Below are 72,089 nucleotides of genomic sequence, written 5' to 3'. Positions count from 1 at the left end.
ATATATATATATATATATATATATATATAGTAAAATCTGTCAACTTGGCCACCTCTCTAAGTTGGCCACCTGTATATCTTGGAAGTTGGCCACATTGGAACAATACTTACCCTACGATGATAATGATAAATTTACCTGCGTATCTGGGCAACGCAAAGTACCATTTTGTTATTTTTCTTAACTCTTTCGTATTGCCATATGTGAGACAGATATTCTGTATTTGTAAATTGAGACAAAGAAGCATAGATTCCCACAATTTGTTCTTGGAGGTCAAAGGCCAGAACTTTAACCTGATAACGGGTTGATGAAGGAAGACATGAATAAGAAAAAGGACGTACACGGATTCCGGAAATAATTGCACGTATTTGCTTACCCGATCTTTTTTGCTAAAATCATTAGCTATAGCCTATCAACTCCTTTCATCAGTGGGGAGCTTTAGTAATTCCGGAAAATTCTCAAGGATAAAGCTAACTACCTCAATTGTCAACTATTGGCATCTGATTTCTTGTCAAAAGGTAGCGGAGATTTTGAAATGTGAATTCCCTTAACCTACCTCAAAACATCTCTTGCTTAGAGGAAAGGAGGATATATATAGGGGCTAGACAAAAAGCTAAAACACTTCATACAGGACACATAAGTTTGGCCCTCCACTGTACACACGTGTTGCGGTTGCCGATCGTTTTTTGCTTTCAATGTCATGTGGACCTTCCTCTTCCGTCAGCAGTTCACCTGTGACTGTCGTGTTGTGAAAGTGGTGCGGCAAAATGAATGACCTGACAGACTTCCAATGAGGCATGATCGCTGATGTCCGTCTGATTGGAGCTTCATTGTCAACAGTGGCGAGCATTGTGGGGGTGTCGAAAGGCACTGTGTCCAATGTCACAAGGGCATACACAATTCATGGGTAAACGACGTCTGCAAAGCACAAGAGTGGTCGAAAGACAATCCTGTCAGATGGGGACCGGAGGGCTTTAAAACGGATTGTAGCGGCTAAAAAGAATATCACTGCACTAAAAATTACGTCTGAACTCAATTCCGGCCTACAGAACCCGGTTTCGTCGAAAATAGTGCGACAGGAACTTCATGATGAGGGTCACCAACCCCTCCCTTGTATGCATCTGATAAACCTTTAATAGAGCAGCGGATTTAATATATTGTGTCTTGGGTTTGTTAGCAGTCTTGAATTGTGTTCAGTTCTTGAGGGACGTTTTTGTAAGTTGTTTTTCCTACACCATTAGTATAAAAAAGAGTAGAGAGCAGCAGTTATGTAGTGTTGTGAGAAGCAGTGTTTGTACCAGACATGTTTTTATGGGATCACTCTCTCCTCGAGCTCTGATAGTGCCCCTCGGAGACAAAAAAAAAGTTCGTCTGTAATATAATAGTACTGCGTGAAAGTAATGTGCCTCTCCGAACACTAAGTGTGTCTCCCCCGGAACATTTTTTCTTAAAGAAACACTGGTGTGAAGTAGGAAACACATGTTAATACTGCGAGTGCTGTGTCTGCGAAGTGAAGTAGAAATGCCTAACATGTGCTGTGTTCTCGATTGAAATTCTCGTACGACTAAAGTTGAGGACATAAAGTTTATGTTTTTTTACGTTTCCAAGAAGTGACAAATCTCCAGATCGATATAAATTATGGCTCAAGAAAATCAGGAGGAAAAAATTGTGCCAAATAGAAACACTTTGTGTTCCAAACGTCTTGAAGAGTCCAACTTCGAGCAGTCAGGTTTACTGAAAGAAAAGCTAATGCCAGTGGCGGATCTAGGCACGGGCCGGGGCCCTAGGCACCCCTAGTTTTTTGAGTGTCAGAAATAATTCAAGCTATTATTTAGATATTTTTGAACATTTATAGTAAACATGATATACCTATCATAGTCTTGGTTCTGACTGCCCCGTTTTTACCGTGTAGATCACCCTGTGCCTAATTCAAGGAGAATTATTTACACGCTAACTGAGAAAGAATGCTGTTCCAAGTATATTATTGAAAGGTTTAGAATCCGAGCCATTGAACAAGCACCGATCTTGTGTATAGTTACCAACATAAAAATATCGTACAAAACGCAATTGACGGTTGTAGTCAAGACTTGGCATTAGGGGATAACAGCGACGGTGTCACTCATGATTATGAAGATACTGCTTTAGAAAAAAAGCTATACAACGTGAATTAGGGAGAGAAATATACCGGCTTGTAGAAGGAATCAGTGACGATGATAGTGTTCCTCAGGACAATGATTCATCGTTTAATTTTTTGTATCAAGTGACAATGATGATGAAACGGATGATGAGAGTTGTTCCTCGGAGAACGATGAGAATAAAATAAATTTAACCGGTAAAGGGTTTCTTCGCATTCTGGCAAACTTTACAGATGTTCTATCATTTCTGCCTGATATGTCGCGCTCCTCTACATACCTTGAAGCACAAAATTATAGGTCAGCGTTAAAAATTGCATCAAAACTTGAAAATGAACATACTTGTGTTTACGATTCGGGAGAATGATCTTTAAAAATTACGTACTCTAGGTGTTGTAGCAATCTCCTTCGCCATTTATTTACAGAGTATTGGTTTTGAAATTTTATTTCCTTTTGTGAAACGCTGAACTTATGCTTTGTAGTACGAACTACGACCTATAATATTATAAAACTTTTGTGGAGTCCACCATCACATATAATCACTATCTACATGCAGATGACATTTGAGTCTTTGCAATCAGTTCTGGGAAAGGTAATCGCACTTTAGAACATGCCCCCGCACCTCTCACAAACGAAATGCATGGTACTGTGATGGAAGCCTGATCTCGCTGCTTGGCCACGTATGAGGTCATCACAAAATCTTTTTTCCTCTGTTACTTGTTAAGGAATGAACGTATCGCGATCAAATGAACACCATTCCTTTTAGAATTTTCCACTCTATAAATGGAAATTATTTGTAAAAATGACTTCGCTGGACGTTTTGCCTTCTGTCTTTCATACGGAAGCATTAAAAAAAGCTCAGAATAAATTATATGAAATTTTAAGTTCAGAATCTAAATTTTAAAAAATTATGTTAGTAATTTAGGCTTAATGGCTTAATATATATAACATTCTAAATGGTAGACGTTGCCTACCCTGCCTCTCTTCAAGCCTCACCACTGCGTTAAACTAACAATCAAAACTCAACACATACCTCTTACTATTTAAAATATTGTGTGGTATACCATATGCGGAATTCAAGATGGCTGCTATGATGTATACTAAATCATTTAACACAGTTTTAACACCAATGCCAAGTTGTAACATTTGCTTTTCCTCCGTCTATGCGTCTCGTTGTTACTGCCCTATCATGAAAGATTTTTCCTATTAGATACAAACATTTTAACCCGGGCCCTTTTTATAAACGGTGTCTTAATTCGGACCCTTTTGACTAAGGCCCTTTTCTTGCAGAGATCATTGACCCGGGCCCTTTTGACTCGGGTCCTTTTGTCGTGGGACCTTTCTGATCCGGTCATTTTTGATTAGGGTCATTTTGATTCGACCTTTTTGACTCAGGTGCTTTTGTTGTGAAGACATTTTAACACGGCCCATTTGACGCTGGGCGATTTGACTCGGGCCCCTTTTGACACGGACCGTTTGACGCAGGGCCTTTTGACTCGGGTCTTTTGTCGTGGGAACATTTTGACCCGGGCCCTTTTTATAAGGGGTCGTTTTGACTCGGGCCGTTTTGTCATGGGTCCATTTTGACCCGGCTCTTTTGATGAGTGTCGTTTTGAATCGGGCCCTTTTGACTCCTACCCTTTTCTTGTAGAGACCTTTTGACCCGGCCACTTTTGTCGCGGGGCCATTTTGATCTGGCCCTTTTGTTGCGGACCGTATTGACTCCGGAGCTCCTTCGTGGATAAGCGGTTAGCGTACGCGCCTTTGGCGTGGGAGACCCGGGTTCGATTCCCGGCGGGAGCTCATGTGGTTCGGATTCCACGTTAATCAGTAGGTCCACGTCTCATATAGCCTCGCTGTTGAACGGGACGTAAAACTCAAAATCACCTCACCTCACGTTTTGACTCGGGCCTTCCTGTGTTTGCCCTTTTGTCTGGCCCTTCTGACATGGAACCATATATATAACGCAGCAGCTGAAATACCTGGGACAGAGGACCTGTGGGAGTATGAGTAAAAGGATGATGGATCGATCCGGTGCGCGGTAAAATTAATTACGCCATTGTTCATATCTTTTGTCTGGAGATGAATGTTCTCCGGCAAAAGATGATATACGCTATCAATGATAAATGTTATGACTTTTAACTTAACCCTAGATTAGGCGCGAGGGTAACAGGTGTCACCCAGTGATTTTTATCTCAAACTTGCAACACTATGCGTTAGTGTTCGGAGCCGTGCCTTTCAACAGCTGAAGGTTAATTCTTAATGTTTGATGTGGCGGCAGTAGTACACTTCTGTTTCTCATCTACAGTTTGTAAGAAATAAATTCTCTCTGCAGCAGCGTTTTTGGGTGACAATTGTCACCCACACGCCTATAAACGTAACACGTAAAATGTCTAAACGCCGAAAGACAGAGATAAGGAAAGATAAGAATGTTGTCCTGCAGTGGCTTGAGGAGGAAGAGGAGGAGTCCGAGATGTGTTATGATGAAGGTGATTACGAAATATATCACGTGAGTGCAAGTGACCACAACACTGAATCCATGATAATATGGATTCATCACTTACCATGATGACATTTTTCGATCTTATAAATATATGTGCAATAAGTGCACTTTGGATCCTGAAATTGAATACCAGTTCACCTTAATTGTCACGAAGGTTTTTATTTTTATTTTTTAGATCGCTTGAAAAATGATTAAATTTCAATAAAACGCTGATGCTGTATTCCCAAATTTTCAGTTGAAATTAGGAAGAGAGACTGACTACAACTGTTACTTGCTGTTGAGAAAGACAGAATGGTCGATCTTGAAGCCATCAGGCTCCAAAGCAATTTGCCATGCCTGTGAAAGAAGAAGAGACAAAACTACAAGGAAGTAGTGCTTGAAATGTGAGAGACGGATGTGTGGAGAACATCTCAAAGATATTTGTGTATCATGCCTGCAATCAATCCGGTAATCATAGAAAAATGTCCGTTATACTCAGTAGAACACAGTGTACAACCAAAATTATAAACTGTAAAATAACATTTTATCAAGTAAATGAAAGGATCATCGTTTCAAGAAGACTTTACGCATCCTAGATACATTTTGATAGGTGGGTGACATCTGTCTCCCACGCGCCTAATTGTGCAACACAAACTTACTCGCCTAACGCAGGGTTAACATATATAGGGAAATAAAACGAAAAACTCTATATCGGTTTTTTGCCTCGCCCCCCCCTCCCGTTGAAAAAAATTCTGTTAGTGATTATGATGTTGCTTAGTTACTGTATTATATTGTTCTATATACGAAATAAACACTTCTGTGTTTTATATAATAATAAGAACCTTATCTACATTTATTACGGTCCTTGCTTTACGACAGCGAAACATATTCACGTTCAGCGTAATCAGTTTCTATTCTGAAATAATTACAGTGAGGCGAACGAAATAATTCACGCAATCTTTTAGGACTTGGAAAAGTGTCCTGCGAACATGTCGTAGTAAATTCCTGAAGAGTGAAGAATGCTAGTAGCAGTTGTTAGCAGTTATTAACTTAACATATAAGACAATAAATTGAAAAACTGAGAATATGAATCTTTTCAGAGATGACAGTGCACTGATGCTTCAGATCTATGCCTCTACTCCCTATTCTTACGTTATTTCCCTAGTCAAAATAAAAACTCTTCAAAATTAATCACAATTGCTTATGCAACCATTCCTTCCTTAGAGTACTGCGCGGTCACATACCCGTAACGTCGATGTAAAGGCACTTTTGTCGATGATGACGTTATGCATGCGAATATCATTACAAATAATATCAACATATTTAGTAAGATTACAGATAAAACCAGGAATAGGTTCTCGATTTAATGTCTTAAATACATGGTAAGATTTATAGTTAACTGTTAGAAAGTTAACTCTTACAATTTGTATCTGAAGTACGGGACAGAAGACGAGGTTAGTTGTTTTGACAAATACAGATCAATTTTTTCTAGCTTTATAATGCTTCTAAACGTCGGGCTGTGTTCACGGTTATCGTATTGATAAAAGTGTTAATATTTAATTGGAAGGTGTGGTAATAAAGAGTCGCAAGACAAGTGTTTGCTACATTTTCTACAGTAGCTTGGGTATCTATTTCACGCACATTAAACTTAGACTTCTATGAAATGATGACTCCAGTAACGAAATAAAAGAGGTCTATCATATTAAACTGGAATGAAATAAATCCGATAGACGTTAAAAATTAACAAAATTTAATGTAGTTGCAACTTTGAAAATGAGAAATCAAAGGTTAACTTACTCTACTTTTCGTAGGCACGCTTTCACCAGAGGTTAAGTGTGTCCTGAACATGGTTGAAAAATAGGAAGTGTACTAAATAACTTTTACTGTAAAAAAAAGTTGCAGGAAAAGTAAGAAAAGGAGATGTTAGAATTATTAAAATTTGAATAAATAAATAAATAAATAAATAAAACTCTTTATTAATTCAAAACAATTTAGAAATATGGAGATTAGGTGCGTAGATTTAAATACTGTTTTGTTTTAATTTTCAAGAAATACAATAATTAATACACTAGAGAAAATTTGAATAAATAAATAAATAAATAAATAAAACTCTTTATTAATTCAAAACAATTTAGAAATATGGAGATTAGGTGCGTAGATTTAAATACTGTTTTGTTTTAATTTTCAAGAAATACAATAATTAATACACTAGAGTTCAATGGACGTCACTCGAGGTGGATGCACGTCCGCCAGAGTAACAAGGAGAAGCCTTTAATCATCCAGTTTTAAAACTTTAACCTAACACCTACGCGTTGTGTAACGAAATGCAGACTAATGTGCGACAGGAAAGGAGGAAAAGAAATTGATATGTAGATGAGAGGATGGATAATACAATACCAATCTGATCAATCTGCTTCTCCGTGTTGGAGCTGTTAAACAGAGAAACTAGACTTACTCCCCTTCATTAATGACTATTTTTACCGGTTTCACGTAAAAATTGCCTGTACACCAAAATTCTGTGTATTTTGGTATACCTTCATTCCTCACCTTCATTTTTGATGAATTTTGGTATATAAATAAAAATATTCTGTGTATACCAAAATTCATCAAAATTGATCTTTCCAAAACATATTTGATATTGATTGAAAATATCTGTCTCTATCACTTCGTTTATACTCGGAATAAAATGTACCATTTCTACTTTCAATATTGTTTCTCCATAGTGAAAGAGTGAAATGATGTATTAAGAAATAGACTTTGACATGAACTAACCTTGGAAGATTAAAAGGTTCCACCTTCGCCATAATGTCTGTATTGCAATCCGAAGTGACAAATTTATTACTAACGATTCCAATGCTGAATCCAATACTTTGTGAGTCTGCTGTAAATAAAAATTATACAATAACACAAACATATGATGATAGATTTTGCTTTTCTTTATTTGGTTATTAAGAACATTTGCGATGTTCTTTAATAAAAAAAATCAAATTATATTCTGTAGTTTTGCCTGTATAAAAACGTAATAATTTATGTTATTTCAGGGAAGAGTACAATAATCCCTGGGATCCTGAAACTAGGCAGGGATGGTATAATTTATCAGTCATTGCTTCTAAAGAGGCAGTCAGAATGAAAGTAGTCCATGGCCCTTTGGAAACATTTAGTAAGTAATTTAAAATATGTATATGAATATAATAATTTATTCTAAAGCTTTAACTCAATTAGTATTTCAAAAAGCTTGTGAGTGTTCATAAAATAGTATATCCTCTAAACTAATCAGCGAAAATGGCTAAAATTTCAATATTTAAAAATGTTCCTATGAAATTAGAAATTAACCTCTATTTGCACCAACCGAATATTATCACATGTACAGTGGGCCACAGAAATTCTTGATGTACAAAATCCGTGGGAAAGGCAACACAACTATCACTTGCACCAAGATTAGTTACGCCTGGAAGTAGCTAGCACAACAGCGTGAAGTTGCCCCCAACTGTTAAAAGCACAAATCGTAAAGAGTGATTTCGTGCAGAAGTGGAGCGAAACGCTAGCTGACGAAATGACAAAAGGAAGTCTTTGGATACTTTACTCACAGCACTTCTTGTTTGTATGGTATACACGTAAAACTATACATAGCCACTTGAAACAATATACGGATATCAGAGGTGCTGATGAGAAGATAACACTCGAGAGACTTAGTTAATCTTATAATTAACGCAAATGAGGATTATATAAACAAGTTTACTTAGTTTAAATAATTATACATATCCGCGTATCAAATAATATACGGATAGATTTTGCGGTACATATGGTATGTTATTTTTTTAACTAACTCAAAGCTTTGCGCTTACTTTTGAAACTATTAACAATAGTTCTAACTGCAAATCACTTAAAAGTATGGATGGATCATTTGGGAGGAAGAACCCAATCCCCAATGAAAATTTCGAGGGTATAACAAGGCATGAGGTCGTAGGTTCCGGCGCTACTGATTAACACGTAATACTACTTCGGAAGAAAAAATGTTGATTTCATTATTCGTTTAATAATTTTTGAAAATGCTAACTATTGGTAATTTATTTTTAATGGAGAACATATCCATATTAAAGTAGGTCTATTTCCCGTTAACTTGCAAATATAACTGAGGGTTCATAATTTGTGTAATATTTGTGAAATGTTACACATTGATGCAAAAAGAGGAAAAAGGAGAATACAGTGTCAATAAACAACAATTTAAAAATGCACGAAACTAACGGATAATATCAAATTTAGAACCATTCACAGAATTAACTCTGTAAATCGTTTCCTCCATTCATTTTTCTTGCTTTATTTTCAAGATCACTGAATTTCTCCATTGGAGGTTATCTTTTATTTAACAGCATCCAACTGGAGCTCAGCCTTGTAATTGAAACATTTTAAAAAGGTTAAACGGCAAAGGTGGGAATCGAACGCGGGCCACCAGATCAGAACACTATAACTCTAACCACTTAATATTTATTTATTTTACTCTGTCACTAATATTACATAGCAAAATTACATGGAGACAATATAGGTGTAATCTAGGACCGACCACTGGGAAGAGAGTTCAAGATGTGGTTCTGAGCGAACCTACTCCGCTGGACAATGATATTGGTTATGCATCACAAGGAAAAAGTTCACAAGCACAATTCATAGCCTCCCGGTCTTTCCCGACAGGTGGGACAGAGCTGCTTGCAAAAAACCACAGAAAGACTGTCTTTCTAGATCGACTGAAAAATATCTGCGGCGTTCCCGTTGTAAAAAGTCGAAATATAAGCATTCATCATTCCACGGCATGGAATGATGAACATATGACAATGTGGTACCAACTAACCAGAGTACCGTATTATGTTTGGTTTTTGGGTAATACTGAAATGCAGGAAAGAATAGGAGATCTACGGTAAATAAAGGAACAGGTGTACGGCAGATCAAGCTCAACATACGAAGGAGGAGGTTCCAAATAATATCGGCATCTGAACATGACATGTAGCGATGGGGTAGTGTGTCGGAGTGGCCACAATATTTGCAGGTGAGGGTTTTGGTACGTCCAATGCGCAGAAGTCTTTTTTGTGTGGCAGGCAGTTGATGAACTATTGTCGTCCATACCGCTTGTGTGTGCAAAGGGAGGACATTGGCTCTTAGATTTTTCCAAATATGCCGCCATTGTTTATTGGGGAACATATCCTGTACCCGGACTCACACATCTACAAGTGACGCTCTCCACAATTGGTGGTATAAGGTTTGGTGAGTATATGTAGTAGGGGAAGCAAGCTCACCAGAATATGTCCATGCTTGAACAAGATTGGTGACATATGTAGGACATAAGTTGCCAAATCTGCAGAAAGGCGGATTCCTTGGTTGGGAGTATTCGGGCCAGAAACATTCGATCCACACCCGTGTATAGTCCATGTGGGGCTCAACGTCCTGATACGCATCTAGCATGTATAAAACTTGACTTTTAAGACGAATGTTTACGAGTCCAAGGCCCCCTTCGCTGCGAGGCAGATAAATAGTGTTGTGGCGGAGGCGGAAAAAGTAACCCCGCCAAAGAAACCACATAAATACAGATTCAATTTGGCGAGCGTAAACAGAAGGAAGGGGAAAGGTGCGCGCGTAGTACCAAAGTTTAGCAGCAACATACTGGTTGAGATATTGAATCTTATGTATTATATGCAGACCTCGGAACCGTTGTAAGTATAGCATCTGCTTAATCTGATGAACGATAGGACGCCAGACAGCATCCATTTGTTTGCGTGCATTGCTATGAAAAGTTATGCCGAGTACTGTTAAAGCATCAACCGTGGGAATGTGAGAGCGTGAATCAGGTAAGGAGGGTAGGGAGAAACCGTGAAATGACAGGAGTTTGGTCTTGTGTTTATTGTATGCCAAGCCGGAGCACTGGGTGAACTCGTTAGTTATGCGGATGGCGGTGAGCATATCTTCGGGCGTAGTTCCTATTAAGGTTACGTCATCCGCAAATCCGAAGACGTGTAATTGATGGTATTCCGGTATACAGGGAGAGGTAATCTGAGCCAGAGCCCGGAGATAGGTATCTAGAACTATCACAAAGAGGCTTGTCGAGATGCTATCGCCTTGCCGTAATCCACGTTGGAGAGCAAATGTGTCTGAAAGATGACCATTGATCTGTACTCGACATTGGGCCGATTGGTATAGTTGTCTTATGACTTGTTGAAATGCAGGAGGAAATCCCCAAGCGTCTAAAGTTTGAAGAAGAAACCCGTGATCAACGCAGTCATATGCGGAAGAAAAATCTATTCCAAAGACCCCTGCTTTAATGCGCCGAGTTTGCACGTACGCTATAAAATTCCGTAACGAACGTAACACATAATAGATGTTATATTTGGGGTGCGTGGCTGCCTGATATGGACTAATATACTTTTGCAATATGAGTTTTGAACGTGCTGTCAGAATTTTTGTGAACAGTTTCAAATCGGTAGGTAGTAAAGTGACGGGTCTGTACTCCTGTACAGTCTGGGAAGTGGCGGATTTCGGGATAAATATTGTGATTCCGACGTTACCGCGGATGGGGCCTCCCTTTAAATATGTATTAAATAACTTGACTAGGGTATCTGAAAGAAAGGTCCAATATTGTTTATAGAACGCGTACGGCAGACCTTCATATCCTGGCGCGCCCTTTCTTTTTGTTGCCTGGAGGGCCATCCATATTTCCTGAGAAGTTATGGGGCGCATGAGATCACGACCCTCTTCCTCCGTAATCAGTTTGGGAATAATCGACAAAAACTGTGTTGCAACATTGGTGTCAGAAGGTCGGGGTTGTACTAATTTATGGTAATGCTCATGGAAAACATTTAGGATCTGAATCGAATCACTAGTCATATTACCATTTGGGAGACGGAAAGCTACTATTGTAGCCTGTTTCCGCCGGTGCAATAGACGTGGAACGTCGTAAATAGTGACAGTTTCCTGGGCAAGCCTATAATATGTGGTCTCATTAATAAAAGACGGAATGAGTGTAGGAGCCTGGAGATTTTGGAGTCCTAGTTTGAGCTGTTGCACTGTGCGTTTATTCTGTAGTGATGGGACCACACACCACGCCTGACGCAATGCCTCATAGAGGAATTCAAACATCAACTGCCGATCGTGACGTGTTTCGTGTCCTTTGCCTTGGAAGAACCGAGCGATCTTAGGTTTAAGAAATGTCGTCCACCAAGAGGCGAGATCTGGAAAATATTGTTGCATCCTTTCCCAATAGGAATATTGTTGTGCCAGTTCCTCCCGATATCCTCGTGGTGAAGTAAGGATGTATTTAACTTCCAGTATCCTCGCCTGCTAAGGGCTGGCAAGGGTTGGTCTGTTTTACATACGTCGACGGTAGATTTAAACACAACTAACACTCAAGGATTTTCTGTTGGAAAACGTGATAAATACCGCTGTTCCACTCTGCACTCTTGCACTATTAGAATCGTAGGGCACTTTTGTTGTACACACGTGACATAGAGAAAGAACAAAACAAAAAGGAGGCACACACCACACTACTTGCTGTGAATTCGTAACCATTGACCTTGAAGACCAATACTTATGTATCTGTTTCGAACACCGGTTTTGAGCGAGTGCGTGGATCTCGTTCGCTAGACAGAGAGACTTGGCTGCCTTCCAAGTGAGATTTCAGCTCTTCCTTCCGGGATAATTTGCGTCGTTTTTGTTTAGAAATAACATCGCTAAATTTCTTTCCTTGTGTCGGTTCAGGATGCTCTTCCTGTGTCTCTTTCGGGACCTCGCTATCCTCAACTGGTGAGGGATTTGGTTCAACCTCCATGTTTTGTGAGGTGATATGCTGCTCTACTCGTATGTCGGAGGCCTACGATGTAGTCCATAAAGGCACTCGTTTACTGGGAAGTTGGGTATCGTCCTTCGCTTTCTCAAGAGACGTTATTGTAAGTGCAGGGAACTCCTTTGGGTCCGGAACCGAGGGTTGATGCTCAAGATCATCTTCTTGGTCACCATATTTCGTAGAAATGACAGGTGCGGCTAATTTCTAGGATGTCATAGGAGTCACTTTTCCAAGCTCTGTCATGCGAGGAATTGACGGGGAAGTGGTCGGGATTACACTCGTTCCCCCTCGGGGTTGAGCCCCCCCTTTCAGTACACAGTTCGCTACTGTGTGCATAGAGCTTTGGCATCGGAAACATGTAATCGGTTGTCCACTGTATGATACTCCTACTTTATAACCATGGACTAGAAGTCGGGATGGCACATGAGAAGTCAGTTTAATATGTACATGGCGAGTTCCAGTTTTAACACCAGGGGGATAAAAAGGGGCCCATTCCTGATCTTCTATTTTAATCACTGAACCATATGCACTAAGAGCCTCACTCAATAAGTTATTCGGTGCCTCGATAGGGAACTCAAACACCCGAAGGAGTGTAGTCGGATCGGCTGCTGAAATAATTCGAACAAAACTCACTTCCTTATTTGAATGAGTGAAGGGAACCTCACTAGGGGCATGAGCTGCAAAGTCGTCGTATTCCTGTTGCGTTTTGAATTTTAGAAAAATACAAAAATTTTCACTATTTAACTGCATGGCACTGATGTGATCAAAAATACCTGGGAAAGTGGAGTTCATCCAATGGTAGATTTCCAAGGGGACTGGTCGAACTGCACGGAACTTCTTGTCAAATTCTAGTTTAAATTGAAGATCTTTTTTATATTCCATATTCACGTTTGCACTGATACACCAACACTACACCGAAACGGCAATAATTGAGAGTACGGAGTATAACTCCTACTTCAGTAGATTTGCTTTGATATAGTAATCAAAGCTATGAATACACCTAATGTATATATGGTCTACGATACTATAGGCTATAGTACACTGTGAAAGCACCAGAGCACCCGTGTTGTCTCGGCGGCGGCTTGATGCGAACTCCAACCACTCATCTAAAGCGTTACTTCCTTCGGCTCACCTTAATAAACAACCTTTCCAGTTCATTCAAAACAGTAGCTTCTTAATTGATCCAATGGCAAAACACAGGAATACATAATTGACTCGGAGGGCATTATATCACTGTATTCACTAAAGTATCAAGATTACAAATTTTTAAAAAACAAAATACAAAACTCCTTTATTTTGAGTCAATTGCGGCACGTGTATTATACTCATAAACGAACTAAAGCCAAATCAATTGCTGCGTAATAATTGTGGTTAAGTGGTACGACCAGCAATCTGAAGATAGTCAAATCAAATGGAATCCACGAACCTCCAGTACAATTTTTAACTTAGAATTTTTGATGCCGAATGGTCAGCGATGACACGCGTTTTATTTTCTTATGATATTTGAATACTAGGATGTTTCAATACTTGAACTATCAAATCTTCAGTATTAAAAATGTTAATAATAATAATTACTATTATATCATAGAAGATTAAAAGTTATTAGCTTATTATCGCTCACGGCATAACATTATAACCAGAAATGTAACATTTGGCAAGAATATTTCGGTTTTGTTTAGTGTTGCTCACGAGAAGAAGAATTTCTCATCTCGTTACTGATACAAAATGAACAAAATTGAGTCGAGACAAGCCTAACTCTAATTATCGGCTTGCTTTGGAGGTGGAAATCAAGACGAAACAAAAAGTATCGTAAATATTTCTCGTTTTATCTCGATTCTCGAAATAGTGTATGTCCATTCTTTAAGTAAAAATTGCTTTGTAGACTGAATCTTATACGCTATTTTGTAACTTTGTATTTCGGAGCTCAATGAATTTATTATGATTTGTGTAATTATTTTTGTAGTAAAGCTTTTATAATTACTTCTGCATATCCTAAAAGTTAGTTTATTATATGCCAAACTGTTCAGTGATTAAGTTATTTTATTACAGTTATCTTTCTCAAAACGTACAGCAGAATACTTTCAGCATGAAACTTCAGTGGAACGCTTTGGTTTAAAATTTTGGTAGTTGCAGAGGTGTGTCCTTGAGGTCCAGACACCCTCCCGATATCCCGATTTACCTGTAAATTCTGCCTAATTTTAGAGTAAGTTTAAAAATGTTAATACCAATATAATGGTAGTAATTATAATAGTAATAATAATAATAATACTTATTATTATTACTGAAAATTTAAGACCTCAATATTACGTTCTATTGCAATGTAAATAAACGTACTGAAGTTGATAGGGAAAGAAAAAGAAAGGATAAAATATAGTGGTAGAGAAAGATTAAGAGCGATTAGTGTCGGAAAGGAAAGAAGTTAGAGGGGAGAAAGAAGGTGTCAGTTAATATCGAAACTTCGGATGTCTAAACAGAAATTAAGTAGGATTTTTCTTCACCACGATACATAGTAACACGCTTTCTTTGGCTAAAATACTATGGATTATGTATGCGTTATATTGATATTTTAATAAAATATACAGACCAATATAAGAAAGAATAATTCCTATTTACAAATTTTGGTTGAAGGGATATATGGAACGTGTTGGAAACGGCAAATGAAAATATTATTATTTCTAGCAGTAGGAGTAATAGTGGAAGGCTTTCCAAACAATTGCTGGGATACAATATTGTTTCAGACACATTATGACTCATACTAGGCCATACGCATGACCATTAGGGGTCTTCTTCGTGAATTGTTTGCTAAACACGTTGCATTTTCCACCACAGTACGAACCAAGGTTGTAGACAGTCATGTGACGTCAGTTTGCTAGTATTTCGCCTGTGAAGAAAGCAGTCTCCACTCTAACTTTTAAGACCGAAAGGAATTGAGTATTTTTCGTTTTATTACACATCAGAAGTATGAATATTATAGTTCATAAAAACAACTTACCGCAGCAAGAATCGAACCATGGACCCTTGAATTAGGAAACGAATGCCCACGCCACTACGGAAAGACTTTTCTGTTAAATAAGAGTAAAAAACACTTGTCTATGAAGCAAATTGCACACGTTTACGATAACGACAAAGCACACTCATTTCTGTCATCATAAAATACTATAGTCGACAGGCTTCAAATTTAAATTTAAAAAAAATAGACATATAGTGCCTCAGACCACTTTATTTTCTGATTCAGCAAAAGTATCTCCGTATCTTGCTATTATTGCAATTACAAATATCAATATCCAAAAATGCATGAAGTTCTTTTCTCACTTACAAGGAGAAAGTAGGTCTTGGTAAATTAACATCGTGGCCATTTTTTGCAAGGTGAATGTGAAGATTAAAAGTTTTCATATTGCAAACTAGAAGATTGCAATGACCTAATATCGCATTGAAAAAGCGTCTCAAAGTTTTCGACTCGCCGCATATGTCGTACGTTGCGCAAATTTATTAAGTGACGGCTTGGCAGAGTCAGAAGCATTCGTGACTCACGTTCGAAGAATTACGGGTTCGGTTCCCACTGGTTTCAACTTTTTTTTGTTTTTTGCTTCAACTAATAAAACGGCCACTTGTGGCTACAAGTAAATGTTAATTCTCCATATGCTTATAATGAATTAGAACAATAGAAATATTCAAATCAGTTGTAAAATCTTCCAATATTTCATGATAACTGGCAACAAAATATAATCTATTTCGTAAATATATTGATATCACGAGTTATATTATGGTTACCAAAGTCGTTGTGTAAAAATGTTCTTATGCTTTGTGTCCACATCTGTTGACAGTGTGTGTATTACAAGCACTGGCACAAATAGCACGGTGGTATGAGGGGGACATATCCACTCCAATCTTGGAACTGAGGGATTGTGGCCCCAATAATCAGATTTGAAATATGTTTTGGGGAGAAAAATGTGATGAATTGTGTCCGATTGCCAGAAAGAAAACTGAGATGAAATTGATATCCCCCCAGACTAAGTCTCAAATCTGCCCGTCTCACAATCTTGAAGACAACTCTGCTTCCCTGAACCTCCACAGTATTGTTTTTCAACATCATAAATATTTTGAACATCGCTTTAAATAATATACGGGAACTGTCTTACCCGTTCTTCCCCCCCCCCCAGTGTTGGAGACAGATTTTCGCCGCTTAATAGAAGTGGAAGAAGGAGTAATCTCCCCTTTAGTTATGGTGACATCCAGTATTACCAAAGAAAATTTCTTTCTCATCCCCCTTGTCACCCTGTCACCAGATGTAGGCGAGAAGCGTCAAGAATAATTTTTTACATAACGACTGTGGTAACTATAATATAACTCGTGATATCAATATATTGACAACCTCGCTGGTTCGTTTCTATGTTTGGGGATGTTTTATTGAACACCGAGAAGTTACCTTCCACTCACTATCTGAAATGAGTGGGAATATGATGTACTACTAAGCGAGAGGTAATATTTCTGTTCGTGATAATATGGGGATTTCTGTAACTGAATAATAACTCCAGATTTCGATAATTAATTTGAATTAATGTTGTATTTTCTTAACCTTGTGTAATTACGTGTAAGGTGTTATGTATGAATTCGGGTATTTAGAATATGCCAGTTCTAACACTGCATACCAAACATTGAGCCTTTGACTAATGTTTAGAAAGTAGCACATACCTCTTGGTGTTCGGTCCTGCTGCTCCTGCAAATGCTGCTTCACAAAGGCTCTTCCCAATTGCCAAGCCACAGGCTGGATGGTAACTCGCTGGCGGTCACTCCAAAAGGATGGAACGGAGATTCGAACTGAGAACGGTTTGCAATATAACGAAGTTACGCCGAAGTACTGCGAACTGTCAGCATAATATATCTCCTCCGTACTGTAAGATAAACTTTCAGAGTTCGTCTTAGCGAAACATTGACTCGCTCAAATTAAAGAAATCTGTTTTTAGACATTCTACTAGTTAAAACTTTAACGTCGATCTCCGAATGTCCGACTCCTCCGACTTCCTCGTGACCTCTGGTCCTCTCGTTTTTGTTGAATTTCCTGTGCCCTGGAATCTGCCGCTTCTGCATGACGTCAGAGGTGTGTGCTCTTTCTTGTCTAGGAAACGAAATGGTTTCCTCATTGTGGTCGACGGCTGGAAATACTTGGAATGCTCGACTCACGATTCCTGGCAATTCTAACATACCCGAGGAGAGTGTCTTGTGTCAACAAACATCTTACAAATTTACTTACAATGAATTCTGCCAATTCTTTGCAATCAGACATTAATTGCATTCTGATTTTAATTTCCTGTAATTAAATAATTTCCTAGTCAAAAGCGTACCACATACCATCATTACATAAGTGTTACTACATTTAGAGAGCAATGACTACAATGTTTATGTAATTTGTTTTCGTGGATTATTATTTCCTGACACTTTACTGTTTTTATGAATCTAATACTCAAAATCTAAATCTTTATTAAAATATGATTAACTGAAAATCAATATAAAATAAATAAAATATACAGGCTCTGCCACAATATTTACGAAATAGATACATGGGGACAATTGGGAAGCACGAATTGCCTTATTCTACATATACGATATCTACACTCAACTGCAATCGCTTCGATCCACTCCTTCTCGTAATTCTACTATAACAATTAATTTTCGCGGAAGAGACCTTCGCCCCAACATTGTTTCTTTGCGCAAGCTAAAAACATATGTTTGCTTTTTTTTTTGCATATTGTCCCTACAAAAGTTTCGTTGCAATCTTCCATTTCTTTAGGCACTTCTGACGTATACTTATTAGTTAGCACTTTAGATAATTCGTAATCAAAGGTTTGGAAGTTGTTTTTTTTTTTTTTCTTGGGAAAATACGGAACATATATTGCCTCATTTTATGTATACAATATCTGTGCACAATTACATTTGCTTCAGTTCAGTACTTCTTGCCTTTAGGGTGTCAACTTTCACAATTTTGGGTAGGGGTTTTTGCACTCTAAAACAGTTTTTCCGCAGAAAACGAAAGAAAGAAACAAATATGTTTCCTTTTTGTGTTTTGTCCCTACACAAAGTTTCGTTGCAACTCTCCATGACCTTTAGGCACTTCTGACATAGTATTGTCAGCAATTTCGATATTTCATGATCAAAGGTTTCCGGATTCCGTGCCCACCCAACCTTTTTTTAAAAAAGAAAATATGAAAAACATATTCCCTCATTTCGGGTCTAAATATCTGTGCACAATTTCGTTCACTTCGGTCCACGCTTTGAGTTTCGGGCGTCAAATTTCAAAATTTTGGATGAGTGCTTTTGTCCACTAAAACAATGTTTTCCATAGAAAATAAAAAAAAACACTTATTCGTTTATTTTTTGCGTATTGTCCCTACACAAAGTTTCGTTGTAACTCATCATGTCTTTTAGGCACTTCTGACATACTGTTATTAGCACTTTTGATATTTCGTGATCTTTGCCTTTAATGGCCCACGATTATGCCTGTTAGCTTAAGGGAGACCACGATTAAGGCAACTGAATTATGATGGTCAAATTAGTGGAAGGAGAAAATGGTAGGAAATCGGAGTGTCTCGAGAAAACCCACGAGTATGATGTTGACCATTTCAAGCTTACTTGCCTTTGGGACGAACCAAGTACCCCATCCTCAAATCAGAGTTGGAGTGGGTCGGTGGGTCAGTGGTTCGAGTTTTCTGAGTTGATCAGTCGGGTCGAGGGTCAACAGCATGTGACCCACTGCGACACACCACCCACCATGTCCCACTGCGATCCACAGACCCACTCTTATCTATCGATCCACTCTACTTACTGCATTGCAGACATTATCTTCTGAAAAGTATACTTTTATTTCACCCTCGACCCTAGCCATAGAAAATAAATACACGTTTCTGATTGATTACAGATTGCGATTGACCAAACATTCTAGTGTAGGTATTGTGTATTATAGTAATAGAAGAAAATTGTCAATTTGTTGGAATTAAAGAAGAAGAAAATTGAACAAGCATCTGAGGTAAAATTGATATTATGGCAGTCAGGCGGGAACAAAACAAGCCCTGTGGTGCTTCTGACCTGTTGTGTGTACTCTGATATTACTACATATACTATGGATTCGTGTAGCAAAACTGCACGCGTAACGTAAGTAAATCACTATTTTGATTTCCATTGATCACCTTGGAATATGGAAAGGAACTAAGAGACAGTTGAAGAAATTTGTTAAAATAATTGAGGACGAAGGAAAAGGAATTAGGCTAGTAATGGAGATAGAAGAAGAGAGGATAATCAACTTCATGGACATGGCTATACAGAAAATAGGAAGAAAATTCGAAACGAGATGGTACAGGAAAAAATGCGATGTCGGGATATAGTGCCACAAGATGAGCGATGCAGACAGGGGAAATAAGAAGAATTTTATACAGAACATGAAACAGTGAATAGAAATGATAGATAACAACGAAGAAAGAAGGAAAGAAGACATAGAAATACTGTACCAGTTATTAAAGCAAAACGGACACAGAAGAGAATATTTAAAAGAAAGTAAAAGAGGAAGAAAAGGGGAAGAAGCTGATAAAGAAGGAAAAAGATGGTTTGGTATTAAAAGTTTAGGAGAGAAAACGGAAATGCTGAAAAACCTGTTAAGAAAGGAAGGAATTAAAACTTACAGGAAAGGAGGAAAGAGGTTAATAGACTTAGCGAGAGAGAAAAGAAAGAAAAAAGAAAAGGAGATAATATCAGAAAAGGAAGGAGCAGTGTACCAGGTGAATTGTAAAGTGTGCGATATGAAGTGCATAGGGGAAACAGGAAAGAGGTTAGAACAAAGGAAAAAACAACATAAGAACGATGCCAGACTAAAAGGAGAGTACAACGAAATATATTAAAACATTAAAGAAACTGGACATGAGATATACGGTATTGTGAGGGAATAAAAGGATTAGAAAGGGAGGAAAAGAGTGTGATAAGAAAGTGAAAAGAAGCCCAGTGGATTAAGAGAAATGGGAAGGAGAAGTTGACGAATTGGTCTAGTGGACTTGTGATAGATGAACTATGGGAAAAGATGATAGACAAAATAGAAAGAAAGAATTGAAAATGTCAACACGAGCTGTTGGAGCAGGTATACTATGGAAAACAGCAGATGGGCATAGCGAATAGAAAGTGTAAATGACAAACACCTAATTAAAAGTTTCATAACAGGTGCGCAAAAAGAGAAAGTGACTACATTAATTAAAAATTTACTTTTTAGAGTCAATTAAAAGTTTACATTTTGTAAAGAGAAAGTGAGCTTGTCTTGCTTTCAGTTTTATATAAGCTGTCAAAATTGGATATTTCTCTCATAATGTGTCTGAGGCCATGTTACATAGCTGAAACTGTAACAGAAATGTATAATCTTAAAATATATATACACTACTTTTGTCAGTTGGAGTTTCATTAGCACTTTTGTGAGTATTATTTATCATATTTTAATGGAAATCGTGCTTTGGAAACTTAATCAAAAATAAAATATAAGAATTAGAAAAGTTTCTCTGAGGCGGGTTTGAACCCACGCGAAAAGTAATTATAATTAATAACCAGTTGTGCTATAAATCTCGGTCACGAAGACGGACAGAGTAGGTAGTTCATTTCTGCTATTTTATGGTAGGTGGCGAGAAACAGGTTAATTCAACTAATCAGAACTGCGTATTTAGCTCCTATTGCTCGGGTCTAGCGTCTTTAAAAAATATGATTCTGAACACAGATGATTTGTTCTACTTTTTACTTTCAAGGCCTCCATTACCCTTCTTTTTTCATTTGTTTCTGTTTACTTACCTGAGATGAGTATCTCTAAAGGAGAAGGCAGAGTTTGGTAAGTGAACTTCGGGGCCATTTTCTGCGAGGTAGTAGTGCACATTTAAACAGTTAATATTACAAACTAGGAAAGCGTAATGGCCAAAAATAACGGAGAAAAACCGTCTTAAAATTTTCTACACGCCGCATATATCATACGACGCACGAACTTACCAAGTGACGGTATAGTAGAGTGAGTAAAATTTTTAACTTATGTTTAAAGTGTCCCGGGTTCGAGTAGTACATCTTTTTTTCGCTTCAACTAATAAAGTAGGCATCTGTAACTATAAGTAAAGTAGGCATCTGTAACTATTAATTCACTGTATGTTTATAATGAATAAAACACTAGAAACTTTCTCTTGTAAAATCTTTCAATGTTCTATGTTAAGTGGCAAACAAAATTTAATCTATTCCGTAAATATACTGATATCACAAGTTATATTATAGTTACGATCAGTGGCGTATGTACGATTTTATTACGAGGGGCTATGCCAATTTTAGTCCTGGAAATGTGAAAATTCCCCTAGATATTTCATTTACCTTTTTATAGTAAATAACATTTCGGGGGAGGTTAAGCCCGGAAGTGACCCCTTTAATACGTAACTGGTTACGACAGTCGTTGTGTAATAAATGTTCTTGACGCTTTATGTCTACATGTGTTGATAGTTTGCGAATTACAAAGGAGTTGAGGGGGAAATTCCCTTTGCTAATACTGGATGTTGCTATAACCAAAGGAGATTTCCTCCACATTCCCCTTATAATTCGCACACTGTCTACAGATGTAGACACGAAGTGTCAGGAACATTTTTTACACAACGACTGTGGAAACAATAATATTTACGGAATAGATTAAATTTTGTTCCTACCGTATTTAACATGCAACATTTAAAGATTTTGCAAGTGACTTGGAAATTTCTATTGTTTTATTCATTAAAAACATATAGTGAATTAATATTTTACCTATAGTTACAAATGGCTAGCGGTACTTCATTGGTTGAAGCAAAAAGAACATGTACGACTAGAATATGAATTGAACTCGAAACCCTTTACTCATGAGTCAAAGATTTTCCTGACTTTCCCACGCCGACCCTTGGCAAATGTCTGCGTCGTACTATATATGCGGCGAGGAGAAAACTTTAAGACGGTTTTTCTCCGTTAATTTGGCCATTGCACTCTCCCAGTTTGCAATAATAATTCTTTTAATGTGCACTACTAACTCGCAAAAAATGGCCCCGAAGTTCACTTACCAAAGTCTGCCTTTTCCTTCTAAATGAAAAAAAGAACTTCAGGCATTTTTGGACATTGAAACTTGTAATTGCAATAATAGCAATATGACTTATACAACTACTTGGCTTTCAGGACATACAGCCTGTGACTTTTTAGAGGAGATAACTAGTGGAAACAATACATTTTTGAATCACTATAATATATAAATTATTATATAAAAATGGATATAACTATGTGTGCCTGATTATCACGTCCAAATTGCAAAGTCAAATGAAATGATTTTTGGTATATAGTTAGGCCTTAATCCAAACTGGGATGTTATCACTTCCATTATAATAATATTTTATGAGAGTCTTGGGGATCCGAATTTTTGCGAAGATTCTCAGAAGCCGTTAAATTTACGGAGCTGAAAATTCAGTATATTGAAAATGAACATAACGTCTCATAGCACTTTTTAAAATTATTTTTATGAGCGGGCAGCGACACTTTCTATATATGCAAAATTAGTAGTGGGTTTTTTTTGTAAAAATAATTGAAAAAGATCAATACTAGATGAGAAACAAATTCACAAACATATTGAGAAACATAAACCATGTGCTTTCTACTATAATAATTACTGAAGCTTATGTTTATTATATGGAGGCCTTAGGACATAGGGCAATCAAGAAATAAAGTTATGAGAAAAATATACATAAAGTTTGTAATGTACGCTTAATTACACGAAAATTTTAAGTTTGGGCTGTAAGTTGGTCTACTTACCTTGATTTGGGACTTTCAGATTTCATGCGTTTTTCCACTGAAAAATATCGATAATTCAACAAGAAAATAGTTAGACCATGATAATTTAATTGAAATTCATCGAAATTTGGCCCATGATAAATACTTTACCATTTTATATCGTAAAGGTCAAATCTACCGTTACTGTAACAGACCGCTGCTTGAGCGAGTGACCGTAAAAATTCAAACTCCGATTAGTATTAATTTCACAACCTGGTTTTATTATTACAAGTATAAACACTAGTCAGATGAGAAGAGGCTGTGTATCATGTGTCAGAGTTGATAATGGTGTGTTTTGGTAGGTAGTAGATCGGAGCGGGTCGGTGGGTAGTGGGTCATAGTGGGTGGTAGGTTCAAGGAGTCATAATGGGTGCTGGGACTAAGTGGGTCCGGGTGGGTTATAGTGGGTGGTGAGTCAGAGTGGGTCACCGTTGTTGCAGGTTCATGGTGGGTCATGGTGGGTGGTGGGTCAAAATTTCATTGACTCACGCCATCACTGCTTCAGATAGTTTAGTGCTTGCGGTCCCTTGTTCAATTCCCGGTGGAAGAACCTTTGAAATTGTATGTTCTCAATGTATCTGTGTTCGTGTCCCTGTCGTTCAAAGTTACTGGAAATAGCTTAAAAGGAGTATAATAAAGACAAGTTACCGAGAGACTTTCCGTGAATCAGAAAAGAAAATGGTCTGAGGCACTATATGTATATTTTTGTATTTTAAATTTAAACTTCAAGTCTCTCGACTATAGTAACTTATCATGACAAGAATCAGTGTGTTTTGTCGTTATCGTAAACGTGTGAAATTTCCTCCATAAACGAGTGATTTGTGACTCTTCATTAACAGAGCAGTCTTAGCGTAGTGGCATGAGCATTCGATTCGCAATTCAGGGGTTTTGGTTCGATCCTTGCTGTGGTAAGTTGTTTTTATGAACTATAATATCCATACTTCTGATGTGTAATAAAATGAAAAATACTCAATTTCTTTCGGTCTTAAAAGCTAGAGTGGAGATTGCTTTCTTCACAGGGGAAATACTAGCAACCTAACGTCACATGTCTGTCTACAACCTTGATTTGTACTGTGGTGGAAAACGTAACATCTTTAGCTCACAATTCATGAATACGACCCTTAAAGGTCATGCTTAGGGCCTAGTATGAGTCCAGAATTAATCCAAACCGCCATAACATGGGAGACAGACATACTTTGCATTCAGGAACCCATTTTAACAGATGATAAATTGGAATTTCCAAATGATAATTTTAGAACAATTACTGAAGAAAATAAATCATTAGCTTCCATCATTATTTTAAATAATAACATTCAGGTTTTAAAAATAAAACACTACTGTAGCAAGTGGACTAATTGTGTACAAACAACATTAGACAGTTTATATTTTATTTTAATTAACTCATATTTTCAATATTCACTACCCATTCACGGCTTTCTAGAGGAAATAACAACTATATGTAATGCATACAAGGGAAAACGCATCCTTATATGTGCGGATGCGAATGCCAAGTCTCCATCCTGGCACTCTGGAATTTTGGATAAAAAGAATAACTTTTAGAAAACGTAATAAATGAATTAAACCTATTAGTAATAAACCAACCTAATAATCCTCTTACTTTTAAGAATAGAAGTAGACACGAATCGGATATAGATGTCACACTAACCTCAACTAACTTCATAGGCGCAATCGCAAACTGGGAAGTGGTCGAGGGAGAATCCATAAGTGATCACCAAATAATACGGTTCAATATTACGGAACTTAACAACAATAATAACATAAATGAAACTAAGGTGACAACAGGAATAAGCTATTCCGTTAAACACATGAACTGGTAGAAATTCAGCGAACATCTTACGTTACCAAACAAAGTATGTCCGGGCGAAATAGGATTAAATAATATAGTTACTCAGATTGAGGACACGATTAAAAATGCAATTTTAAACTCAAGCAGGAAAGGAAATAAATCGAAAATCCAGAAAAATAAACATAATTGCTTCTGGACTAATGCTCTGCAAATAATTAAAAGACAAGTTAGAGCCAAGAGAAGAAGATACCAAAGGTGTAACGATCCATAATTAACCCCTTCGGGATCCTATGGTACAATTTGTACAATATGCACTTTTCATGGTACATTGCGTTATTTCTCTTCTATTTGAGCTTTTTCGTCCGGTTTTTTTGGTTTTCCAAGTCCAGAGGCCCTGCAGAAGACATTACGTATGGTTTCAGACAGCCCTGCGTCCAGACATAGGAGGTGATGACGTCATAAATCAAAAATTTATTTTCTCATTCTGTAAGCGTATGTTCAATATTTTTTGGCGGGCTTATTTTTCAACGTAGAAGATTGAAATTTTGCACAAACATTCAGTCCACAGAGTAGTATGTACCAGATTTTTTGTTCCGATGTCAGTGCTAAAACAGGGGGGAACCAGAGGGGCAAAGGGGTAAAAATAGGGATTTTTTACCCCAAAAATCCCGTTTATCGTCATTTTCCCGCCTTGCATACATGATAGGACCACGCGAGTCATACCATCTGAAAGGCAGCTCCATTCGGAAGAGAACGACGGTCGAATTATTATCCTAGGGTAATTAGGGATGTCTCAGGAAATGTTTATCCAAATATACTTCTGTATAGGGTAAAAGTGGGGCATGGTAGTGAATTTTTTTCTGGCGGGCCTATTTTTTCACGTAGAAGGTTGAAATTTTGCACAAACATTCAGTCCACCAAGTAGTATTTACCAGATTTTTTGTTCCGATGTCAGTGCTAAAACAGGGGGGAACCAGAGGGGCAAAGGGGTAAAAATAGGGATTTTTACCCCAAGAATCCCGTTTTTCGTCATTTTCCCGCCTTACATACATGATAGGACCACGTGAGTCATACCGTCTGAAAGGCAGTTCCATTCTGAAGAGAACGCCGGGCGAATTATTATTCTAGGGTGATTAGGGCCGTCTCAGTGAATTTTTATCCAAATATACTTCTGTATAGGGTAAAAGTGGGCATGGTAGGGAATTTTTTTCTGGCGGGCCTATTTTTTCACGTAGAAGATTGACATTTTGCACAAACATTCAGTCCACCGAGTAGTGTTTACCGGAAGTTTTTTCCGATTTCTGCGTAAAAACAGGGGGTCCAGAGGGGCAAAAGTTGAAAAAAGGGAAAATTTGCCCTCAAAAGTCCCTTTTTTCAGGAATTTCCCGCCTTAGATACATGATGGAGACATGTGAATGGTACCGCCTCAAAGGCAGTTCTATTTTGAAGAGAATGATTGGCGGATTATAGCCCTAGGGTAATTAGGGATGTCTCAGGAATTTTTTTCCCTGAGATAATAGTGTTTTATGGTACTTTGGGGCCTTGTGGGAATTTTTGATAAAAATTCTCCCGCCCTTACTATTCAAGATAGAAACTTGAAATTTGGCACACACATTTAGTATACCAAGTACTATGTATCAGATTTTTTTGTTGGCTACGATCACACAGGGGGGTCCAGGGGGGGCAAAGTTCAAGAAAAAATTTCCCTCCGAAATTTTTACTTTGACATTTTTTCCGCTTCTGGTATATGGTATGAGCATGCAAGTGGTGCCATTCGAAAGCCAGCTCTATTCTGAAGAGAATGAGGTATGAACAATGATCCTAGGATAAATAGTGACGATACAGTAGCTGCTTGTTTGAAAGTCTAAAAAAATAGCCCAAAAAGCCAGGATCCTTAAAGGGTTAAAAGAGATAAGGCTACAACAATATCTACAGGCAAAAGAGAATACAAAGAAATATTAGAACGTGAAAAACAAAGAGCATGGTCTAATTTCGCCAAAGAAAATCTTAATCTTGACCCATGGGGCACACCATATAAATTGGTGATGAATAAGACAAAACCGTCAGTAAGTTTGACGACCATGAAGAGACCTGATGGATTATACCCAGCATACATACAAAGCACGATGGAATATATAATAAACTGCTTACTCCCAGATGATGACCGTACCACAGATAATGACGAAAACAAAATTGAGAGGATTAACTACGAGAGAATACGTACCTTCGGTGGACACAAAGAGCAAATTGCAACAACAAATGAAGAGGTGGAGGATATAATCATAAATCTCAAAAACAAAAAAGCACCAGGTCCGGGTGGCATTAAAGCTGAAATACTGAAACAGAACAGAAAACTATGAATACCGTACCTAACAAAACTGTATAACAATGGTCTTACCTTGGGCGTATTTCCACAAAACTGGAAGATAGCAAATTTAATAATATTACAGAAAGGCAGGATCGGAGAGCCTATTTCCCCGGCAGTCATACAGGCCAATCTGTCTTCTCAACATTCTGGGGAAAATTCTAGAAAAGATAATAGCAAACAGGATTAATAAGAAAAGGGAAAACTTAGAGCTTTGCAACCTACAATTTGGCTTTAGGAAACATAAAGGAACCACCGATGCAATAAATAAACTATTAAACACTATAGAAAGAATGGAGGATACTGGTGGAAAATACACAATAGTCATATTTGTAGATATTGCTGGTGCATTTGACAATCGCTGGTGGCCAGCAATGCTTAAGGAATTAAAATAGAATAGAAAGGTGATCTTTAATAACAACAACGTCAACGTCGAGAAAAACATAAGCAAAGGTTGTCCACAAGGGTCAGTGTTAAGTCCACTTCTACGGAATCTGACTCTCCAACCAGGTCTTTTAAAACTCAACAACAGAAACGAAAGGTGTAATTGCATATGCAGATGATATTGTCATTAATAACAAATGCCAATACCAGAAAAGAGTTAGAAAGTAATTCTTGTACAATAATGAATATACTATCAGACTGGTGCAAATCCACAAAACTTAAAATTTCGGCAGATAAAACTAAATATATCATGGTCAAAGGAAAACTGGAGAGAACCCCATAGTGAAAATTGAGGATAAATGTATCAAGCGTGAAGAAGCATTTAAATATCTGGGAGTATAGATAGATGAATCACTTAATTTCAACACGCACGTGGAAAAACAAAAAGAAAAAACAGTGGGAATAGCAAATATAATATTTTATATATTGGCAAAAAAATTTAAACTAACGCCCAGAATACCAGCCTGTATTATAATACCATATTCATGCCAATAATTTCCTATGGCTCATGTGCATGGGGACACAGAATTAAACAAAATATCAAGATAAGAACTAAAATCGACAGTGCACAAACGAAAATTTTAATAAGGATAACAGGTGCCATGGCAACTCAAATTATTTTAGGAATAGAGCCTTTTCATCTGTCGATACTTAGAATCGCCGCAAAATACTGGCTACAGAAAGAAAGACTAGATACGGCAGAGCGTCTCCTACAAAGAAGAGTAACGACCATGGCAGAAATAGATGAATCTATGTTTGACATGTGGCAGGAAAACTGGGATAACTCACAAAAATCAAGAAGAGTGCATCAGATTTTTCCACATATTAAAAATAGACTAGAAATTGTAGAGTTAAATCTAAACAAACATGCAATTCAATTCATTACTGGCCATGGACCCTTTAGAATAACTTTCACTAAACTGGGTCTACTAAAGTCAGACTTGTGTGACTTTAGAGAGATACAGTCTCCGGATCACCTACTATTGGAATGTGACAGCATAATACTACAGGAAGACGATCAGATCGATAGGACTGAACTAAGAAGAATCAGAGAAACAGAAGGTTTAATAAAAATCATACAAACTCCAGAATTAAGACTTATACTAAACATACTATGTAAAATAATTCTGGAAATAAACAGAGTAATAATTAGTATGGACTTAGCCAGAACACGACAAGGAAATCGGAATAATCAAACTCAATAAACTTAGCACAACTATCTACTATCAAGTATTTTTGTGTTTTTGTGTTGTGCGCGTAGTGTGCATGGTAGTGATGACAGAAAGTAAATGTTGGATGAATTAAATCATATTAGAATTATGTTATGCGGAGGACCGTTTTGAGAGGCACAATTAACAAAATGTATTCGAAATTCGGAGGACCGACTATTATAAAGCACAATATAGGTGAAAATCAATTTTAATATTGTATCAGTGTGTTTAGTGTTTTAGTGTGTTTTGTGTAAGCAGGTGAGAAACCGTTAAAAACAGATGAAAACCTATATAAGTAATCTTAACTAAATTACAAATAGTTTTAATTAATTACTTACAGGTGAAATACCTTTGTTTTAGTAACTGATAAATAATTATGTTTCTAACCTCTTATATGTATATGTGTAATGTGTTTGTCTTGTAATTGTATCATGAATAACCTGTATTTTAATTCCAGGAACAAAATAAAATTAAAAGAAGAAAATCAGATCTGAGTTAGCATGCAAGAACTCAGGTTATAAAAATAGCCCACCCCCCTACCTAAATAGGGTTGGAGATGATTCAGTCATAGTGAGAGACAAGAAAAAATAGAGAGAGATTAAAAACACTATGGGCAGTTGCGTCTGCCGTCAGACCACAAGTAATCGGCAAAGGCAGGGGTAGTGGTGGAATTTAAAAAAAAATCATAAATGTGTCTGAAACGATATTGTATCCCAGCAATTATATGGAAAGTTTTCCACTATTACTCCTACTGTTAGAAATAATATTTTCGTTCGCCATTACAACACGTTCCATACATCCGTTCAACCAACATTTGTAAATAGGAATTATTCTTTCTTATATTGGTATGTATATTTTGTTAAAATATCAATATAACGCATACATAATCGAAAGTATTTTAGCCGAAGAAAGCGTGTTACTATGTATCGTGGTGAAGACAAATCCTACTTAATTTCTGTTTAGACATCCGAAGTTTCGATATTAATGTAGTCCAGGACCTGACACCATCTTTCTCCCCTCTAACTTCTTTCCTTTCCGACACTAATCGCTCTTAACCTTTCTCTATCACTATCTTTTATCCTTTCTTTTTCTTTTCCTATCAACTTCAGTACGTTTACTTACATTGCAATAGGACGTAATATTGAGGTCTTAAATTTTCAGTAATAATAATAATAATAATAATAATAATAATAATAATAATAATAATAATAATAATAATAATAATAATAATAATAATAATAGGCAAAAATTACAGATAAATCGAGATTTCGGGAGGGTGCCTGGCCCTCCAGGACACACCTCTGCAACTACCAAAATTTTAAACCAATGCCTTCCATTCAAGTTTCATGTAGAAAATATTATACTATACGCTTTGAGGAAGATAACTGTGATAAAAATAACTTAATATCACTGAACAGTAAGGCATATAATAAACTAACTTTTAGGATATGCAGAAGTAATTATAAAAGCTTTCCTACAAAAATACTTGCACAAACCATAATAACTACATTGAACTCCGAAATACAAAGTTACAAAATAGCGTATAAGGTTCAGTCTACAAAGCAACTTTTACTTAAAGAATGGACATACACTATTTCGAGAATCGAGATAAAACGAGAAATGCTTACTATACTTTTCGTCTCGTCTTGATTTCCACCACCAAAGCAAGACAATAATTTGAGTTAGCCTTGTCTCCTTGCATGTAAAATGTTAACTCTCTTCTCAATTTTGTTCATTTTGTATCCGTAACGAGATGAGAAATTCTTCTTCTCGTGAGCAACACTAAACAAAACCGAAATATTCTTGCCAAATGTTACATTTCTGGTTGTAATGTTATGCCGTGAGCGATAATAAGCTAATAACGTTTAATCTTCTATGAGATAATAATAATTATAACTATTAACATTTTTTAATTCTGAAGATTTAATAGTTCAAGTATTGAAACATCCTAGTATTTAAATATCAGAAGAAAATAAAACTCTGTCATCGCTAGCCATTCGGCATCAAAAATACTAAAGTAAAAAAACTGTACTGGAGGTTCGTGGATTCTATTTGATTCGACTACCTTGAGATTCGAGACCTCGACTACCAACCACTTAACAACGATTACTGCGCAGCAATTGATTTGTCTTTAGTTTATTTATGAGTATAATACACGCGCCGTATTTGATTCAAAATAAAGGAGTTTTGTATTTTGTTTTTGAAAAATCTGTAATCTTGATAATTTATTGAATACAGTGATATAATACCCTCCGAATCAATTACAAATTCCTGTGTTTTGCCATTGAATCAATTAATAAGCTACTGTTTTGAATGAATAGAAAGGCTCTGTATTTAGGTGAGCCGAAACAAGTAACGCTTTAGATGAGTGGTTAGAGTTGTAGTGTTCTAATCTGGCGATCCAGATTCGATTCCCTACTTCGCCGTTTAACTTTTCTAAAATGTTTCATTTAAACGCTGAGCACCAGTTGGATGCCGTTAAACGAAAGATAATCTCCAGTGGAAAAATTCAGTGATCTTGAAAATAAAGCAAGAAAAATGAATGGAGAAAACGAGTTACAGAGTTAATTCTGTGAATGGTTCTATATTTGATATTAACCGTTTACTTCGTGCATTTTTAAATTGTTGTTTATTAACACTATATTTTCCTTTTTCTCTACTCGTGTCTCAGGATGTAAATTTGCACAAATATTATTCAAATCAAGAACCTTCAGTTTTATTTACAACCTAAGGGAAAATATGCTTAGTACGGGTAGGTTCTCAAACTCGTTTTTTGTGTTATCGAATTTTGCATTTTCTAGAGCATGTAGTTTCCGAGATCTCATTGTCGGAAGGATTGGCCAGAAACATATAAACGTAGTTTAAAAGAACTCCAAAGATGACAGCACAATTCATTTGTATTTATTTCGGAGAAGGTTTATTAAAGGCAAAGGCCTTTGAACAATAATTTAAAAGGATAAACTTTGTGAAAAATATTTCTTTAAGTAATTTATTTAAAGTACAATCTTTTATAAATATTTGTCTTTGTTATAAACGTGAAATCACAAATCACCGTAAATCAAAGGTTTGAAATCTAAGGTTATGGGTTAGAGCTCAGTCGTTCTTAATTATACTGAACCAAGGAGCCTAACCTCTCTTGTGTCTGTTAATGTGCTAGCTAGGACCAAATGTCGCATACGCATTTGTGAGCACAGCACACATACAACACTTAGAGGGTTGACGGAAGTAGTCACTTTCGGAGGAAAAACTTGCTTTTCGAATCTCATTCATTACCTTTTCATTCATTTTCACATTCATTTGGGCTTCGGCCCTAGGATACTTTATTGCGATGGCGGACTCTGGCAATACTAATGGACAATCGGTTCTCGGTCGACATACAGGACTACCAGCTTTTCTTCCTACAAATTCAAACACTTCGCGTGTTCAAACTACATCCACTGGAACTACCAGTCGCACTCGACACTTTTCCTGGGGAAGTCAATCAGTCGCGAGCACATCTAAAGTCCACTGAGTCAGTCCAGTCTGCAAAGAGATTTCGCGGGGGATCACAATCTTCAAACGTCCAATCTATGGACACTGGATCGCCACCGTTAGAATCGTTATCCGAACCTCTCAATGTGACTCCAGATCCCGTTTACAATTTTCTCCTAACTGACTTTGACCCGAAGCACACACATCCAAAGATGATCTTTCTCCAGATCATTAAATACGTTCGACGTTCGAATGTAGAACAAATAGTCCAAACTAGAAATGGATACATTATAAAATCAAAAGATCCAAATTTTGGGACCTATTTACGTAACAAGGCATCTTATGAAATCTTTGTGAAAAACGCAAAATTAACAAAAAAATCTGATTCTAGGCCTAAACAACCACCACCACCCAAGAAATTGCCAATGTTGTCTGTTGTCATCCGTGGTGTTCTTCCAGAGTTTACGGACGACGAAGTGCGCGAAGAGCTTCTTCAAGAGTTCATTAACATTGACAAATGCATACGCATTAAAAACAATAATGGGCTAACATATATGATTCGTGCTTTGTCCCAAAACCAGCAGGCTATTGATCATCTTCTGGCACACGGTGCACCTATTTATAAGAAAATTCATAGGGTAGAGCCTTCTAAAACTCCTGGACCAGTGCCTCTTCGGTGCGAGAGATGTCAGACCTACAACTCTCATTTCACAAACAGCTGTCCAAATCAACCGCGATGCGGATATTGTGGAAACCAACATGAAACCAGGTGGTCCCAAATTTACAACCACCTCCAAAATGTTCCACATGTGGTGAAATGCACCCCACATACAGCTATCGCTGCAAGACAAAGCCGCCGGCAGAACCCACTCGTCCGGAGTTTACTGCACCCATTCGAAGTTCTGATAAAACTACACCTCCAGCTCAATCTATTCTGCATCCACTCAGTATCGAATTTTTTTATGTTACTTCACTATAGTGTTTCAGGACGTGCCATTTCAACGCGATCATATTCTTCGTACCATAACTGCCACTGCAATATCTTTCTTTAACATCAATATGCATGTTACATATTCAAGACAGTATGCTCACTTTCAAATTGCGCCTCTTGAAGCCGTCGTTTAAAGCCATGTCCCTTCTGATTCTAATTATGAATTTGTTGTTTATTAATATTCGATCTTTCCAGCAACACAAGCTTCTCTTAGAACATATTTTACTGGAAGAAGAAATAGATATTTTAGCTCTCAATGAAACTGCACTCAAACCTAATACCACAGCTCGCATCAAGGGTTATCAACTTCACAGACATGATTACATAGGACCTACCGCCAGAGCTCAAGGTGGAGTTGCAGTAGGTTTTTCACCAAAATTACCATTCCGGCAATATCATCCACAGGCTTTTGGCAATCATACAGAACACCTTCTGTTGTCCGTTTATTATCCCTCCATTGTTATCAACATTGCTACAATCTATATCCGGCCGAGACAGCAAATACCATTTGATTTTTTCAATTACATTGCCCAGAATTTTCGGAATATCATCATTAAGGCTGATATCAATAGTCACAGTCGCAACGATCGAGGAAAACAGCAATTTATCAACGCAACAACTACATTTACATACCCATGACTCACCTAGTCATACCAGACCAGGCAGTCAAACAACACCAGATGTTGTAATTACGTCACTTAATCTGGTCGGCGATTGTAATATCCAGGTACTTGACACAATATCCAGGTACTTGACCACTGCCCAGTAAAAATAACAATCAATAAAGGCCGTTACTGTAACAACACTCCGGTGTTCCGTAACGTCAAATGTTACGATAAAGCAGACTGGAATACGTATAGGACAACCATTGAAAAAGATATTACTGATCTTACAGCACCAACTACTGAATCTTAATTGTATAACACTATCTCACGACTCACAGATACCTTAACGTCTAATGCTGAAGCATCTATCCCTATGAACAAAATCTGTCCCTCTAAACCAAAGTTACCACCTCACTATTTGGCCATTGTAAAACGTGCACGGCAGCACATTCGAGAATACTATCGTACTGGAAACGAGGCACATCTTCATTGCTATAGACAATGGCAACGAGCAGTGAAAAACTTATTGCATATAAACGGAGACATTGGATCAGTGCTTGCAATAAGTTGAGAGACGAAGCACATCCTACCCGCTACTGGAAGAAATTTCATCAATTAACGGGAAAGAATACTGTTACAACATATCCGCTCCATCTCAATAGTGTTAAACTACTTTCAGACACAGACAAAGACAATGCTTTTGCAGATCAACTACAAACAGTATTCACTCCAACTGAGTCTCCATGCCAGAGCGAACGTGTTGATATTTCCAGTGTACCTTCTCTACAACCCTCTGTAACACATCAAATCGACTTAAATCATCCTCTTACCAGACCAATTACTACTCCCGAATTACATTGCGGTCTCCGACGAAAACGCAACACAGCTCCAAGAATAGATGGTATCTCTTATCGGATGCTGAAAGAATCCCCGCCTCTCTTTATTTCTTTGTTAATTTCTATTTATAATTTCATTCTCAGCACTGGATATTATCCGTTACATTGGAAAGTCTCAAAAGTCTGCATGTTTCATAAACCGCACAAGCCCATTCATGATGTTAGTTCTTACAGGCCCATTCAGTTAACTTCTGTCTTCAGTAAGCTATTTGAAAAGTTCTCGTTAACAGACTACATATTCTTCTTAAAGAACACTATCTGTTGCCAACACATCAAACAGGTTTTAGGCCTGCCTTTTCTATTAGCGACCAATTGCTACGTCTCACGACTGTTCTCAGCAATCAATACAATAAAGCCTTTCCATCATGTTTAGTCCTTATGGATTTAGAAAAAGCTTTTGATAAAGTATGGCACTATGGCTTGCTGCGGAAACTACAGTCACTCCGATTACCCACTTGCTACATTCGTCTCATTTACTCTTTTTTAAGTAATCGAATAGCGTATGTTTCAATAGGAAATGTCCTATCTAGACCTATTTTTCCGCGCACAGGCGTACCTCAGGGATCTACACTTAGTCCATTATTATATATCTTATATGCCTCAGATATGCCTCGTCCACCGCCTAATGTCTACATTTTCCAATATGCTGACGACACAGCATTTTTATCGCTTGGGAAAACTATATATCAGATAAGTAGAACTGACACTCGATAATTTTCTCATCTGGTGCAGGAAGTGGAAATTAACTGTCAATTCAGAGAAAACGCAAGCTCTTGTATTTCTTCCACCTAAAGGTACGCCGAAATCCTGCTAATCTCACTATATCAGTTGACGGACATTTTCTTCGACCAAGTGCCTCTGCTACGTGTAGGTGTAGTATTCGATAGCAAACTCACCTGGAAACCTCACTTTCAGAAACTGGCGGAAAATGCATCTACTAGATTAAATCTTCTACGCCGCCTTACGGGCACAACTTGGGGACTAAGTGCGGATGTCTTACTAAAGACATACAAAGTTTTTCTCCGATCTCTTCTCACTTTTGGTCACATTGGCTGGTGTCACGCTACACCTAAACTCTATGAGAAGTTAGCAGTTATGGAACGCCATGTTATTTGCCTGGCATATCGGATTCGCTTGCCATATCCAAATTACATGACCTACGAACACATCGACTTTCCAGCCATTTTCGATCATCTTGCTACACTCCGGACAAGATACATTCAGTCACACAAACAAATTCTCATCCACTCTATCTGGACACTTTAAGACTTGATGCTCTGACGGATGCTCCATCTCGATACCAGCACTCACCACTCAACATACTCACAGCACTCTATGTAAAGACAACAAATTTGGACGCCGAAGAGAGAGCAATATTTGATATTTACGTCATCAGAGATCATATACCTCATATTTTTCATTTTAGCATCTGTTTCTCACTCATCACTAACATTGGGCTATCATCACGTCTTACATCAGTCTCGAGTCGCCCCGAGACAGAAGATCTAACGCTCATGTGTCTCAACTAATGTTTCCCAATGTGTTTGTGACGTCAATGCACTTCATATCATTATCATACCTGCTTATATATATATCATAAACCTAGTTACATTTATCCTTTAACTATATTATATTTGTATATTTGCACCATTAGTATATCTTTTACATACATTATATCTTGTTTTGTTTTTCAAGACTAATTTTATGTCCTTCTTTCCTCAATGTGTTATTCTTTTGCATTGCACTTAGACCATCTATTGTACCTGTATTAGCACATCAACATGAATGGAAACCTATGGCAAAGAGAGGGCGTAACCCTCTAATGGCTGGGGTTAGTTTGTTTGATTTGAAACCAAGTATACTGAAATAAACAAAATAGATGATTAAAGAAATTTCCTAAACCTAGTCCCTTACCCTTAAAAAATCGCTCTTAGTTGTACTGGCCACCTGCAGCTCTAACCAAGTTAAAAAATAGGGTATCCGTAGCTGGAGGAGAAAAATAAGCGAGTCATTTAGGCATTCCATCCCCATTGGTTGAATTTAGTCGCGATCTTCGTATATACGGTTGGATTACTTACCTCTTAGAGGTGAAGGAAACAACCGTTGAATTAATTTTAAACCTCCACGGAGGTTGGTACACCAAATTGATATTATCTGTTGACGACCTTGCTATTTCTCTTGGCTAAACGATTTTTTAAGTTACTCTCCTTTTCGGAGGGTAGCTTATATTTGTGACATATCATTTTCACTCGAAAAAGAAGATTAAGATACCCACGAAGAAAGTCAGCAGATCTCAATACCGGCCTGAGGACTTTGTTGTCCCGCTGGGGCGGCCCACCACCTCCGGCGCTACTGCCGAGCCATGACCATCTTCAACTAATCTGTCAGCGCCTGACGTTACATTCCTTGCTCCACCGCAGGACGACAATGCTATGGACTTTACCCTGGTTACTAAACCAAGCGACGTTGCTCGTCCTTGGAGTCCACACTGAGCCAACAACATTTATCAGACTTCCCTGCTTTACCAATGAGCAACATATTTGAGCCTCTCTCTACTCTCACAGCTGACGGGTCTCCTGTGATAGAGCCAAGACCCATACCACCAAAGAGGTTAAACCACCACCTATTTATATTTACGGCATCCAAAACACTTACAACTTTACCAAAAGCCTTTGCAAGACCCTGAGAGAATCGCCACAGGTTTGGCATAACAAAGAACATGTCGTGATTCAGGTATCTTCTAGGGATGATTTCACAACTATAAAAAAAAACTGCGAACAGGCGAAAACTGAATACGCTACTGCCATCGCCAAAAGTGACCGACCCGTAAAGGTTTTCGTTCGCAAATTACCCATCGATACCGACGTCGCTGATCTTCAGTCTGCACTATTCACTTTAGGCTTTAAGCCGCTCACGATTCATCAAATGTCTCGTCGGGGCCCCACTGGTTTCTTGCCCCACATGCCACTTCTTCTCATCTCCCTCGAGAAAACTCCAAATATACAGGAGATCTACAACATATCAGGATTGCTTCATTATAAAGTTATATTTGAGCCGTATCGGCCACCGAGTGTTCTGCAGTGTTACCGCTGCCAACGTCTTGGCCATTCACAAGACACTTGCAAAGCTCAACCTAAGTGTGTCAAGTGTGGGCAAAGTCATTTTACGAAAGCCTGCGCCAAACCAGATGCATCCACGTCATCAACCTGTGCAAACTGCGGAGGGGACCATCCAGCTAATTATCGCGGTTGTCCCGTCTTTCGTTCCTACTCAGATGCTCTCAAACAATCAACTCCTTCTGGCCACAGCTCCGGTCCTACTGTATCAACTTCAGTTGACAATAAGGCACCTCGCAGCGACCGTTCTCCACCACCAAATCAGGATTCTCTCTCTACGTCCAGCACACCAGATAGTGCGTCTACACCATCCGTTAATGACTTTAATCTCTATTCACTCCTCACATCAAAACCTTCATCTTTGGCCGCATTATCTCTCATCTCAAGAAAGGATTTACTAGACTTCGGGAAGCCACGGATCTTGCGTCCAAGGCTGCTGTCGTCATAGAGACATTTGCTGACATGATTGCTGATGGCTGCTTCTAACCAACCACTCATTCATCACACTATAACTGTTGTAACCTGGAATGCAGATGGTCTTACCGACCAGAAGCGTCTCCTAAGCCGTTTTCTAGCAGAACATCAGGTAGATATCATGCTTATACAGGAAACTCACTATACTGCCCAGGTTACGCACTGGAGACTGCCCAACTACCAATTATTTCGCCTCGATCGAGTTCAACGATGGAAAGGAGGATTACTGATTGCCCTGAAACGAAGTTTCAAGGCTAGACAACTCCTTTTACCGCCGTTACACACATTAGAAGCTCTTGCTATAGAAGGCTTCCTCCCCGGGATTCCTCTCATATTGGTCACGGGCTACCGTTCTCCAGCACATGACTTAGATCCCAATGATTTCGACGCCATCCTGACTTTGGGCCCCAAAATCATATTGGCAGGGAACTTCAATGCAAAACATGGGGAATGGCACTCCAGACGTTCTAACGAAAACGGACGAATATTACATCGGTATCTGCACACTTCTTCATTCAATGCCTATGGGCCACCCGATCCAACTCACCATCCTAAAGCAGGGGGACAACCGGATGTGCTGGACATAGTTCTAAGCAAAGATACCATCTTAGCTGCACGTCCTTACGTGATCTCAGCACTGGACTCAGATCATGATCCGGTCCTTTTCAAAATTTCGCATCGTCATATCTCCCGTCCTACACCCGCTCATATCTCCCGAACTACGAAATGGTATGTCTATAAGCAGGAATTAAACTCTTTGCTCGACATAGCCGCTCGTCCAAATTCTCCTGCGGAAATTGATCAGGTGCTCGCCCATCTCACACTTCCTCTACGTACGGCTGACTCCCTCAGCACATCAATAATTCCTGACTCGTAGTCCGATTCACACTGTGACTCTCCATTACTTCGTATTTATATCCATCTCAAACGTTGGGCTCGAAGTACTTGGCAGCGCACCAGACATCCACTCTACAAAACGCTATGGAATACCTTAAGCCGCAAAATCAAAACCATCACTAGACGACAAACCCAGCAGTACTGGGATACACTTTTTCGTGGAGTCACACTTAATGACACTAAAATTTGGCAGTATTCCCGCCTTTTCCAGCGCCGAGTGACTTCTCGTCAAACACAAATACTACAAGGTCCGCATGGGATCATACATGGCGACCAAGGGCAAGCAGACCTATTTGCTGCATATCTAGAGCGCCAGTTTACACCTAATGTGATGTGGGTTTTCGTCTTCCATCCCATTTCGCAGTCATTTACCCGTTTTACAAAATATTTCTGAACATCTTATCACATCTTTATACTATAAAGAACTCTATGTAACAGTTGCAACTTTGTATATCCGTCCTGGTCATGATATTCCATTCAGTTTCTTCCAATACATCTCTAATAATTTTTGCACCTATATAATCATGGCAGACGTGAATTTACATAGCCGTCCGGCGACTCAGCGAGACCAGTTTCTCAATTATATCACTAGCCATACTACCGGTGTGACACTACCACTGCCGAAACCTACCAGGCCTTCTAGCCAAAATACCCCGGATATAGTTATTGTGTCGAGCAACATCTCTCATCGTAGCTCTGTTGAGATACTTGATCTCATTGGCAGCGATCAAACTCCTTATTACAACTCGTTCAGCTACTTCGCAGGATATACTTCCACGAACTACCTAACGTTATGATAAGCCAAATTGGACTGCATACAGATCGCATCTCACAGAAAATCTTTCTGATCTATCGCCACCAAGTACCCAATCAGAGCTCTATCATTGTCTCGAATCTCTGAGTACTGTCATGCAAACTGCTACTGCCAAATACATTCCTACATCTACTATTTCTGCCTTTCGACCATCTTTGCCTCCACAATATCTGACGTTGATAAAACGTTCTCGTAAGTTTTATAGGAATTTCGTTGCTACTAGCAACCTAGACTCCCTGCATCACCACCGACAATTTCAACGCACCGTTCACAACTATCTCAGAGCTTAAAAACTACGGAGCTGGATCAAAACTTGCAACTTTCTCGGTTCTCTTTCTCATCCAACGCAGTATTGGAAGCGTTTTCGGCAACTCACTGGGCAAAATACTAGAACAACTTACCCTCTTATTGACAATAATACGCCTCTTCATACCGATACTGACAAGGCTAATGCTTTTGCACAGTATCTTCAGGAATATTTACACTACTGACACCTGATTTATCTCATCATCCTCATCCCGTTGACAGGCTCAATCTGGACTCTCCACATTTACAACCAAATATTAAACATACTCTTCCCGAGAACAATCCTCTTACTGAGCCAGTCTTGATATCTGACATTACTTCTGTTGTTGCTCATAGGCGTAACACAGCTCGTGGTATAGACTCTATTACATACAGGCACGTTCGAGAAAGCCTCTATACTGTTTTATATTTGCTTTCTCTTAGATATACATTTATTCTTCGTACTGGCTATGTCCCTGTCGACTGGAAAACATCCAAAACTCTCATGTTTCTCAAACCAGGCAAACCTGCTCATACTGTTAGCTCTTATCGTCCCATTCAATTAACATCAACATTTTGCAAAATTCTGGAGCATATCATTGTCAAACGTCTTCACTACTATCTGGCACTACACAAGAGCCCTCCTCTTGAGCAAGCTGGTTTTAGACCCTCTTTCAGCATCAACGACCAACTACTTCGCCTTACTAATTCCATCTACAATCTTTTTAACACAGGACATCCATCTTGCTTGGTCCTGTTTGACTTGGAAAAGGCATTCGATAAGGTCTGGCATCCAGCTCTTATTTATATACTAAAGCAACTCAGATTGCCTATTGCCTATCTCCGCTTCATTTTTAATTTTCTCCTGGCCTACGTCTATATTAATTTCAGTTACTCCTTTCCAATTTTTCTTCATTCTGGAGTTCCACAAGGATTGGCTTTGTCAACCTTACTGTACATTCTATATGTTGCCGACTTTCCTGCTCTTCCAGCTACAGTACAATTCTTTCAGTATGCAGACGACACTGCACTCCTCGCCACTGGTAAAACTATCCACCAACTTAATTTGTCCTTACAAGATGCTATCACTACCTTTGTCGATTGGTGCTATCACTGGCGCTTGAAAATAAATCCGAGGAAAATGCAAGCTATTGTTTTACTATCACGGAAATACCGTTCTCATATACACCGTAATCCTCGTCTCTTGAATCCTACTGTTCAAGATGTACCTCTCAAAGCTTCTCGCACTGTCAAATATCTAGGCCTTACTGTCGATCACCGCCTTACGTGGTCGGCCCATTTACAAGCTATCGGAAAAAAGGCATATGGTTGTCTCAATTTGCTGAAACTTCTTGCTGGAACAACCTGGGGACTCTCTGCGACTACTATCCTGAACACCTATAAAGTTTTTCTGCGACCTATACTTGTTTATGGTTCACCGCCTGGTTATCTGCACCACCATCATACTATGAGATACTACGAATTTTTGAACGACATGCCTTGCGCATCGCTTTTCGAATTAAGTTGCCCAGTCCAACTCGGGACCTCTATGCTCGCCTTACATTTCCACACATCCTCTATCATCTGGAAACACTCCGAACAAAATATATTACCCGCCGTCTGCAGTCCAACCATCCACTTTTACAGCAAATATTTGAAGAACACGCCCGTAATCTCTCCCCCTCTGCTGCTTTCATTCCTCCGCTTTCATTACTGCTTACTCTTTACCGCTGCACTATTCCCCCTGACTACCCAGACAGTCGTTACTACGAACCATATTCTTCAGATTCTCATTTCCCTGGCCATCATATGCACCGTAACACCTACCGCTCTAACAGGGCACCCTTGTCTTCATTAATGCCTAGCGTCGCCCCTAGGCGAGACGATAACATGCATTTGTCATACTAACAAAACCTATGTGTTGTAATGTGAACTGCACTTCATTCTCATCTGCTCTCATCCATCTGCTTTGATGTTCTTTCACATCTAAACCTTCAACCAACCTAATGATTATGGTTATTAAAACCATAATGACCTGAATTGCTTGTTAATAAAAATGCTTTTGTAACCACCCATAGCCCATCTATTGTTTCCAATATATTGCAATAGTCCATCTACCTCTCTTTCCCTACAGAGGGCGTAACCCTCTTCGGGTAGTTGCTAGCACTTGCTAGCAGGCAAAACAAGCTCTTAATTGGTACTGTAGCATTTTAATAGATGGGTGTAACCTTCGACCGTGGTTTAACGTTCGCCGCTCACATCAGGGAAATAAAACAAAGGGCCTTACGAAAAATTCAGCGTTATACCCCACCTTTCGCTGCAGTTCACTTTCCCATGAGGTTCAAGTTCGCATCTTCAAGATGATAGTCCTGTTTACAATCTCTTATGCATGCCCTGCCTGGCAACATGCTTCACCCAGTCATATACAAACACTCGAAAGTGTAAAAACTCGAGCTGGTCGTATAATCACTGGTCACGACAGATACACACGAAACAGTCAGATTCTGGAAGATTTGGGGCTACCCACTGTTAGAGAAGTTCTACAGCTTTTGCACAGTAATTTCTTGCGTACTTTACCAAGATATATTAATCCAGCCATAGCTAACATCGACACTGAATGCACTCTCCGGAACGTCCATCGCATGCCATGTCTTTAATACCTTTCCAGAGCTCGTAATGAAACCATAATCAGCTACTCTGAAACAGTTGCAGATGTAGACTTCCATCCATCACAAAATAATAGTAATTTCCAACTAACTATCAACACATCTTTATATATTTTTATATAGTCCTAGCCATGGAGTCAAAGGCTCCGGCCCGATACTCTATACAAAACTACAACATTACCGTGACCGTGACCGTGACCGTGCTCTTAATTGGTAATATAGCGTTTTAATAGATAGATACGTTTGTTAAATCATTAACCGGTGTGATTCTAAGCTTATTCACTCCAATGTAATCACTCTGAAAAGCTTTAGCTGTAAAAGTGTGAAATATTAGCTTAGCTTTGGTGCTTAATCTTTATTATTAGGGAAAAATACATTTTCAACTCAGACTTGGAAACGTTAAAATTGAATTCTCGCGATTTATTCTATGTCACTTCACCTAAGTATCTCATTAATTTTAAACAATAGTGTAACTACAAGTTCATAATATCAAGTGCTTATATTGAACAGTTAAGAGCAAAAATTCATTATACATTTACGTTTTTTCCTTGCACTATTATCTTGGGTGAATTGGGAAAGTTAAAGGCAATAAATGAGATTCAAAATACTATTTACATAACCGGAAATTGAATCTCATAATTCATAAAATAAACAAATAAATGTACCACTCTTCGTGAAGTACAATGAAGTACTCAGTTCCTCAAGTATGAAGGAGGAAACTGTTGTGTCAGGCTTACTCCTTTAAAGCTAGTCATGGATTTTCAACGTCGACTGGTCATGTTTACGTTGCGACATTCAGTATGCAAGGAAGGTGCTTGAATGCACATAATGTTTCTCAAATCACCATTAAAATGAAAATTAAAATTAAAATCAAATGAGAAAGGGGGATTTCAGCTTCACAATTGAAATACCTCTTTGTTTCAAATAAAGAAATATGATGAATTTTCTATTTGTAAATTAAGTCAAAGTTTACTTACACGGACTACGTAGATATTCATAACTACATGAAGAGAAACATCAACAACATATGGTCACTAAGATATGCATTGCCGGTCAGTAGAATTTCGCCACATATAGTTATTTCAAAAACCTTATAAATGGCGTCATAAAATGACGTCAATGAATTATAAAGCGTCATTTCTTAGTCAGCCACTGCATACTACTTACGTTTAGTCTCTCGATCAGAGGAAAAAGTAACAGGAATAAAGTATAGCCATTGTTTTAATTTACGCGGAAGTGATCTATTATTTGGTATTGGCAATTTTTCCTGTTTCGTCTTGTGTTGTATGATAGCTACCACATAGTAAAAAGACTAAATTCTACGCAAACAAATCTGTATAGATTTCAATAGGCTCAAATTGATTTTAGTACGATCATTCGATTGTAACAAGATAAAACTTAAACATTGCATCTAGTATTTCAACTCGATATCGAACCTATATTTAATTTAGTGTAATGCGAAGTACATAGAATTTTAAAACAATATGTCTGAGGATAATTACATAAGATCTTCCCAGCTAGAACAAATATTGAATCTGGTTTCAAGTTCAAAGTATTTTTTTCTTCTAGAGAACGATTTAAACTTCTATAGTTTCTTACTGTCGTTAACTCTCAATTTTCCTCACGATATTTTATTTTCGGAGTTTTCTCATTTTTACATATGTTACTTTAAGAGGCCATTCCAATAATCTAAGCAACATATTTTTCTTCTAAATAGTCAATAGTAATAAAAATGACAACATAGTCGATAATTTAGAAGCCAATATGTTTATAATGATTGACAAATTGATTACTTGGCACTTTTATGGCATGTATTAGAAGTAGATAGGGGTCACTTGCGGGTGCTTTTTTTCCTACTGCGCATGCGCAAACCCTTGACGCTGATTGGCTGGTGCAGGTCACGTGACCCCGCCACGCCCCTTGACGCTGATTGGTTGGCCACGCCCCTTGACGCTGATTGGTTGGCCACGCCCCTTCACGCTGATTGGTTGACACTGGTCACGCCCATTCGCGCTGATTGGTCACGCTCTTTTACGACCTCCTATCTACCGCGCTGACTGGCTGGCACCGGACCCCGCCCCGTTCACTCCGATTGGCTGGCGCGGGACCCCCGCCGATTGGCCGGCGTCGGACCTCGCCCCCTTAACGCCGATTGGCGGGCCACGCGCACGGTCTGCGCTGATCGGCCGGCACCGGATCACCCTCCACGCACATGCCACATAAGACTCGTACCCTTTTATGAGCACTTTACGAACTCATAGCAGATCGATAACACATTCTCCATCCGTCTATTTAACATAGCACATATTACACAGAGAATCGTTCCCTTTTATGAGCACTCTTTTAAACATAGCAGAAATTACACAGAGACTACGAATACATAACATAGCACATACAACATAAGACTATCTAACATAGCAGGGGTGAACTCGTTCCCCTTTTATGAGCACTTTTTTCAAAGAAGCAAGGAATGGAGACCAATTTTTGACCTACTGCGCATATGTGCAAAACTGTTCCGATTCCGCCGGAGCAGAACTGCCGCTCTCTATATCAATGGTACCAGAACACACACGCACACACACACACACATCAGATCGCAGACTGTTCCGGTTCAGGGGCAGATTACGGCTATGCGCAGAAACATAAAATAAGACATAACACCCCCGTTCTCTTTTACGACCACTTTATAGCAACATAATAGAGCAGACCGCAGATTGTTCCAGTTTAGGAGCAGACTATGGCTATGCGCAGAAACATAAAATAAGACATAACACCCCCGTTCTCTTTTACGAGCACTTTATAGCAACATAATAGAGCAGAGAATAAAGAAATAACAACACACACACACACACACACACACACACACACACACACACACACACACACACACACACACTTGATTGCTTATGTGCAGTAAAATTAAATTTCCAATTAATTACACATTGCACGCATGCGCAGAAAAATTACACTAGACTACAGCCTGTTCCAGTTGCAGTGCCGGTTCCGGTTCAATAGAGCAGACTACGTGCAACAAGCAGGCCATAAAAGACTATGACCTATTTTTCATCTCCTAAATAACATAGTATACACCCACACTTGGAAATAACACGCATGCGCAGAAACATTTATATTTCCGATTCGACCATGCCAGTAAAGAATACCACACTTATTTCTACCTGGGTCCTATAGTTTTTGTGGGATACGCCCTTTCTATGACAATTTTATCCAATTTGGATGAAACTCGGCATATGGGGGTTTTCGGACATGCTGATTACCAATACCACACCTACTTTTACCGGGGCGTTATAGTTTATGTGGGATACGTCCTTTCTATGATAATTTTAACCGATTTGGATGAAACTCGGCATATGGGGGTTTTCGACCATGCTGATTACCAATACCACACCTACTTTTACCCGGACGTCGTTTGTATGACACTTAAAACCTAATAACTCAAAAACGGGTCCACATATTGAGGTCATGTTTCCACATTTAGTAACGGGTCACCAGCAACCACAAGATCCAAAACATTGACCATCGAGGTCAAAGGTCAACATACTTAAAACCTAATAACACGACAACTGAGACACATATTGAGATGGTGTTTCCAAATCTAGTAACTGGTCATCAACTACTACAAGTTCCAAAATAATGATCAGCGAGGTCAAAGGTCAACATACTTAAAACCTAATATCTCGAAAACGGAGCCACATACTCAGGTGCTGTTTCCAAATATAGTAATTGGTCATCAGGTACTACAAGATCCAAAACATTGACCATCGAGGTCAAAGGTCACTATACTTAAAACCTAATCACTCGAAAACGGAGCCTTATATTGAGATGGTGTTTCCAAATCTAGTAACTGGTCATCAACTACTACAAGTTCCAAAATAATGACCATCGAGGTCAAAGGTCAACATACTTAAAACCTAATCACTCGAAAACGGAGCCATATATTGAGATGGTGTTTCCAAATCTAGTAACTGGTCATCAACTACTACAAGTTCCAAAATAATGACCCTCGAGGTCAAAGGTCAACATACTTAAAACCTAATAACACGACAACTGAGACACATATTGAGATGGTGTTTCCAAATCTGGTAATTGGTCATCAGGTACTACAAGTTCCAAAATAATGACCATCGAGGTCAAAGGTCACTATACTTAAAACCTAATAGCTCGAAAACGGAGCCACATATTGAGATGGTGTTTCCAAATCTAGTAACTGCTCATCAGGTACTACAAGATCCAAAATAATGATCATTGAGGTCAAAGGTCAACATACTTAAAACCTAATAACTCGACAACTGAGACACATATTGAGATAATGTTTCCAAATCTAGTAACTGGTCATCAACTGCTACAAGTTCCAAAATAATGACCATCGATGTCAAAGGTCAACATACTTAAAACCTAATCACTCGAAAACGGAGCCATTATTTGAGATGGTGTTTTCAAATCTAGTAACTGGTCATCAAGTACTACAAGTTCCAAAATAATGACCATCGAGGTCAAAGGTCAACATACTTAAAACCTAATCACTCGAAAACGGAGCCATATATTGAGATGGTGTTTCCACATTTAGTAATTGGTCATCAGGTACTACAAGTTCCAAAATAATGACCATCGAGGTCAAAGGTCAACATACCTAAAACCTAATAACACGACAACTGAGACACATATTGAGATGGTGTTTCCAAATCTGGTAATTGGTCATCAGGTACTACAAGTTCCAAAATAATGACCATCGAGGTCAAAGGTCACTATACTTAAAAGCTAATAACTCGAAAACCGATCCACATATTGAGATGGTGTTTCCAAATCTAGTAACTGCTCATCAGGTACTACAAGATCCAAAATAATGATCATTGAGGTCAAAGGTCAACATACTTAATACCTAATAACACGAAAACTGAGACACATATTGAGATGGTGTTTCCAAATCTAGTAATAGGTCATCAACTAGTACATGTTAAAAACGTTCCGACTTTCGAGGTCAAAGGTCAAATATTTAAACCTTAATAACTCGTAAACAGAGCCAGCAAGAGATTTCTGTGACCTATTCAACTTTTTGTTCCAAGCAGAAAAAGTGAAGAATGAATAAATTTTAGTGACTTATTTGCTATTGTACTAACGAGAAAAATCAAAACAACGCCATTTTTAACTAGCTCAGAATTTCTGTACATTTTGGGTTATTCAAAATTTGGATGGACTAACGAGAAAGAAAGCAAAGATATGTCATTTTAGCTAGCTGAGAATTTAAAGAAACAAACGGAACCTACTCAATTTTCTATCAACGAGAAATGCCATTTCATCTACCTCAGAATTTATATGCCTTTTTGTGCTAAGGTCTGTTTTAACTCCTCTTGACTAATTAAATAAACGAAGGAATATTGTATCAATGAGAAATACCATTTTTTCTAGACCATGTTCTAATGTTTAAACAAACGAAGGGGTGAATTTGATTGAGCTATTCAATTTTGCACTAATGAGAAATAACGTCCCATTTTAAATAAACAAACAATCGGATAAATTTAACCGGCTCAGAAGTGTACTATTTAAACAAACGAAGGTCTCTTGAGCGAGATTTCCAATTTTGTAGCAAAAAGGACTATTTTCTAACTAACTCAGAATTTCATTTCATTTTGTAATTCTCAAATTTGCATGGAGTGTTTAGTTTTGTTCGAACCAGAAAAATTTGATTGGATTATTTCCTTATGTACCAACTGGGAAAAGTGAAGGAATAAATTTGGGTAGAATATTTAGTTTTGTACCTAGCAAAATAAGAAAAAGAAGTGAAGAACGAATAAAATTTGGATGGACTATTTTCTTATGTACCAACAAACAAAACGGAGCACCAGCGACAAAAAAGAAACCGAAGAAGGAATAAATTTGGGTGACCTATTCAGTTTGCAGAATCAGCATTCTATACTTTTTTCTGCCATTCATTGGGGCTGTCCTATTTCTTTTTGTGACAACGAGACCATTTTTAACCGACATAGAATTTGTACCAAACAGAAAAGAGGAGCTACACGATTAAACAAACCAATCAATTTTTAACTAGCTCAGAATTTATGTGCCTTTTGTAACGAAGAAACAAATTTGAAGAAGGATCATTTTAACTAATTCTGCTGCGAGCAGTTCAATTAGTACATAGTAAAAAAAACAATATGGCATTATTGCGACTTTCATTTTCGAATACATACGGATTAAGCCACTACGGCAAAAAATACTACTCTCTTCTTGTGCTCTAGAAACCCGCTAGTAGGGCGTCGATTCAGTAAACTCTACATCTAGTAAAAGAAAACGAATAGATAATTTTGAGACAGTTCCATATGGGTAAATACAGTATTAGTAGAAACGATAGTTTTTAATTAAGTAGAGATAAGGAGAGAGTGAAAAAACGGAAAATTAAATTTTAAATCATTATTATTATTATTTTAGAGGTCAAAAGGAAGAATAAATGAATTTGAGTGGCATATGTACGGAATTTAGTTTTGTACCGGGCAAAAAAAATTTGAATGGAATATTTTATTTTGTACCAGCTGGGAATTTAGTGTTGTACCATTGTATCAATTTAAGTATTTTGTACTATTTAGTACCACCGAGAAGGTGTAGAATATTTAGTTTTGTTGGCTTCTTTATTTTGTATTAACGACTAAAACCTTTAACACATACTTGGTTGTGTGCATTACAATGGCCGAAGTTTTTCATTTCCCTGTGGTACAACGTAATGGTCGCCCCGCTTATTCTAGGTCTACAGTTAGATATTTTCGATTGGATAATGGTATAAAGCCACGTTTTGTTGAGCACAATGCCCACTATAACGATGTGGTAGACAATTATTTGATGGATAGATATTTGTTTAATAGTCGCTGTAACAAATGGTATATGATAGAATTTGTTAAGCATTTATTGCAGGTAGATATTAAGATAGACTTTTTGTTGTTGGTTACTCGTTTAACAGCACAAAGTTCTATTTTCCAATTAGCTACCTTTTTTGCCATGAAAACTAAGGGTAATAGTTATACTGTGATAGCTTTCTTTCGCTATGGGGGAACGCAGGACACTTTGGATGAGTTATTAAGGTTTTGGAATCATGTGTGCGAGTTCAGGCCAAGTATCCAGATTGCAGATTTACTTGGTTGCTTTACACGATGTGGTAAAACTGGCCTTTTTGCTGTATCTCCTGATACCTATCTGTTGGACCTCGCGGTATTTGGAAACTTGGTGAAAAAGAATAACAAATGGTTTTTCTCACAATATAGCTATACATACAGAATAATCCATTATGACAAAAAAAATACTACTTTCTCCTTATGCTTAGTTGGAGTAGACTTCGATAACAAGAACGATAGATTGTGTAAGAATTTCCAATCAATAGCGGTATTGCACTGTCTGTAATAGTGCAGTTTATTGTAGTCTACCAGCAATAATGATCTCTAAGAGAGTTATTAGGTAAAGATAACAATTACACCGTCATTCTGCGAACACATTTATAAGACCATATTCTGCTACTCAAACAAACGAAGGAATAAGCTCAGAATTTCTATACCTTTTTGCGCTATTCAAATAAACCTATTCACTTTTATACCACCTTTTAGTTTTGTACCATCCACAAAAAAGGGAAGAAGGACCATTATAACAAGCTCACTATTTTTATACCATTTTGTATTACTCTATTTCATTTTTGTAACAACCAGAAGAAAAGTGAAGATGATACATTTTATACCTTTGTGGTGTTACATTTTGTATATTTTTGCGTCATTCAGAGATTAATTTAAATTGCCTCTCACTGACAATTCAGTTGCCAGAGTCCAATGTTTGTAATATTACAATACTACAGATTGATCCATTTAACAGTTCAAGTTCTTCTATTTTTACACAATCAAATGCATATGCTACAGCGGGCTCAGTCTTCATTTACAGAATTAAATAATTGTTTATCTTTCTCTAAAAACATTTCTACTATTTTGTTGATATAATAATCACACTCTGTAATGTATTCATATACCAGATTAAATTTTTTCTCCAAAGTATAAGTGTTCTTAATATTACAACCTTTAAAATGCTTCTTTATATAAAGTTTATAGATTTTCTCTCTCATTTCACGTTTAATTAAGATCGTCCACACCTTTTGCAATAATTCGTAATCATACTGCAACAAACAGTTGTGATCTTTTTCATTCTCATTATGTTTAGATCATGCTTCGCATAATAATACTGAATTTGGTGTATACTCTTTAAATAATTGTATAACACATGTATGACTAATATTTTCACTAGTACACTCGCACTCATTAGCTTCCAGTTCAAAACAGGTAATATTTGAAACACTGTCATCATCACTTTCCGGGAGTATTTCATCATTATATCTATTATAGCGTCTAAAATAATACACTTCTTCTATTTCTTGTGTTGGATATATGATTCTCACTTTATCACGTAATTCATCTGGCAAATCGAGGTCAGACGGCTGGATTATCAGTATTGGTTTCTCGTTTTCACGCTGAATTTCTTCTTCTCTAGGTGAAACATAAACAATCTCCATGCTAGTCATTTTTCTGCTCTTCAGCAAAAAACAAATCAAATAAATAATTTTATATATCTACAATACAAGCATTCTATGCATTCTCCGTGTTTAATAATATGTTTCAAGCAGTATAAAACATCATAATGTATTTTCTATTATTTCCAAATATACTCCATAATCTTATATTGCATTATAATAAAATACATAAATGCAAAAATATATATTTGTCTTTTTGGACTTAGACGAGGAAAGAAAGTTTAAAAAATAATTGAATCGTTGAGCAATAGGCAGTTCCTTTGCAATACAAGTGTTCCACTCTTTATAGATGGTGTGGAACATGAAACTTTTGTTTTCCTTGATGAGCTGATTCTTACTTTGATATGATTCCTTCTGTTGTGATCAAAAATGGTCATGCATGCTGTTATGATTCGTCCTTCATCAGTTTTCTTTAGTACGCTAATTGCTATGGATTAAGTTATAATTGAATTATGACGCAATTTAGTTAGTGACCGGGAAACTTCGGACTTTAGCGGCGCAGTTAGTATTTTGTAAACCTAATTCGCTAAACACACGTCAATACCCATATAGTGACGGGAGAGGCAATTTAAATTGTTCTCTGGATGACGCAAAAATATACAAAATGTAACACCACAAAGGTATAAAATGTATCATCTTCACTTTTCTTCTGGTTGTTACAAAAATGAAATAGAATAATACAAAATGGTATAAAAATAGTGAGCTTGTTATAATGGTCCTTCTTCCCTTTTTTGTGGATGGTACAAAACTAAAAGGTGGTATAAAAGTGAATAGGTTTATTTGAATAGCGCAAAAAGGTATAGAAATTCTGAGCTTATTCCTTCGTTTGTTTGAGTAGCAGAATATGGTCTTATAAATGTGTTCGCAGAATGACGGTGTAATTGTTATCTTTACCTAATAACTCTCTTAGAGATCATTATTGCTGGTAGACTACAATAAACTGCACTATTACAGACAGTGCAATACCGCTATTGATTGGAAATTCTTACACAATCTATCGTTCTTGTTATCGAAGTCTACTCCAACTAAGCATAAGGAGAAAGTAGTATTTTTTTTTGCCATAATGGATTATTCTGTATGTATAGCTTTATTGTGAGAAAAAACATTTGTTATTCTTTTTCACCAAGTTTCCAAATACCACGAGGTCCAACAGATAGGTATCAGGAGATACAGCAAAAAGGCCAGTTTTACCACATCGTGTAAAGCAACCAAGTAAATCTGCAATCTGGATACTTGGCCTGAACTCGCACACATGATTCCAAAACTTTAATAACTCATCCAAAGTGTCCTGCGTTCCCCCATAGCGAAAGAAAGCTATCACAGTATAACTATTACCCTTAGTTTTCATGGCAAAAAAGGTAGCTAATTGGAAAAGAACTGTGTGCTGTTAAACGAGTAACCAACAACAAAAAGTCTATCTTAATATCTACCTGCAATAAATGCTTAACAAATTCTATCATATACCATTTGTTATAGCGACTATTAAACAAATATCTATCCATCAAATAATTGTCTACCACATCGTTATAGTGGGCATTGTGCTCAACAAAACGTGGCTTTATACCATTATCCAATCGAAAATATCTAACTGTAGACCTAGAATAAGCGGGGCGACCATTACGTTGTACCACAGGGAAATGAAAAACTTCGGCCATTGTAATGCACACAACCAAGTATGTGTTAAAGGTTTTAGTCGTTAATACAAAATAAAGAAGCCAACAAATTTCTGCTTGGTACAAAACTAAATATTCTACACCTCGGTGGTACTAAATAGTACAAAATACTTAAATTGATGCAATGGTACAACACTAAATTCCCAGCTGGTACAAAATAAAATATTCCATTCAAATTTTATTAATTCTTCACTTCTTTTTTTGCCCGGTACAAAACTAAATTCCGTACATATGCCACTCAAATTCATTTATTCTTCCTTTTGATCTCTAAAATAATAATAAAAATGATTTAAAATTTAATTTTCCGTTTTTTCACTCTCTCCTTATCTCTACTTAATTAAAAACTATCGTTTCTACTAATACTGTATTTACCCATATGGAACTGTCTCAAAATTATCTATTCGTTTTCTTTTACTAGATGTAACCTGATAAATTCTAAGATGTGGATAATTCCCAAGTAAAGTTGCCGGATAAAGCAGAAGATCGAGAGAATCGAATTTCTATCCAGCAGAAGTGTTATTTAATATAGTGTCTTGCTGCCCTTGGTCTAAAATGCGTGCCGAAGACCGTAGAAGAAAGAATTTGTTTTCTAATTTCTGGAGTGGGGCTAAGAAGCTTGTTTGTTGTATAAAAGGTATACTCCAATATGGATTTTGTTTTCTAAAGCATAACGAGTTTACTGAATCGACGTCCTACTAGCGGGTTTCTAATGCTTGGTCCTCTTAAGTCTGCTCCAAATGAGCATAAGGAGAGAGTAGAATTTTTTTGCCATAGTGGCTTAATTCGTATGTATTCGAAAATGAAAAGTCGCAATAATGCCATATTGTTTTATTTTTTTACTATGTACTAATTGATCTACTCGCAGCAGCATTAGTTAAAATGAACCTCCTTCAAATTTGTTTCTTCGTTACAAAAGGCACATAAAATGGTCTCTCCTTGCTTTTCCTCCGTTTATTTGTAGAGCACAAAAAGTAGCCGGAAAATCTGAATACAAAACATAAAATGGTCTTTCTAAAAAAGCCAACAAATTTTCTGCTTAGTACAAAACTGGATGGGTCACACAGATTTATATCTTTGTATATTTTGAGTACTACAAAATTAAATAAAATGGCCCTTCCCCGTTTTCTTGGGGCATGTAGTTGCTGGTGACCAATTACTAAATGTGGAAACACCACCTCAATATGTGGGGCTGTTTACGAGTTATTAGGTTTTAAGTATGTTGACCTTTGACCTCGATGGTCATTATTTTGGAACTTGTAGTACCTGATGACCAATTACTAGATTTGGAAACACCATCTCAATATGTGGCTCCGTTTTCGAGTGATTAGGTTTTAAGTATGTTTACCTTTGACTTCGATGGTCATTATTTTGGAACTTGTAGTACCTGATGACCGATTACCAGATTTGGAAACACCATCTCAACATGTGGGTCCGTTTTCGTGTTATTAGGTTTTAAGTATGTTGACCTTTGACATCGATGGTCATTATTTTGGAACTTGTAGTACCTGATGACCGATTACTAGATTTAGAAACACCATCTCAATATGTGGGTCCGTTTTCGTGTTATTAGGTTTTAAGTATGTTGACCTTTGACATCGATGGTCATTATTTTGGAACTTGTAGTACCTGATGACCAATTACCAGATTTGGAAACACCATCTCAATATGTGGGTCCGTTTTCGTGTTATTAGGTTTTAAGTATGTTGACCTTTAACCTCGATGGTCATTATTTTGAAACTTGTAGTACCTGATGACCGATTACTAGATTTGGAAACACCATATCAATATGTGGCTCCGTTTACGAGTGATTAGGTTTTAAGTATTTTGACCTTTGACATCGATGGTCATTATTTTGGAACTTGTAGTACCTGATGACCAATTACTAGATTTGGAAACACCATCTGAATATGTGGTGCCGTTTTCGAGTTATTAGGTTTTAAGTATTTTGACCTTTGACCTCGAGGGTCATTATTTTGGAACTTGTAGTACCTGATGACCGATTACCAGATTTAGAAACACCATCTCAATATTTGGCTCAGTTTCCGAGTGATTAGGTTTTAAGTATGTTGACCTTTGACCTCGATAATCATTATTTTGGAACTTGTAGTAGCTGATGACGTATTACTAGATTTGGAAACAGCATCTCAATATGTGGCTCCGTTTTCGAGTGATTAGGTTTTAAGTATGTTGACCTTTGAACTCGATAGTCATTATTTTGGAACTTGTAGTACCTGATGACCTATTACTAGATTTGGAAACACCATCTCAATATGTGGCTCCGTTTTCGAGTGATTAGGTTTTAAGCATGTTGACCTTTGACCTCGATAGTCATTATTTTGGAACTTGAAGTACCTGATTACCTATTACTAGATTTGGAAACACCATCTCAATATGTGGATCCGTTTTCGAGTGATTAGGTTTTAAGTATGTTGACCTTTGACCTCGATGGTCATTATTATGGAACTTGTAGTAGCTGATGACGTATTACTAGATTTGGAAACAGCATCTCAATATGTGGCTCCGTTTTCGAGTGATTAGGTTTTAAGTATGTTGACCTTTGACCTCGATAGTCATTATTTTGGAACTTGTAGTACCTGATGACCTGTTACTAGATTTGGAAACACCATCTCAATATATGGATCCGTTTTCGAGTGATTAGGTTTTAAGTATGTTGACCTTTGGCCTCGATGGTCATTATTATGGAACTTGTAGTACCTGATGACCAATTACCAAAATTTGGAAACACCATCTCAATGTGGATCCGTTTTCGAGTGATTAGGTTTTAAGTATGTTGACCTTTGACCTCGATGGTCATTATTTTGGAACTTGTGGTTGCTGGTGACCCGTTACTAAATGTGGAAACGCGACCTCAATATGTGGATCCGTTTTTGAGTTATTAGGTTTAAGTGTCATACAAACGACGTATCCCTCATAAACTATAAGACCCAGGTAAAAGTAGGTGTGGTATTGGTAATCAGCATGTCCGAAAACCCCCATATGCCGAGTTTCATCCAAATTGGATAAAATTCTCATAGAAAGGGCGTATGCCACAAAAACTATAGGTCCCAGTTAAAAAATAAGTATGATATTCGTACTCAGCATGGTCGAAAACCCCCATATGCCGAGCGGAAATGTAAATGTTTCTGCGCATGCGTGTTATTTCTACTAAATCGGATTTGACATACGCAACCAAGTGTGGGTATATACTATGTTATCTAGGGGATGAAAAATAGGTCATAGTCTTTTATGACCTGCTTGTTGCACGTAGTCTGCTCTATTGAACCGGAACCAGCACTGCAACTGGAACAGTCTGTAGTCTAGTGTAATTTTTCTGCGCGTGCGTGCAATGTGTAATTAATTGGAAATTTAATTTTACTGCGCATAAGCAATCAAGTGTGTGTGTGTGTGTTGTTATTTTATTTATTCTCAGCTCTATTATGTTGCTATAAAGTGCTCGTAAAAGAGAACGGGGGTGTTATGTCTTATTTTATGTTTCTGCGCATAGCCGTAGTCTGCTCCTAAACCGGAACAGTCTACGGTCTGCTGTGTGTGTGTGTGTGTGTGTGTTCTGGTACCATTGACATAGAGAACGGCAGTTCTGCTCCGGCGGAATCGGAACAGTTTTGCGCATATGCGCAGTAGGTCAAGAAATTGGTCTCAAAATGGAGGGCGAATACTCCCCATTATTCTCTGCTATGTTTAAAAAGAGTGCTCATAAAAGGGAACGAGTGCACCCCTGCTATGTTAGATAGTCTTATGTTATATGTGCTATGTTATGTGTTCGTAGTCTCTGTGTAATTTCTGCTATGATAAAAGTGCTCATAAAAGGGAACGAGTGCACCCCTGCTAAGCTATATAGTCTTATGTTATATAAGCTATTTTATGTGTTTATAGTCTCTGTGTAATTTCTGCTATGTTAAAAGTGCTCATAAAAGGGAACGAGTCTTATGTGACATGTGCGTCGACGGGGATCCGGCGCCGGCCGATCAGCGCTGTACTCCTAAAAGACCGTGCGCGTGGTCCGCCAATCGGCGTTAAGGGGGCGGGGTCCGGTGCCAGCCAATCGGCGTGGTCCTGCGCCAGCCAATCGGTGGGTGTCCGCTGCCAGCCAGTCAGCGCAGTAGATACTCCTAAAATGGAGGTCTAAAAGAGCGTGACCAATCAGCGCGAATGGGCGTGACCAGTGTCAACCATTCAGCGTGAAGGGGCGTGACCAACCAATCAGCGTCAAGGGGCGTGGCCAACCAATCAGCGTGAAGGGGCGTGGCCGGGTGCGTGGCCTTGGGGGCGGGGTCACGTGACCTGCGCCAGCCAATCAGCGTCCAGAGTTTGCGCATGCGCAGTAGGAAAAAAAACACCCGCAAGTGACCCCTACCTACTATTAGAATTAGTTTAAACTTTCAACTATATTTGCGGATATTGCGCTAAATTAGTTGACTTAGCTTTACGAACTCTTTTGTTCGCGAATAAATTTCTCTAGTGAATGTACCATTTCAGTGAACAGTGTTTTTTTCTTGCTCACAAATATTTCAGAACATGACCTCATACAAAGAAAACTTCACACACTCATTTGTGCTTTTACGCATTTGCTGTAAACATTACCTGTCAGAGTGCTGTGTTGAAAAATTATTTTTTGCTTCTCTTTTGGACTGTTTGATTACTTTATCTCTTATATTGTTTTCTTTAATTCATTATTAATCATTAGCGTTTAAGAATGATAATGTCAATTTCATTCCATTCACTAGATTGAAGCTAATCCATCCATTCCTGGCACATATGAGTGCCGGACTAGCGGAAGTGGACGGATTATTGAGTGTCGAATAAAATCTTCTTTCTTTTTGATGTCATAAATAGTTACTTGTCCAACATTCAACTCAATGCTTTTCTACGATGAACCTCGATTAAACTTATCTAAACTTTCGAGTTTCTGCTTAAGGTCTAGCGTAACGTGTTTTTCTTATTTAGAAGACATGGTTCCGAACTGTAAAGAATGTTACAGTTTCTAATACGTACAATATATAAAGCATTGTTTAAGTAAGCATTGTTCCACATGCGCACGATAATTCATTGCGCACGTGTTTTTGGTTGGATTTGCGCCGAATTACTGAGAGGCCGAACTACTGAGGGCCGTATCAGCATGAGTCTAGTGTATTTTTTTCATTTTACGAAGAAATTGAGTATACATGCCTTGTTTATTTGAATGAAAGAAGGAACACATTTTTCGTATATTTATAATTGAAAATTAAAATAAATTTTAATATTTGTTTTGTATTTACTAACAGCTAATATACACAACGTTTACCTTTCCAACAAGATACGAGGGACGATCAAATGAAAACCTTAAAAGTTTATCATAAATTTCAAATGTTGTGCTATTTCTTTGAAAGTTGGCAATATTGTTTATAACAACATTCCCTTTCTTCAGTAGAAGATGGCAGAAGAGTCTAGTCAAACAAACGCCAGCATAGGAGCAGTTTCAAGATGACCGCCCCAGTTTCCACATGCACCGCATTTGAACAGCGTTCGGTTATCCACTTTTTGAGTAGTAAAGGTGTGAAACCAATTTAAATTTATCGCAGGATGGCAGCAAAGTATAGTAATTCGTGTTTGTACCTGCAGCAAGTATACAAGTGATGTAGGAAGTTTAAAAGTTGTGTAACGTCTGTGGAGGATGCTCCACGACCAGGACAGGCTCACAGCGTAGTGACCGACGACAACAATGCGCAAGTGGAACAGTTTGTAAAGACAACAGGCGTATTACCCTGAAAGAAATCGAACAATAATGAAGATTAGGTTTGGTTCAGCTCAACACATTGTGCATAATATTCTGCATTTCAATAAGGTATCAGCAAGATGGGTCCCACCGATGAATGTGAAGAACTTTTGCGTCGTTTCAACGCCGAGTGTCATGCATTTCTGGAAAGGATTGTTACAGGCGATGAGACCTGGGTTTACTATCATCAACCAGACACCAAGAAAGCGGGCAAGGAATGGCGGCATAACTCTTCGCCGAAACCAAAAAAATTCCGCACTCAACTATCAGCAGCAAAGGTCATGTTCACTCTCTTCTGGAATATTAATGGAATAATTTTGGAACAGTACATGGTAAAATGAGTGACAGTAACCAGTGCCTCGTATTCAAACATGCTGAAAAATCAAATTAGCCCTGCAATCAGGCGTAAACGGCGAGGACTTTTGTCCTCAGGAGTACTTCTACAGCATGACAAAGCCCGACCGCGTTATGCCTATTTTACCGTTGAGACTATCGATGACATCAAATTTGAGTGTCTCATTCATCCACCCTATTTACCAGACCTTGAACCCAGTGACTTTCATTTGTTTGGACCACTCAAAGAAGCGATGGGCGGCAAACATTTCAATAGTGATGAAGAGGGGAAAAATGCGGTGCACGAGTGGCTACAATCTCAATCAAAATAATTCTTCCACCGAGGTATCCATGCACTTCCGAAACGGTGGAATACTTGCATTGAACGTCAAGGCGACTACCCTGAAAAATAAGAGATAAGATTTCCTTTTCATTGTTACATTCTAACATATATTGCGCCTTTAAGGCTTTCATTTGATCCTCCCTCGTATAAGGAATCTATTTAAAGATACACGTACTGTCTGTCAGAAAATTAAATTTACACCTGTTTTTCAAGTCTGGGATTCCTGCGCTCTAATCGTGGAGAATATGAGAATTAAATCAGTGAAAAGTGTAGTGAAAGGAAAGGAGAAAAGCCTAATCTGAATAAGAATTGAAGAGGGGCACAAGCTGTGAATACGAATAGTGCATATTGTAAATATATGACGACACCAAAAGAGAAAGCCAGTAACAGTAAACAGAGAGAAAAAAAGAGTAGAAACTGTCGAAGTAGAAACATAAAATACAAATGCGAACAAATATGTCAACAACAAAGCGCTTACCAAACAGTGATCTTGGTGTAGTGTCTAAGGCGCTGGATTACAACTCCAAAGGACGTCCTTCGAATGTACTCTAACGAGTATATATTTGTTATTTTTTAAAAAATAATGCATACAGCACATGAGAGGTGGTACAAGAGAGTGTATTACCCGTTTAATATGTTAAGTGAAAACGAGTTTAAAATTCCGGTGAAATTTATTAGAGAAGTGAAATAATGAAAACGAGGAAGCAGGAGCGTTACGTTTCGCCTTGGGTGGCTCAGTGTTAGAGTGTTCACTTTTAGTGTACCGGTATGGAGTTTTGGTTCGATCCCAGTTCGCGCCAAGTGAACTTCGTGGCGGACAAACACCGTGTGGGGGGGATTTCCTGGCGTTCTGCCGTTTCCTAATACTTTCTTCATTTCACCATTTAATTCACTTCTCATCATCACTGTCTCCTTTAGCCCAGCCGAAATAACTGAAAATTTCATTTTATTTTTAGTATATTATTAGAAAGAGCAGATATAACGTCATTCGTTATACGCAGGTCCTCAGTCATAATTTTATCTAGATTATCACACTAAAATCACTTAAAACTGTGTAGATTGCATTTAGCTTTCCTTGTCTTTATTGTGGCACACAATTATTGAAAATAAATACACACCTTTATGATAATGCGTACATACTTTTATATGATGATTCCTGAATTATATCATTTATTTATAAATCGTTGTTATGACAACCTACAGACAAAAACCCATCAAAATTCATCATATTAGAATTAATTATTGATTCTCTTTCTTTTCCGTATTTTCTTCTTCTTCAAAGTGGTTAGTGCATTTTTAAAATCATACATTGCCCGGGAATATAACAAACGATATTTAAAATTACACTGAAAATACAAGATATCGTTGCATCATGTCGCCCGAAGTATAGGACTTTCTTTTATTGGGTTTAAAAATAAAATAAAATAATCCTTAATCGTTAGGTTATACATATTAATCACTCGAGTTTTCGAATGCACCTCGTGTATATGAAAATTAAAATTCATATAAATATATATATACATTTATTTTTATACCAATATTATTATCATTTTTATTTTAAATTTTATTATTGACTTCATTTATTTAAACATCTCAATGTCGATAAGGCACATTCGAAATTTGATTAACAACTTATTAAATTTTAAGTCCTTTTCGAGTCCATTAAAAGGATTAAAATTATTTACTTGGGCATAATGAAGAAGGTTTTGAGAAAGATGTATGTATGATATTCATATCGTTGTTCTTTGTATGAAAAAGGATCGGGTATAGGATACATTCAAATAAATATAAATTAAAATGAAAATATTGACAATATTTAAAACATAACACAATAATTAACTTGTTATCAAGAACACAAATGTACGAATTGTTCCATCTGTTGATTCATTGAATTATCTTTATAGAATTGAAATAAGGTACGAATAACAAACAAAATCATATTTCAAGCGAAATAAAGCAAAAATCAATTAAATACTGTTTTCTCGGACGCCGTAACTTTAGCTTAGGTTACACGACCAACAAATTTATTCAAGTTGCATTGAAAGTCACAAATCGGAATACAGTCTTGCACTTTACTTACTTTTATAGTTCTTTGTTTCTTATTTTGAGAAGTCGTACAATCTATGAAATTTCTACGAAATCCAATTCGAACTATATTAGACCTAATGATTACATGTTTTCTAAGTGTAAGTAATCGTACTACACTTGGATTAGGTTCAGTTACATGACCACTATTACTGTTACTAGTAAGGTTAGGTTCGGTTATCTTACCTGTAAAATTAGGTTCAGTTCTCATTCGTTTCACTGGTGGCAAAATGTCGTGTCTTCTAACAGATCTGTACCTTTTCTTTCCACAATATTCACGGTAATTTGTCCTACCACGGGTTTTGTTTCCTCTGTAATTATGTTCGGTTACGTTACAGGTATACGTGAATTTAACATTACTTTTCACATTGGGATCACACTTTAATCTCGTATGGATATTACGAACTTGGTTTCGATTAAGGTTAGTTTGGTTCAGGATAGTACTATATTGCACTATTGATAAATTTTCAGAATTTTGCATTGTCACACTTAGATGATTGAAATCAACGCACTCCATCACGTTCTGTTAAAGCACCATCGGATTGTTCACTACTATCATTTTCGTCTTTTCGTTGAATAAATAATTCAACGGATTCAACTCAATCAGCCATTCACTACAAACATTGGTGGGAACACACATTTTCTTTCTGAATTTCACGAATACTGGAATAACCAAACGGTTCTATTACCATTACCTCATTTCCAGAATTAATATCGTATTGAATATACCGTGAATACAAGCAACCAATAGTATTCACTAGACGAAGATGTCAATAACTTCTTGCACATTGATGCATACCAAAATTTTCATTATACATAGTATCAGTAAAGCAATTAAAACCATTCCAATGAAGAGAAAAGCCAGGATAATCTGATCCACCCAATACCGCAGTATGTTTTTGCGAAAACTCAGAAATTTCATCCACACATTTAAATCAATGACTTCACATTACTTCGTTGACGCAAATTTAGGATCTGTATCCTCCATAGTTTCTGTGGAAGGTTCAGGTTCACTTAACGCATTCATGTTAACATGTGATGAAATTTCTTCGTTAACTGTCAGAGTTTCTTATAAATCCTTACTGTGATTATTATGTTCAGAGATTTCAGTTCCGACAACTTCTGTAGAATTTTGATGTAAACTTTGCTTCCGTTCTTGCCTCCATTGTTCCATTCGCTGACCCATTTTATTGATTTGTTGACGCATTCGATCAATCATTTGATCCATTTTATCCCTCAATTGTCCAAACTGCTGTCTAATAAATTCAGCTAAGTCAGATAATGTGTTAATCTTCCTATTATCACTTGCCTCAGATGTATTTCCCATACCAGACATTTGTTATCTCGTCTTCTTTCATCTAGTTTTCTTTCGTGAATCTAATATCAATAGAAGTAAAATTGGAAGCCACGCAGCTTCGAAATGTAACGAAGTTTGTAAGTTAGTATTGATAATCGGACAAGAGAGGGCTATAGAATACTTTCGAGACATTTAAATCGAGACGAGTCGAGACAAGGAAAACGAGACGAGACAGATTCTTTTTCTCGTCTCGACTCAAATTTAACAAAACCTGTCTTGTCTCAACTATTCTGAATTGGAAGCCTCTCAGCAGAGATGAAGTGGGTCATGGGTCAAGTAGGACATGAAGGTCAAGATTTGTATGTGGGTCAGTGGGTTGTGGGTCAATAGGACGTGACCCACTGTAACTCACCACCCACCGTGACCCACAATAATCCAGTATCCCACCATAACCTCAGACCCACTACGACCCATCGACACACTCTGCATCCTCTGAACTGTGTTGAATTTATCTACAATTTACTTTTACTATCTCCATTTTTCTTTCTTTTCTCTTTTCTTTTCTTTCTTTTTTTTGCAGTTGTTTCTATTTACTTACCTGAGATGAGTATATCTAACAAGGAAAAAGCAGACTTTTGTAAATGAACTTTAGGGCCGCCTTTCGCGAGGTATTAACCAGTAGCGTCTTCTTTGGGTATGCAAGTCCTGTGTTAACGCCCAACGAAAAATTAAGAAAAGAGTATTTTAATTTAATTAAACTATCGTGAGAAGTAGAGACTTTTTTCACTTGTCAACGGGACAAAATCAACTGTTGAAGTGCGAAAGAACCGAGAAAAGCTACACGATCTCCGTTATGTTTTGAAGAGGCACCACTGCGAGTAAGTCGTTGGCCACGCTTTGGCTGTATTTTCGCCGCTTTAGAAGACTCATACTGCACATGCGCTTCGTGTTTCCCTCCTCATGCTTCTATGATCCAAGGCGTTGGAAAAGAACTCAACGCCTTGAGTTTTCTGCTTCTCTCAAAGCGTTGCCAAGTCTGTAGATTTGACGGTGGATGTACAGATTTTTTTATAACAATGCAGAATGCAATTTTGTGTGTGTGTGATCTACGGACTATTTTTTTTATTGTTAAACATATCGTTCAATTCATAAGTTAAAGGTGCAATCGATTTCTTACTAAAATATGAGTAGGGAGCACGGTGAAAAGAAACAATTATTTTCTCGATCCAATAAAATTGTGTTTGAAGGGTCATTGATGAAAGAAAAAAAACGACGCTGAGCTACAGAACGGTTTTCCATTCTGCCTTTTCCTTTCCCTAATTTTCATTCACTTAGGTTAGTGACTCATCCGCAAGACTTACGGTTTCGGGCCCCCTATTACTGTCTTCGAGTGCTTGGTAAAAGTTTTTTTCCCTTTCTTTAAAACATCGTTTTTTCTGTTGTCTCTGAATGCCGCAAAAAGGATTTGTTTCACTTTGAGATTATTTATTAAATAGGCCTATTATATTGAAATTAGTAGGTAGCCGAGAAAAGTTCGATTCAGGAGAATCATTACTTTTTTTTCTACTACAAAGCTATACATATATTGTGGGGTAGATTGTAGATATTTTGGCTTTCTGATTTGGCAATGCTGGGTGTCCCCTTGTCTTTCGCGTTTACGAGTGTAGTAGTTTCAGCTTTTTAAGATGACTAGTGAAAGTGTAATTCAAAACCTATTAAAAAGTCCTTTCTCATTAGTTTCTTATAATGAGAAAAAACAAATAATTGATCGTGGTCGACCGTGTCCTAATCTCACGATGTCAATTCTTGTGAAGGACGAAAGTGGTACTGGTTTTGAGAGACATTTTCGAATGGAGTTGTACGACATGTCAGATTGGCTTTGTGGATGTAGTGTAGTGAATAGATTTTACTGTTGGACATGTTTGTTATTTTCAACTAAGAAAAATGTGTGAAATCATCAAGGGTACGGGGATTTGAACTATCTTAATACTGCAGTGAAGAAGCATGGTGAGTCTGAAATGCATATTTCAAGCTTTTTAAAATTTAATACCTTCATTGCAACTCCAACAAGAATAGACGTTCTTTTGGATTCCCAACGAAGGGCTGACATTGAGTTGCACAACGAAAAAGTAAAGAAAAATAGGGAAATATTAAAGAGGTTGATTAATGCCGTCTGCTATTTAGCAAAACAGGAGCTACCATTCAGATCTCATAACGAGTAAGCAGAGTCTCTAAACAAGGGAAATTATGTGGAAATTCTTATTGCAAGTGCAGAGTTTGATTCCACATTAAAAGAACACTTACAGACTTCTTCAGTTTTCCGTGGAACTTCAGCAAGCATTCAGAATGATTTGATAAATTCTGTTGCCGATGTCCTGACAGACGAAATTTACCGCGAAATTCAGAACACAGAGTTCGTAGCTATTATGCTTGACGAAACTTCAGATGTAAGCAATAAATCGCAATTGTCAACTGTTTTACGATATTTTTCGGCGACTGAGAAAAAAATCGTAGTACGATTTCTTGGATTTCATGACATGAGTGCTGATAAAACTGCAGCGGCGCTTTTCAATCATGGTAATGAAATAATGAATACCTATAAATGCGCAGACAAATTAATTGCCCAGACATACGATGGTTCTTCATTGATGAGCGGCCATCTCAATGGCCTTCAAAGCAAAGTGTTGGAAAAGTATCGTAAAGCTCTCTTTACGCATTGCTATGCTCATGTAATGAATTTAGTTTTGCAAAGTCATTGGAATGTAACAAAGAGCTTAAACATTTTATTGCCGTCTTAAATCACTGCCTTCCTTTTTTTCTCATTCCCCAAAGAGGTTGCACGAACTTTCTGCTTTCATGTCAAAAAAGCTACCATCATTATCTTGTACTCGATGGACTTTTACCTCTAGACTTATTCATACGGTCAGTGAAAACAGAGAATCATTGATTATGCTTTTTGATCATGTTAGTGAAAGTGGAGACTTCGACAATTTAACTGCAATGACAGGCAGAGGATTTGCTAGCTTCCTAAGAAATTTTGAAAATATATTTTTAATAAAAGGTTTGTCCAATTTACTTGCTTTCTCAGATATATTGTTCAACATACTCCAGTCTAGGGATGTTGATATTTTATACTGCAGTAATAAAATTACTGAATTTCAAAACCATCTGCAAAAGGAAGGAGAGAATTTTGAAATAGTCTGGTCTTCTGTTGATAGAGATGTAGGGGACGAAGAAGTGATTCAGATAAAAAGAAGGAGATTAAATGATGAATCACAGAGGGATCATTGCCGGAGACTGTACTTTGAAATCATTGACAACGTCAGCAATCAGATTACAATTAGATTTGCGTCTTTCGAAAAATTGCAGTATTTTGATCTCCTAAACCCATCTCAACTGAAGTTCTTCAACAAACGAGAAAACTTTCCTCACGATTTGTTAAAAAAAGCTGCAGGTAGTTTATGGTGATGTTTTTAATTTGTTCAAACTACAAAATGAACTACATGTGTGGTACGCTTCCAATGAGGAATCAAATAAACCCCCCCATTGAAATCATTCAATATTTGATGAATATGAATCTGGTGAGTGGATTCACGGAGATTTATAAGTTAGCTATGCTGATTGCAACAGTACCTTCCACAACATCATCTATCGAGAGATCGTTTTCGTCACTGAAAAGGATCCACACGTTCTGCCGCTCTACTCAGACCGAGCACCGAATGACAAATTTAAACCCCATTTCCATTGAAAGAGAACTGTTATCCAAGTTACGAGAGGGAGATAAATCCAAATTCTATGATGCAGTGATCCAGAGGTTTCTACGTAAAGAAAGACGACTCGAGCTGGAATTCAAGTAATTGTAAGTAAATTGATTTTGATTTTGATTTTCAGTTTCATATTTTGCTTGTTTTTGATCTTCAGCTTCATACTTTGAAGGTATATTTTCCTTATATAATTATTCTCATTAAATGTATTGCTTACGTAATAACATCCTCCTTGATTCATCTTTATAATTTCCAGACTAAATTGTTAGAAGAAAATTGCTATTTATATGTTGTAGGCATTGGTGTAACTAGGACATTTTGCTGGGGATGGCCATTTTCCCTTACTTTCGAAAATTGCGAGAACTTACAGATACAGACTATATTCAAGAAATGGATGGGTGGGCAAAGTATAGTCACCGTATGTCGAATGCAAACGCTAATAAAATAGTTATGCGTAAATTGAGGATAACTTATCACATTATTTTCGATCGGTAAAAAAAAAAAAAAAAGTGGGTCGGTCCAACTTTGCTCCTGGGGAGAGGGGGTCCCCTCTAGTTTCGCCTATGGTTGTGAGGATTAATATATTTTTTCTTTCGTGCCAACGCCCTAACATCCACCTCACGAGACGCCACTGGTATTAACGTTTTAAATGTTAATGTTACAAATTGGAGGAACGTAATAGCCAGAAATAGCCTAGAAAAAGTGTCTTAAAGTTTCACCTCGCCGTATATATGATACGACGCCTAAGATTAGATAAGTGGCGGTGTGACAGATTGAAGAGTATCAATGACCCACATGCGGAGGGTCTCAGGTTCGATTCCCGCTCAAGTTAGGTTTATTTATTTATTTGCTTTTACCAATAAAGTAGCTATTTGTAACTACAAGTAAAATATTAGTTCAACATATGTTTATAATGCATAAAACTTTAGAAATTTTAAATACAGTTGTAAAACTTTTCAATGTTTCATGTTAACTAACCATGTTAACAAAATGTAACCTATTTCGTATACGTAAATATATTAATATCACTAACTACATCATAGTTACTACAATGTTATGTAAAAACTGTTCTTGACGCTTCGTGTCTATATCTGTGGACAGTGTGTGAATTGCAAGGGCGATAATTCGGATATCCCGTTTGGCTATAGCATACATCTAGTATTCAAAAAGGGGATATTCCCCGCATCCCCCTTGCAATTCACAGACTGTCCACAGATAGAGACACGAAGCGTCAAGAACATTTTTCACATAACCACTGTAGTAAGCGTAATATAGCTAGTGATATCAATATATTTACGAAATAGGCTACATTGTGTTAACATGGTTAGTTAACATGAAACATTGAAAAGTTTTACAACTGATTTTAAAATTTCTATTGTTTTGTGCATTATAAACATATGATAAATTAATGTTTTACTTGTAGTTACAAATGGCTACTTTATTGATAAAAGCAGAAAAAAGTTTTCTCGAGCGAGCATCGAACCTGAGACCCTCCGAATGTGAGTCATAGATGCTCCCCAATCTGCCACACTGCGAGTCGCAACTTTAAGACGCTTTTTCTAGGCTATTTATGGTTATTGCACTCCTCCAATTTGTAATAATAATACTTAGAATGTTAATAGCTCGGGAAAGACGGCCCTGAAATTCATTTACAAACGTCTGATTTTTTCCTGTTAGATATACTCATCTCAGGTAAGTAAATAGAAACAAATGCAATACAACGCAAACAAATACAACAAAAAGTAAACAGAAGAAAAATAAAGAAAAAGGAAAGAAGAAAGGAGACCCTTAAAATAAAATGTAGACAAATTCACCACTGTTCAGAGGATGGTATATACAATGCACTGAGCAGAGTGTGTCGGTGTGTCTTAGTGGGTCTGCAGGTTATGGTGGGACGCTGGTTTATGTGGGTCACGGTGGGTGGTGGGTTGCAGTGGGTCACGTTCTATTGACCCACGACCAACTGACCCACTTATAAATCTTGACTCACATGTCCCACTTGGCCCAAGACCCACTTCATCTCTGCTGAGAGGCTTCCAATTCAGGATGGCCGAGTCAAGATAGACTTTGTTAAACCCGAGACAGGACGATACAAATCCTTGTCTCGACACGTCGCGTTTTAAATGTCTCGAAAGCATTCCATAGCCCTCTCTTGTCCGATTATCAGTTCTAACTTGTAGACTTGGTTACATTTCGTAAACGCATGGCTTCCAATTTTGCCTCTATTATTATGAGGTTAACGAAAGAAAATTAGACAAAAGGACACGAGATAACAATTTGTCTCGTTTCGGAAACACGAGATGACACAGGGATGGCAAGGAGACGAGACACATGCTTCGTCCTGCCTCGCTAAGACGAGACATTTTCACATGACGAAAGGAAACAGTCAATTATGTTGTCTAGCGCATTGTAATCATTTCTTTTATAAAGTTCTGTTTCCAACTCATTATCAAATTATTTGTCGAAGTCCGACGTCGGGTCATTTTCGCTTCGTTGAAAGTCATTGTTTCGTTCACTAACGTTTGTTCACAATTGTAATTTAATAAAAAAAAAATCACGCTGCTGGTCAGCCTATGGTTTTCTTTCTACTGCTTGTGAAGTGGTATTAACATATGATAAGTTATAATTGTGCTGTTCATATTTGTTATGTGTCTAATTGTTTGAAAATAGCGCATATTTAGATAACCGATATTATGTGGAGTTAATTGCGTCGTCTATTACTACTTAACAGTCTGTGTATGGTATATCTACATATAAGTGTTGTGTTCTACGTTTCCCTTTGTAGAACAAATTTGTTCGAAGGCTATGGATTAAGTGTAATGGTGGATTGTATAATAGTCTAGGCGCGTAACTTTGATGTAGAAATGGAAGTTAGAATTTCAGAATGAAAAGTGTGAAAGAGGGATCTTTTCTTTATTCTCTTTCTCTTGAAATACCTGTAATGAGTTACTTCTTCCGTCTAGTATAACGCTATCTGCCTTCGCTGATTGCTTCAGGCCTGAGTCAGCGTGCCTCGGTAGCTTGTCTGAGCATAGCACAAGTCACGAGTATAATATGCATGATTCACGTGTAACGCAGTGTTGTAGTAACTTCGTTTTGTCGTTAACAAATATAGTGCTTTTGTTGTGTTGAATAAGAATAAAACTGGTTGTGGGAAAAAATAACTGAATAAGAATCTGTTAAAAGTCTATTTATATAGTTTAATATTGTGCTCTCAATATGGTTCCTCATCCCAAAGCTCGTGATTGCTTTCACTTTTGGGAGAGGGGGAGTTGTGTAAATCACAATGTTTTGGCATTGAGAATATGAGTGGTATGTTGTTCGGATCTTGGAGCCTTAGGCGATAACGCTTGCGATTATCACTTTGTTCTTTTGCATCTGTTTGTATTAGACATTCTTATTATGTAAGCGTCTATTTGTCATCTCGTTGATTTGAAGGGAAGGATCCCACTCTCAGTTCTGGGAGCATCTCTCTCTCTCTCTATGCATATATATATATATATATATATATATATATATATATATATATATATAGAGAGAGAGAGAGAGAGAGAGAGAGAGAGAGCAGGAGAGAGAGAAATTTTCGAACGCTGAGAGTGGTTTACGTGTCAGAGTGTGATGATCGGCCAAAGTGCATAGGTATTTTACGGCATTTTTGACATGATGGTCTCTGGAATAAGCTCATTTCTCAATACATTTGCCACCGTAGAGACTCACAAGTATGAAATTCGGGAAAATTTTCAGTTTCTCCGATCACTGCCCTCTGGCACTTACCCCTGATTAAATATACCTGTTTCCTCGTTTTCATTGTTTCACTTCTCTAATAAAATTCACCGCAATTTTAACTCGTTTTCTCTTATTACATTAAACTGGTAATACGTTCTCTTTTACCACCTCTCATGTGCTATATACATTATTTTAAAAAATAAAATATATATACTCGTTGGAGTAGATTCGAACTGACGTCTTTTGCATATGTAATATAGCGCCTTAACCACTTCACCAAGATCGCTGCTTGGTAAGGGCTTAGTTGTTGACATATTTGTTCGCATTTGTATTTTATGTTTCCACTTCAACAATTTCTACTCTTTCTTTCTTCGTTTACTCTCTGTTACTGGCTTTCTCTTTTGGTGTCGTCCTTTATTTACACCATGCACTGTTCGTATTCACAGCTTGTGCTACTCTTCAATTCTTATTCAGATTAGGCTTTTCTCCTTTCCCTTCACTACAATTTTGCTTGATTTAATTATCATATTCTCCACGAATAGAGCACAGGGATGCCAGACGAAAAAGAGATATACATTTACCTTTCTGACAGAGAGTACCTATAATATAGCAATGCAAAAAGATGTAAAAGTAGCAATATGTTAAAATATTATTGTACAGTAAAAGACACTTCTGGATGGTACAGCCATATGAAGATTTACGGCAAGAGTGTTCCAGCAGTTGAGTCCAAAGTATTTGCCGGGAAGTATTGCAACCGAATTGGCTCTAAAAGACGACGGATGGCATAATCGCCAGGTACTGAAAATTCCCACTACCGTCTACAGCATCATTTCTCCAAAATGAGATGAATCTTAGACGTTTAGTTCTTATGCCAAACATACTACTTGATATTCGTCCTATTCCTGAAGATAAAGTGCAACAAAAAATGAAAGTCGAATCCTGTTGCTATTGTAATGAACTCTCTTTAAGTCGTTTGATCTGAAATGACTTTGCAGAACCTGAATAAATAATCTGTCACTTCAGGAAGGGGGGGGGGGTAGGAAGAGCGAATGCTCCCCTCCTAGAGTATGATAACATATACTTTTAATCAAATGCTTAGCGAGAGCGCTTTTATGATTTGAAATCTTGTTCCCAAGCCATCTTATGTCATAATTGACAACATAGGAGAACGGGAGATGCAAATATGATGAAGGAGAAATAAACTCACATGTACAAATT

The sequence above is a fragment of the Thermobia domestica genome, chromosome 11 (assembly GCF_964235325.1).
Source record: "Thermobia domestica chromosome 11, izTheDome1.hap1.1, whole genome shotgun sequence".
In the NCBI taxonomy this organism is placed as follows: domain Eukaryota; kingdom Metazoa; phylum Arthropoda; class Insecta; order Zygentoma; family Lepismatidae; genus Thermobia; species Thermobia domestica.
Note: the sequence above shows the minus strand (reverse complement) of the source record.